At 38.8% G+C, this 71,450-nt stretch overlaps 5 protein-coding genes across 11 annotated transcripts in view; 1 reads left to right on the top strand and 4 right to left on the bottom strand.

Annotated features, from left to right (window-relative positions):
• mmut (methylmalonyl CoA mutase) overlaps window positions 1-13,980 on the bottom strand; it is a 20,568-nt gene extending 6,588 nt beyond the window's left edge. Inside the window, exons 1-7 of the mRNA XM_023277727.3 lie at window positions 13,857-13,980; window positions 10,667-11,099; window positions 8,371-8,738; window positions 8,130-8,287; window positions 2,799-2,970; window positions 2,393-2,641; window positions 2,137-2,248 (exon numbers count right to left, since the gene is read on the bottom strand). Coding sequence (XP_023133495.1) covers window positions 2,137-2,248; window positions 2,393-2,641; window positions 2,799-2,970; window positions 8,130-8,287; window positions 8,371-8,738; window positions 10,667-11,063 — 1,456 coding nt within the window. The 5' untranslated portion in view covers window positions 11,064-11,099; window positions 13,857-13,980. The remainder of the gene's footprint in view (window positions 1-2,136; window positions 2,249-2,392; window positions 2,642-2,798; window positions 2,971-8,129; window positions 8,288-8,370; window positions 8,739-10,666; window positions 11,100-13,856) is intronic.
• Window positions 13,981-15,888: 1,908 nt separating this feature from the next.
• fkbp1b (FKBP prolyl isomerase 1B) lies at window positions 15,889-27,949 on the bottom strand. 2 transcript variants are annotated; one of them, XM_023277731.3, is made up of 4 exons: window positions 27,810-27,949; window positions 27,069-27,116; window positions 18,054-18,166; window positions 15,889-16,677 (listed from the first exon to the last, which is right to left on the bottom strand). In XM_023277731.3, exons 1-4 carry the CDS (start codon window positions 27,844-27,846, stop codon window positions 16,549-16,551), a joined length of 327 nt encoding a protein of 108 aa, XP_023133499.1. In that variant the 5' UTR covers window positions 27,847-27,949; the 3' UTR covers window positions 15,889-16,548. The 2 variants fall into 2 exon arrangements, with proteins under 2 accessions (XP_023133499.1, XP_054871644.1); XM_055015669.1 differs by lacking the exon at window positions 27,069-27,116 and having other exon boundaries at window positions 27,810-27,946.
• On the top strand, window positions 27,929-34,186 carry wdcp (WD repeat and coiled coil containing). 2 transcript variants are annotated; one of them, XM_035951615.2, is made up of 4 exons: window positions 27,929-28,067; window positions 29,833-31,768; window positions 32,304-32,424; window positions 33,158-34,186. In XM_035951615.2, exons 2-4 carry the CDS (start codon window positions 29,852-29,854, stop codon window positions 33,349-33,351), a joined length of 2,232 nt encoding a protein of 743 aa, XP_035807508.1. In that variant the 5' UTR covers window positions 27,929-28,067; window positions 29,833-29,851; the 3' UTR covers window positions 33,352-34,186. The 2 variants fall into 2 exon arrangements, with proteins under 2 accessions (XP_035807508.1, XP_023133504.1); XM_023277736.3 differs by lacking the exon at window positions 27,929-28,067 and adding an exon at window positions 28,192-28,435.
• Window positions 34,187-34,250: 64 nt separating this feature from the next.
• On the bottom strand, window positions 34,251-67,177 carry mfsd2b (MFSD2 lysolipid transporter B, sphingolipid). 4 transcript variants are annotated; one of them, XM_023277735.3, is made up of 15 exons: window positions 62,214-67,177; window positions 61,454-61,829; window positions 53,699-53,824; window positions 53,447-53,571; window positions 45,841-45,964; window positions 42,521-42,599; window positions 42,256-42,437; window positions 41,027-41,117; window positions 38,989-39,110; window positions 38,427-38,510; window positions 38,170-38,253; window positions 37,889-37,998; window positions 36,282-36,425; window positions 34,805-34,981; window positions 34,251-34,628 (listed from the first exon to the last, which is right to left on the bottom strand). In XM_023277735.3, the coding sequence occupies exons 2-15, from the start codon at window positions 61,811-61,813 to the stop codon at window positions 34,580-34,582; spliced, it is 1,857 nt and encodes a 618-aa protein (XP_023133503.1). In that variant the 5' UTR covers window positions 61,814-61,829; window positions 62,214-67,177; the 3' UTR covers window positions 34,251-34,579. The 4 variants fall into 4 exon arrangements, with proteins under 4 accessions (XP_023133503.1, XP_035807510.1, XP_023133501.1 ...); XM_035951617.2 differs by having other exon boundaries at window positions 61,454-61,826; XM_023277733.3 differs by lacking the exon at window positions 62,214-67,177 and adding an exon at window positions 62,010-62,188 and having other exon boundaries at window positions 61,454-61,826.
• A 2,518-nt stretch (window positions 67,178-69,695) lies between these two features.
• The window catches only part of ubxn2a (UBX domain protein 2A), a 15,319-nt gene continuing 13,564 nt past the window's right edge, over window positions 69,696-71,450 (bottom strand). For both annotated transcript variants that reach the window (XM_023277730.3, XM_035951619.2), the window contains one exon: window positions 69,696-71,450. This exon is cut by the window's right edge and continues 990 nt beyond it. The gene's annotated coding sequence lies outside the window, so the exon portion shown is untranslated.

Below are 71,450 nucleotides of genomic sequence, written 5' to 3'. Positions count from 1 at the left end.
CAAAACGGTAGAAAGTTTAAAAGAGCACTGCGTTATCTTTAAGGAAAATAAAGCTGATAACGGCAACAGCAATTTACTGACAAGCAAACATCCTCTCTGGCCTTATCTCAGCTAAGCAGCAATACCTAATCTATGAATGCTGATTACAGTCTGAGTATTTTAGGAAAAAATACAAAAAATGCCCAAATTCAGGGATCCAAAAAAAACGTTGAAGATCATAATTTTATATATACTTCAAAGATTCTAAATATCTTACAATTTTCAGAGTTGGAAAACCAATAATTATCTCTGAGTAGAACATGGCCAATCAGAAGTCAAGATGCATCGAAGAAGAAAAAAAACAACCTGTCAGCAAAGATGTAGTGCCGAGGTGAAGGAGAAAGCCAATGAATATCAATGAGTGAAGGCATCAAGGGGATTATTGAGAAAAGCTACAGTCTGTGAAGGTTCTGCTCTGCTATGTAGAAGTCTTTTCAGGCTTTATGAGACGTAAGTAAAGGCAGAAAGAGAAACAAAGCAGACTCAACTGAACTTCGCAGTGACACCCCGACATGCCTATCCAAAGGTATACACACACATCTGGCACAACAACACAACAAAATACACACGATGCTGGATTCAACCTGCGATGTGCTCTTATGTGTGACAGCCTACTTCGGTCAGCAGAGTCAAAAAGGCTAAACAAGCACATCAGTAGCGATAAATAAACGTGATGCGGGTTTTCTCCGAGCGCACCGGGTTCCCCTTAACTTCCAAACAAATGCACAGCAGGTTGACTGCTGATTCTAATGCTTGAATATCTGTAGATTGTCTTCATGTTAGACCTGGGAAATACCGGCTTCAGCCTGCTGCAACCCTCTACAGGGAATTTAGTATAGCTACAGACGGATGAATATGTGTTTTAACAGTCAGAGCTGCACAATAAATCAGGTCATTTGTACTTTATTAGAGTAATAATGTGGACTGGACAGCAGAGCATGCAATAAAGGATCACTTCTAGTTAAAGTGTAGGGCTGTTTTTGTGTATTTAAATCTTAATATTGACAGTGTTATTATCAGTTTTGTAACTATTGCATCTTTGTGTTGTGCGTTTGTTTGGAGGACAAAGCAGTGGGGAGAGTATATATGCATGAATTTAATTAGGGGAGACACACTGTAGCTGTGTGTTTGTGATGGACATTTCGAAGTATTGCATTAGAAACGGCAAAAATCTAAACAGCAAAATTTGAATACACTTCCACAATATAGAAAAAAATATTTATTGCTCCTTTGAGGTTTTTTTTTCTCCCTTTTCCAAAAAAGTTAATGCACTTAAAGAGAGATGGGAACACCTTTTCCAAATAAGTTCTGATGTAGAGAACGTTTAACTAACATGACTGATCAGATGTTTCTTGTTCTTTCATTTTCTTCTCTACTGACAGCATGAAATGGGTCCAAGAAAGATTAATTATAACTTTCCAGACTGAAAACAATTCATGGCCAAACTTTTTATTTGTCTCTTCTTCTTTGAGTGTTTCTGGCAGCTGGCAAACATGTAGAATTTTGCAGCTTAGTTTTATTTGTTTGAATTCACTTTAAAGTTGCTTGTCAATTATGTGGAAACACTGATATCATTAGGCTACTAATGGTATTGAAGCTGCATAATCTGTATGTCAATAACACACATACAAAACAGGGAACTTCCAGTATATAGTGGACAAAAGGGAATTGTTTTTAATAAAAATGTTTATTCTTATTTTATCTTTGCCTCAGATAGTAGCTTTACCTGGCTTATTTAAAGACTAACTGCACAGAAAATCACTAATAGCAAACCTTAACAGATAACAGAAAAGCTTGAAGTCTACAAATTGTACGGTCATATCAAGAACTTTTAAACAGCAGAAATGAACTAAAACAACATGGGAAAGTTTTTACAAGTTCATCAAGTTATACAGTCAAATTTATATGAGATCATTTCTGTATTAATGAACAAATGAAGATTATGCCACATTAAGTGAGAAATGTGACTCTTTCAGACAGGAACTTAATCTATATATTCCATAGAAGTAAGGTAAGTAGAGAGCATTAAAACTAAAAGAAGGGGGAGAGGGTGAAAAGATTGAAGAACAAGAGGCTTTGAAGCAATAAAAAAAGTACCTGAATCGATGCGGGCCTGTCTACGTGCAGCACATTCCTCAATACGAAGCTTTGGAATGCCCTCCGCCACAGCTCTAGCCATGCCTCCCATCTCCTCAATGTCTTTAATGAACTATAAAAAGGATGTAAAATGGATACATCGCTGCTTAAAACAGTTAAAGTTCAGGTCAAAACTTGAACAAAGTAAAGAACAAATAATTAATGTGATGAATCTGGACGGATGCCCAGACTGCTGCCTGTTTATTTCATGACAAACCTTCAGAGCTGTGTTATAGACATCGTCCGTGAGGGACTCCATCATGTGCGAGCCTCCCCATGGATCAGCCACTTTGGGGATCCCCGACTCCTCCTGGATGATGATCTGGGTGTTCCTGGCGATACGAGCGCTCTTCACCGTCGGCAAACCGAGAGCTTCATCGAAAGAGTTGGTGTGCAGCGACTGGGTTCCCCCGAACACAGCGGCCATGGCTTCGATCACTGTGCGGATCACGTTGTTGTACGGATCCTGAAAAAGGGTCACATGGCAAAGCTTTAGCTACTATTCAGTTACTAGTTTACGAGCTACAAACACAAATTTTGTCAGATCAGTTATTCTCAGTTTTCTGGATCTCAAATTTAGATAATTTGTCTCTACACATTTCAACATAACGGTTTGCATTTACTTGTTCGGTGAGAGACCAGCCTGAAGTCTGGCAGTGTGTACGGAGGAGGAGAGACTTGGCGTTCTTGGGCTGGAAATTCTCTTTAATGAGTGTGGCCCATAGCCTCCTGGCTGCCCTCAGCTTGGCAATTTCCATGTAGAAATTCATCCCGATACCCCAGAAGAAGGACAGCCTGACAAGACACGCAAAAAAGCCGAAGGAGTTAAAATGGACTGAAAAAAGTGACACCATGTCTGCACAAACATATAATTTACTATCTTCTACAACCTTTCTGCCCTTTCCATCATTGAGCATGCTTACAGACTGCTTTCCAATTTCAATGCACTAGACCAACTAACAATAATAGGCTGAACTATTAGTATTCAATGTCCAAACTAGTTTAACTGCCTGAAACATGTCAGTATGATATTTATTAAAAGGTACTACAGCTACAGCGCCTAATTGGCTGCACGAATATATCAACTGATATTCGCATATTGCACATATGTTAACATCAGCACATATGTCAGCAGCTAAGTAACAAAACATTACATTAGAGAAAGGCCCAAATATATTGCTGGTCATGTAGAAGCAGGATTACTTTTCCACCAGAGAGCACTGGAAAGCTTATTAGTCAAATGCTAAATATTCAAACTGAATTGAGTTTGTACATGTTAACACATTTCTAAACAGAAATTATTTGGCCATTATGTGTTTTTATAATGTTTAATTTCCATGTTTTTTAGATTTAAAGGTGAATATCAAACATTAAATACAGCCAGTACTGAGGGAATGCAATATACAACCCTGATTAGGAAAAAATGGAGACAATATGAAAAATGTCATTTGTGAATCTACATCCATTTCTGCCATTCAAGTCTGCACTGTACTGCAAAATAAGGTCTGCATAGGTGTAATTTAGGACTAGTAATGAGGCAAAAAAAAAAGAACATGACATCAGCAGGTAACGCAGCATCCAAGGAAGGATTCGCCCTGTAGGAGCAAAGATAGGCCAAGCATTTAAAGACAAATGCATTTCAAAAAAATCACTGATATTTTTAAAAAAACAATGTCAAAAATTTAAGCCATCTGCACGAATTTCTGTGCATAAAGGACACAAGTCTGAGCTGAATATCTGTGATGGCATTGTGTCAGGAAAACTTCATTTATCTGGGATTGGTATCTAAAAAAAACAGCTGCATCTACAATTGACAGAAAGCTATATGTTCGTAGTGTCTAGAAGTACTGTTGACCTCTGTGGGCTAAGAGGTATCTCAGGTGGACCATTACACAGCTGAATCAATATTGTAAGCCTGTTTTTGAAGCAACAACCTCAAAAATCATGCTCCGTCATAATATGAGGTTGTGACAGTGTCATTATCAACAGTAACACACACTTCTTTGAAGGCTCCATTAATGCTCAAACAGTCTTTGGAGCTACATATGTTGCCCTTAAGGTGACATCTTTTCCAGGGACACCCATGTATAATTCAAAAAACAATGCAAAGCTCCTTTCTACGTGCACTGCAAAGCCACTGCTGTGTAAGAAGATTACGCGGATAGTGGACTGACCTGCTTGCAGTCCTGAATTGTCCTCAAGAGAGAACGTGAGGCATATTTTCAATAAAGACCCTGTGCTGCTGCTAGCATAAGATTTCAAAGCAGAATGAATGGGATAAAATCACACCTGAAACAGTCAATTGCTTGTTGTTGTCAGTACTTGTCTTGAATTTCCCTTGGGATTAATAAAGTATCCATCCATCCATCGTGCTGTTGTATTTTTTCAGTGTTATACAGGTCAATTTTAACTTTAACTGAAACAACCTTCAGTTTTTTCTGATTTGGAGTTGCAGAATGTATCCTTGTACAGAAATAATAAAAACCTCCAGTCACTCAGGTTTTCAGAACTACTGAACGTCTTATTCTAGCTACAAAAACTCAACATGACAACACATGGAAAGTCTACCAGTGAGACATTAAGCGTTGGTCGTGAGTCAATAAATCTGGGAAATCAGTGGTAAAGACACAATAGGTGTTGGTGGAAAATCTTCAGAGTGACATCTCTATAATGATTCAGAGCATTTGTCTGTAACGTCTCTTTCTGAGGTCACCACACAGAGATGGGTCACACTGGACTGGGCCCTGAGGATGTTCCTGAGAATTGAATGCACATGGAACTCTGCTATTGCCTGGGTAATTGAAAAGGCAACAGAAAATAGTTGGGGGACACTTGGAGAGGAGATAATAGAGGTAAAATGTAGGATATAGGAATTGGACAAGAGATGAGGTTTCGTGCAGCAGTGCAGTGCTGTTATTGATTGAAGAGTCTGATTTGTCCACCCGCCACACAGTGACTATTTACTTTAAAAGCCACTGAGGTGCTGCTATTTTAAGACTTTGGAAAAGAGCATACCAAGGAATAGTTCTCGACTGATCTTACCTGCTAAAGTAAAGAGTTTCAGGTTCTTCACAGTCAAATTCAGTCAGAAAATAGTTGAAACACTGTATTCGCTGTCATAAGTCTGCAACGTGTGGAGCTGATGTTCTTTGAATTCCTTAAACGCAACATGCATTGTCCAGAAAACGGAAAATTTACTTGGTTGCCAGAAGAGAAAACAAATAACAACATAAAGCCAACATCAATATTGTTGGCTTTGTTCACAAGCGAACAGTTGATTCTCTTTGATATAGTATGTATAAATAAAAGCACATCACTAACACATCAAAGAAAATTACTTTTTAAAATAATCTGTTCAATAAAAACATTCATATATGTAATATTCTCCTGAGGAAAACGTAGGTGCAGCCTGGGCCTCACGTGCAAGTAATGCACCTTTTGCAATTAATAACTTGTGTTTGGCATCATTGTCCACTGGTCCAACATTGGTTTGAGGACACTTTTGAACACTCAACGAGGATCAAATCTAGGTTTTGGTGAAGCCATTCCACAACCTTTTATTTCCTCCTTCTTGTTCCTCAGCAAATCCTTTGGTGGATTTTCTAGTGCATCAATTCCACTTCTGGTTTATCTTCAACTTCCGGATTGATTGCCTGACAATATCTTAGAGTACTCCTTAATATGAGGCACAATTTATTGTTAAATCAATGACTGCAGCCTACTCAGTCCCTGAAGCAACCCCTGATTGTAATATTTCCACCACCATGGTCCACTGCTAGGATCAAGTTTTTCTTCTAAAAAGCTGCTAAACATGTCTACAGTTACCATGGACAAACTTGATCTGTCCAGAACGTGGTATTCCAAAAGGCAGTTGCTGAGTTACCAGCAGATCTTGTAATTAAATGTTGGGGTTTATGAGAGCGTCTTTTTACATCAGATGGTCAGATCTTGGGTTGAATTTGATGAGATGGCCAATCCCGGACATATTGGCAATCGTAGAGGATTTATATCTAATCATTTGGAGATCTTTTTTAAATCCCTTGACAGACTCATAGGCATCCACAGACTTTTCTCTAAAGTTGTAGAAAAGCTCGTTGAATGTTGGCATGATGACACCACACACTTCAACAACAAAGAGAACAGCAAAGCCTGGATGTCGGAGGTTTAACTAAAGATGTTCTAATCATTGGCTGCTCTTACTTTTCCATTTCTGTTTGATTGAAACAACTTCAAATTTCATGGGTCCTTTGTTTGCGTATAGAACCTTTATCTGTATGCGCTGTTTTAAGGAGAAGTAAAGGTTCAAAAATGCTAAAAACATTAGCATTTCCAAGACATGCATTTCTTTTATCATAAGACTGTAAACATTTAGTTCAAAGTGAAAGGATAAAATGTAATTCTGTATCATAACAAGTGGACAGAACCAAAGAGGATCCCACAAAAAAGATACATTATGGGAAATTCAAAGGCTATAATTCACAACTTTGTTCATTTCCTGAAAAAACAACAAGTAACAGACAGCAAAAAGGTTTTCATGTCAACTTAAGATGCCCAATAAATGGCTTTATCCTTGGTTCATCTTTATACTTTTTTCTGTATCTGTATGGTTGTGCTCCAGGGCAAATATTTGTATATGTGACTTGAAAAAGAGTTTGATTTGTACAGAGGCCTTTCAATCTAATTTTATGCTTGTTCAGTCCAAGTCATTTGCTGGTTTGACAGTTAAATGTGGCCGTCATTATGCACCAATCAAACATCAAACATGCCGTGTCAGCAGCATATTAATTAAAGACTATATAGGACTACAGTATATGTGAGTACAGCATCTCTCAGGACCTTCATTTAGTGCCTGAGAGAAATGCTGAAGCAGGTATTCGTCGACTGAATGCACAAACTCCTGCTCTCTAACAAAAAGCCATCATGTTGTTATGCAGGCGATGTGGTTGTACATTAATTCCACACGAGGGTAAAACCTCTGAAGTTTATGTGGCATGGATGAAGAAAAACAACATGCTTCTGTAAAAATAATGATTGTAAAGTCAGTCTACTTACTGTCAGATTCAACCACTACTAGTGTTGCTGATGGTGCTAATAGCAGCGTCTCATGTTAGATACAGGTGTCACAGTTCACATCTCATATCTCTTTAGTTTAAGCTTGTTTTTTGGTGCAATTTGACACCCAATATCCTCCCAAAACACTGGTTCACTATTCAGCTGGATTTACACCAAAACTGTTTTTTCATTTGTGGCTATATCCTGAATCGTTAATGTGGATGTTGTGGGAACTTTGCCCACAGTTCTGAGCTCAATGTCACCAGCTGCATTATTTTGAAATATGCTAAAAAGTAGAGAAGGGGCCTGAGAGAGGGATGTGAAAGCAACACAGAATCTTCCACGCCAATACCACAGGGGGAACTTTAGAAGTGGATTACGTTTCCCCTCTGCAATCCTACCAAGAACACATTAGTGGATCATAGTGGTCCTTAGCTGTATGATTTCAAGCTGTCGGTTGTGCAGAGGGTGGAGAAGTTTCTGAGTGGTAACCGAACATTAGTAAGATGGAGGTTGAATGAGGGTCAGTTTGGTGGTGTTTCTACAGCAGGCTAAAGAGTCCGAACACCTGCATGAAAATTTAAAAAATACTGAGTGGAGGCCAGTAAAAAAAAAAAAAAAAGCAGCAACTTCTAAGGCTGAACAATGAAGCAAACATGGAAAAACTAAAACCTGCAGTTCCTCAAATGGCCACTTGAGGCTGGAACCAAAAGCAAAGCAATGCCCACAAACCTCCATGCTAAATGTCCAACTTTAAAACAGAAATAATCATGTTTCCTGTCTTTATAGCTTATTTACCTGTTAATGACAACCACACAGAGGATATTTTTCTGATAAAACTCACCCTTTTAAATTGTGTTAAGGTTTACAGTAATGCAAAATTAATGGCGTGGTATTTGTACCTTGGGGCGAACTCATCGATGGTTAAACCTGCTTTCAGACCGGTGCGGCAGTACTCCAGGCCGTTGGCAATGGTGTAGGCTACTTCCAAGATGGCATCAGCTCCAGCCTCCTGAAGATGGTAGCCACTGATGGAGATGGAGTTGAACTTTGGCATGTGCTGTGAAGATGACAGCAAATCAATTAAATTATAATACTATGTAATACAGAATAAATGGTTTATGTTAACTTTGTGGTATGTACCTTGGATGTATACGCAAAGATGTCTGCAATGGCGTGCATGGAAGGTTCCGGGGGGAAGATATAGGTGTTGCGTACCATAAACTCCTTCAAAATATCATTCTGAATTGTGCCGGTCAGTTTGGCTTTGGACACACCCTGCTCCTCTCCAGTCACAATAAACATCGCCAGAACGGGAATAACTGCTCCGTTCATTGTCATTGAAACAGACATCTTCTCCAGCGGGATTCCATCAAACAGCATCTTCATGTCCTCAACCGTGTCTATGGCCACTCCAGCCATGCCGACGTCTCCGTGGACTCTGGGGTTGTCTGAGTCGTAGCCGCGGTGCGTCGGGAGGTCGAAGGCCACAGAGAGACCCTGCTGACCGGCTGTAATGAGAGAGTCAAAGAGGTAATGGACGGGAGATGAAGCAAGGTGAAGAGGAGCCATAGGTGCACACTCACAGAGACCATTACTAGAAACATCACAAGAGACGACTGCAGTGTGAGTGTGGGTAGTTTCATTACAGTAACTATGAAGGTGATGTGACACTGCTGAACGGGTCAGTGATGAACAGGAGACTTCAGCAAAGACAAGGACTGCCTCCGGTCACTGGCCAACCAGCAGGACACAACAGCAAGAATTTCATTTGTAATTCTTTGCCTATTATTTTGTTTATCTAAATTCTGAATGATGATCTTGGAAGCCTTCACTGGAACAACAACAACACTACATTGTAAACTGTGACAGAAAAACATCACCTTTATTTACTCTTTTCATTGATTATTAAAGTAAGTCAACATATTATAATTACTCACTACAGTAATAGCAAAGTAGTCTTGTTCCGGACAGCCGACTTGCTGCAGTTGTTTCAGTTTATTATGCAATAAAGAAAGGCCTGTTTTACTAAGATTAAATAAGTGTAGACTTTAACAAACATTTCTGTTTAACCCTTGCACGCTTCAGTGATCCTCAAAGATGTAAAAACTTCTCATGCAGCTTGTGCACATACTCACATGTACAATATATAATTACATATTTAATTTGGTTTCTAATTATTCTATGTAATTAAAAGTGCAGTCTTTGGTATGCTAATCAAGAGAAACTTCTTCAATAAGTCTGCTTGTTAATGCTTAAGGGACAAAGATCACAGTTTTGTTTCCTTCAGCTTCATCTGATCTTCAAGGTGAAATAATTTATTACTTTTTTAGACTTAGAAAAGGTAATTCACGGATTCATCACCTTCTGACTCCATTACTGTATGCCACTTTACTCCAGCGTCAGTAATGGATATGTTTATAGGCCAAAATTATTGCAAAATGATAAAAATTCCAGTAGAATCTGCCACATTACTTCACTTTATATTGGCCTTCAATGGTTACAAGTTAGGTGGAAAATAGTTTTTAAGACTTTATTGCTTATTTATAAAGCCTTAAATGGTCCAGCACCAAGTTGCATTTGTAGTCTTTTAACTCCTTATGAGCCTGACTCCTGTTTGAGATCCTCCAGCAGAGAGCTTCTGACTACTCCTGAATGTCGCCTTGTGACCAGAGACGATCGGGCCTTTGCTGTTTTCATCCCTGAGCTGTGGAGTTCCCTTCCAGAGGATCTCAGACCCGCAACGTGAACATCTTCTTTGACAACATGACTGAAAACTGTTTGTCATTATTGTGGATATTTTAATCAAGTTCTTTTATGATTTACGACTGGTCTGCTTGGTATTTTATCCTACGTCACTTGTTTTTCCCCCCAGTATTTTGATGTATGCTTTGTGCAGCTCTTTAAAATTTTGGTGTAGAAAGGTACAATATGAATAAATATTGCAGGATAAAATTGCATTTCATTGTTACGTTGGCTGAAGTGTCATATACTTTCTCTCAAATTCAATACAGAACAATCAATACAGAGTTAGTTACTGCATGTAAATAACCATACAATTTTATAATAAACTACAGATATTTAAAATGGTATTTGTGAAATTTTAACTCATGTATAAAGTAGTTTCCAAGACATTTTTTTTCTTTTAAACTTGCCAGTTGGCCCACTTTCAGCTCATTTATTTGCACACTGAAATCCTAAAATTTCCACATCAGTTTTCAAAATATGTTAACTTGGAAAGCATTTGACAAATCAAGCTGAAGTTTCATGAATATCTTTGGAAATATCCATATTTTATGCTCTAAAAATTTCAGGCAGATCAGACATGGTCGAGCAGAAAATATTTTAAAAATGTGATATTTGTATGTGTGTGTCTTATTCTAAGTTCACTTGTAGAGCATCAGGCAAAAATGTAAATGTACATAACAACTAATTCTACCTTTAATGTTGTCTTTGTAGAACTTGTTGCTCTCCTCCACAGTGCTAAAGCCGGCGTACTGCCTGATGGTCCACGGTCTGTAGGTGTACATGGTGGGATAGGGCCCTCTAGTGTAGGGAAACACTCCTGGCAGCTCATCAGGACTTGCTGCTGTGTCTGCTTTGGTGTACACGGGTTTGATGTTGATTCCTTCAGGTGTGCGCCAGATCAGATCTTCTGGGTTCTTGCCCTTCAGCTGCTTCTTAGCCAAGTTGGCCCACTCAGGATGCAGCTCCTCCTGGTCCCGACATGACACTGAAGTGTGGATCAGAGATCGGTGTGTGTACGAGGAGGAGACAGAAGCTCTAATCAGGCGCCCGGCAGCCATCGCTGCACACGCCCTCTGTGCAGTCAGCATCCTTACTGCTGGATCAGTCAGACACACATGGAGAACCTGGAAGCACAGATATGAGGTGGTGAAAAAGATCAGTGCGAGTTAGTTTGTGAATCCAGAGCAGGGGAACAGATCTGGCGAACAGCGGTCCAGATATCAGTAAATCGTAACGGGATTTTAAATTTGACGGGTCGCTGTTATTTTACCGGCGCAGCTTTTCCAGTGTTTACAGCATTGGTTATCAACTCAGGAAACACACAGACCAATTACATACGAGTTCAGCCATCCCTACTCAGCCACTAGATTCTCTGCATTGCAAGAGCTAAACATCGCAGCTCTGCATTCACAAAACAGTTGAGAGGTGAGGGACAGACGAGAGGAGGACAGACAAAAAAGAAATAGAGTAAAAGGCAAAGAAACTGGTGAGCCTTAGACAAGACAGAAAAAATATCAAATGGACGGGTTTCCCAGGTCTGAAGGAAGCAGCCCTGCACATGCTGACCATGTCTGGCTCAACAGCTTCCTCAAATATGACCATAATCAAGACTAAATATCATTCCAGACTCACCAGTGAGCTCCAGATGTGTTTGATAATGACCCTGACACCATTCAGGCCACGATTCAAAATACTGGCAGGGAAGTTGCAGCTCAGTTCTCCCATTAAACAGCAGGGATATAAGGGGAGTGATAAAAAAAAATGTAAAAGTGTTCAATTGTTTACATTTTTTGAGATTTAGATATTGTTAAAGATGTATACGAGTTGGTTCAGGTTGTTCAGTCATTATTTTTTCAAGTTCTGTGCTTTATTTTAAGATGTACAGTTACATCAAAAGTTATTTATTAATAAATGTTGTCAAAATGTTTTTGAACTGTATTGAATTTATTTGATTTGATGGTCAGCTATTGATTACATGTATTAATAAATTTTCTCTGACAAGACCTCTTTAAATTTTAGTTGCCTACCCCTGATCTAGAGGATATGGACAGCAATATTTCAAATTCTGTTCCATGACAATGACACTGCTTTAACTATGACCATTGTTAAGGCCCTGAGCCGCTGCACTCCTTCTCCTCTAATTAATTTGTATCAGGTACAGCTGGCCCTGTACCTTTGTCTGGCCTCCCTGTCCTCATCCCACCTACAATCCCCAGAGTTGGATTTGGATTTGACCAGGCAGAGTTTAAAAGGCTCACTCACACAGCATTTGGTGGTGGTTCTGTGTAGGAAATGTAGAGTCGCCTGGTAAACTATTAAAGAACCTATGTTTGTGGTTAATGTGTGTGAGGGGATAAGAGCTAGTGAGTGTTTTGTTTTTTGGCCTGTAAAACTAGACTATTCAGAGTATTTATTGTTATATTTCAGATAGGGGTGCTGCCATGGTATTTTTTGGGTCGTGAGTTTTCTTTCAAACAGTTGTTTGTTTTATTACTTTTTTTGTTCTCCCTCAGTTTGGGTATTATCTGCTTCAGAGGAAAGTTTGCTTTTTGTTATGTTTAGTTTTTTGTTTTGGCAGCATCCATTTGCATTTAATCCCCTCAGTTTCCTGTACTGTCCTTGATACTTTACCAGCTATTCCAAATAAATCACCGCCTACTGACTCTGGTCCCAGCATTGTTTCGTTTTCTTTGGTTACTGTCCGCCAACCCTAGACAGCCAGGTCGTAACACCATTAACTCATCACATTACAGTCCAGCTGATCCATCAAAACATTTGGTTAAATGAAGAGTAAAGGCTCCTTTATTTTCGTCTGCTTTTTTGTTCTACCTGTTTCCAAATCTCATCAATATGTGGTGCATCTTGGTTAGTATGCTCACATAGTCGTCTTAGCGTGCATTTAATTTTATGTATTTGTAATACTTTTTATTCCCTCCATGCATGTATATGCCACTACCACATGTTATTAACGTTGTGTCATTCTGTAGTTTGTTTTGTCCTATCATAATTTTAAAATTATTACTATTTTTTTACATCAAACCAAGAGTTTTAGTATGACCAGCATTAGACAAATGATGGTTAGACAGGCAAATTTTTCTAAAAGTGAAGTTATTGAATTTTATTACTAATATAAATTCCTTAAAATTCTGATTTTTTTTTCTTTTATAGCAAACCAAGAGTTGCAGTATGACCAGCAGGAGTCAACTGAAGGCTGCAGTGATTTTGGTGACACTACAGTGTATAAGAGTGAAGTTACTGAATATTTGTGGAGTGTCTCTCTTTGCTGTTGCAGCGGTTTTGCATTTTGCAGACGGTCCCTGTTCACTCCATAGACACCAATGTTATTTGTGCAGCAGGAAAGACAGCTGCTTTGTTAAAACTGGGCTTGTAGCACATTGTCTACCTTACAACGATAGGAAAGAGGCATCGTTTATGTTTTGACAACGTATATCTAATGAGTTATTGATGCCAGAAGTCCGAATCTGTGAATACTTTACCGAACTGTATAACCTCCTCTGCTAACTAACGCTCATGACACTGGACAAGGAAAATGTTAGCTTGGTCTAGCATTACAGGTGACTAACTCGCTAAACAAACAAATACATCAACACTTTTTATTAAATCACAACGGCATGAGGAAATTAAATCACTACGAGTGATAATAACTTAGTGACATATTCACTAATGTACGTTAAAAAGACCAAACGTGCAACATTTAGCATGCTAAACATTTAGCAACCAAGCTAACTGTACACGTTACACAGCTGCAACCGTTTGCGTTAACGGGAAAAAATCGAAACGGTGTGCGTAATGTGACACATTCAGCAGGCCCGCATGTTTCACAGCACGCATTTTTGAATATTATATGACAAATTTCTGACCTTGTCGTTTGTTGTGCTGTCTCAGGCTGATAGCAGGCGTGTGGTCGGACAGCCAATGAGGTTTCATAACATTGAGAATCAGCCAATCGCCTGCGAGAATCAAACGGCATGAACTTTGACCGCAGTCACCCGGAAGGAAATACTGCAGTCAAGATTGTTGAGTGTTTTAGAGATCAGCAACTGCAGCTCTTGTTCATGCATTGTAAACTATTGTACAACTGTGCAGTGTGCATTGCTGCAGTTATTCAGGCAGTACACTGTATGTAGGAAAATACCGATTTTGCACAGATTCTTGTATATGTAGAAAAAATCTATACAGCTGTGCTCATACGTTTCTGTTGTCATGATGACTTTAAAAAAAAAAAAGTAAACAGTTGTTTGACAATAAATGGCTTCACCCAACCACTAACCATGAGGGAAAGAAAAGTCTTTCTCTTATCATTCATATCCTCTGAAAAATGGCCAAGAAATCATAAATTCTGCCAGGTTATTCAAACTTATGAGCACAACTGTATTATAGAGTCTTTATAAACGTACAAAATAATCAGAATGCAACAAATTTTTTATCATGTATTGATTTATGTATTTATTTATTTGTTTGTTTATTTTCCCAGCAAATCACTGTAGGCCATGCAATAGTTTTTTGGTCAATCACTCTTACCTTTTGCTAATGCAGACAGACTGCCATGTAGAAGAACATGACAAATGATATCCAGAATAATAAGTTTATTATTTAACCCCAAATATTTTAAGATCAGCAAAGGTGGTATAAATTATTCGTTTGTGTTTTTTTTTTTAAATTATTGATACATCTCTTAGGATTATTATTATTTAGATTACATTGGAAAAGTATGGCCCCTATGTTAATAGTGTCCCCATTCTGCCCAGGTTGTCCTTTTATTTGTGACATCCAGTCTTTTGTTGCTGTCATTGTTCAGCAGTTTGTTTCCAGACCTCCGTAAATCAAATATGTACAAAAGATTTAATTACTTAATGACTTTGTAAAAGTGCTACATAAATAATGTTATTAATGTTATAATTGTTAATACAATTTAGCATGTTTTATCTGTATTTAAACACCACACTTTCCTAATTTTGTCTTATCTTACTGATCCTGCTTCTGGTTTTTCCTCATCAAATTTATTTACAATAATGCTTCCTCACTTCCTCAGTCCCCATTTTTATTGACTGCTAATTATTTTTTGTGTAATTTTAGATGCTTGATGTTGTTATTGCTTTCCAAACGGTGCCTTTTAATATTTTTACTGTCACTGTTAGTCCAAGTTTCCTATTTGTGTCTCTATCTTTAATCTTCTTATGGGGCTGTGATGTAAATGAGGCCTCAATAAATCAATGTTTTCTCACTTTAAATAAAAATTTAACTTGTTTAAAGGAGGGATCATTATAATAATTTTCTCCTTTTGTTTTTAAGGCACTTTGTGTTCCATTGTAATGGCATGAAATGCATTATAAAAAAATAATGTTTGACTGATACAATTCCCATTATTATTAACCTTTGTGCTGTCCTGCAGGTCAAAATTGGCCCGGTTCATGTGAGTGTTCTTCAAGAAAATATTACAAGTTTTTTTTTTTTTATATATATATATATATATATATATATATATATATATATATATATATATATATATATATATATATATATATATATATATGGAATCACTTTAGATATTTTTAGGATTTTTTTTGGAAGATTTTTACTAATTTTTTGAACATATTTACAAGAATTTTCTTGCCAAATTTGGGGGATTTTTTAAAAATAAAACTTTTAAGGAACTATTAAAATTTTCTTCCTGAAGGTTTTGCAAATTTTCAGAAATTTTTTTTCAGATAAGGAAACAATATTTTTTGGTGCCCATAAATGAGGACAACAGGAAGGTTAATATTACTAATTTAGGCCCAGTTTATTAAGCTGCTGTGCACGTTCATAAAAGGCGCCATGTGAAGGCGATGTTGCTGCAGAAGGCCATTCAGCATTCAGTCTCACTCACAAGCTCCAGACAGGACACAGACGTTTCAACACAGTACATGCCATTTTTATTCAAGAGTTGGTCAATAAACTGTCATAGTAGCGATGGCTCTGATCGAGTTCTGTACAGTATTGGATTCAATTTGACAGGGTACACTCGCAGTAAATGTTCATGAGGGTTATAAAATATACTAAACATAGCAACATCATTCAGAGCATTCAGCAGGACAAGCCTTTATCAAAGTGGCAATGCAGACAGTGGTATATAATGCCCAGATAATATACAGAGCAGAGGCATTGTACTTTCGACACATGTACCCTTCCTCGGTTGTTCAAACTGTAAGGCAGTATTATGTTTGGATTGCAATGTAGTACGGCTTTTCTTCAGGTGGCAAATTTCCTCTTGGTTCAACAAAATGTACAACATTAAATTCAACAAAATAAGCATCTCTAAGAAACAGGAACCAAAATGTTGTGTGTAAAAGTCTTGCATGATGTGAAAATTTGTATCTATTATGACATGATGGTGACAAAGCAGCAGGAGTTTAAATATTGAACTGAAGACTGTAGAAATCAAAAATATGAAGAAGAAGAGCAGGTGGATGGTGGTAGGAGGCAGCAGCCAGGTATGGTCTCCCTGTGGGAACAGGTGGTGGCGAATGCAGCCTCATTAACCTTTAAACTTGGTGTTTTAGCGCCAAGGCATCACTCCAGTTTCAGCAGTTCCACGTCGAAAATAAGCGTGGCGTTTGGTGGTATGACTCCGGGGTGGCCTGTCGCTCCGTAAGCCATGTCTGGTGTGCAGGTGATTTTAGCCCTCTGGCCCAAGCTCATCTGAAAGACAGGAGAGACAGAAAACAGTGATGACAGACTGCACAAAAAAGCCTTTTTTACATCCATGTCACATTTTTTAGCCTATTTGTTTTTTACTGCAACATGGAGCGCTACATCTCAGCAGAAACAGCACAACCATGGCTAGAAGTGGTAAGAACTCAAAAATATCTTGTGTCTGGTATAACACACTTATATTGCTATGAATCATAAAAAAGGAAAAAAAAATTAAAATTCTGAAAAAAACCTGTACAACATTTTTCTACATCCCCACAAGTGTTACAAAGAATGGAAGAAAAAAGCAAAATACTATAGATATTTTGCTATTTACATTTTTAATTTGTTTCCATACTTGTTTCCTACTTGCTCTGTGTAAACACAGCCTGCAGTTCATCCCAGTTCAGCTAAAAAACTCCCTGAAGTTTTGACAAGTTACTGGTGGTCAGAGCTGCTTCACTCATGGCCTCTCAGTTGTACCAAGAAATGCAGAATTTCTTGTTTTTTATAGAATTTGGTGCAAACAGTGTATTTGAGGAAGAAAATATAACGAAATTTTGATAAAATATCACGATTTCAAGCTTAAATTTCGTGATGTCACGTGTGAAATTAGTAGAAAAAAAACAGTGTGAGTTTGGTGATTTTTTGAAGACAATATATCTTTCATGGCGTAGTGGTTAGCACTTTCGCCTTGCAGCAAGAAGGTCCCTGGTTCGCGTCCCGGCTTTCCCGGGATCTTTCTGCATGGAGTTTGCATGTTCTCCCTGTGCATGCGTGGGTTTTCTCCGGGTACTCCGGCTTCCTCCCACAGTCCAAAAATATGCTGAGGTTAATTGATTACTCTAAATTGCCCGTAGGTGTGAATGTGAGAGTGCTTGTTTGTCTATATATGTAGCCCTGCGACAGACTGGCGACCTGTCTAGGGTGTCCCCTGCCTTCGCCCGAGTCAGCTGGGATAGGCTCCAGCCCCCTCCCGCGACCCTAGTGAGGATTAAGCGGTGTATAGATAATGGATGGATGGAATATATCTTTCAAACCCACTTGCATGTTTTGGGGTTCAGAGGGTTAATGAGAGCTGTTTTCTATTTAAGAGTCCCACTAAGACTCATAATTGCACAGCGTGCCGCAAAAAGAAGTTGGAAAAATTCAACCAGCAGCAGCACAGACATTTTGGCATCTGCCATCATGTAGACGGGGAAAACAATGGAGGCAGTCGTAGCAACCACTTACTGTCTGCCTTCAGAATGGTGACTAATTGGTAGGTAGGATCCCATTACATATAATAATAACAATGAGTAAATGAACTTCCAGCTGTAGTTACAATGGATGACATGAATAATGAGCTGTTCAATGCTAGTAGACAAAGGTGTTTCCTCTCTTACCTGTACCACTCCTTCCTCCCAGCCTTTAATGACCTCCATTCGTCCGATCTTGAACTTAAAGGGCTTGTTCCTGTCTCGAGAAGAGTCAAACTTTTTCCCATTCTGCAGCATACCTGCCAAAATAAAACACATGACAAACATTAGACATAAATGCAAAGCAAAGACTGCATGCAGGATTATTTTAGGGCTGTTTTTCACATGTGTGCAGCAGACTGGTCCTATGATTTAGGAATAATTCTGGTGGGGTTTCTTATCTTGGGTCAGTTTCAATTACTCCGATGAACAAAGGGACTGCGAATCAGGAGGCACTGGCCTGGTTTAGTGGATTATTTTTAAAGTTAACTAGGCCATTGCTTGCCTGTATCTAGACCACAGGGAGAAAGGGGTAACAAAGGCGGAGCAGCGGAGGACTCCTTCAGAACACTGACCGACCGTTCAGGCATGGTAATAACATCGAGGTCATTAAACCTCACGAAAAGGTGTGAAAACACTGGGCTGCTTAATTAGTCCTTCTAATAACTTGAGGGAGTCCAAGTTGAAGCAATGTTCTGCTCCTCTGATAATTAATGAGGACTTTCTGACCCTTTAGACAGAGAAGAGACGAAGGTAACAACAACAAAGTCTTCCATACAGTTTGCTACTTTCCCTGCATAACCAATCTTAGTAGAACTTACATAAATGCACGCAAACATTATTTTTAATATTTTAGCTCAGGTGCAGTGTTTTTAATAGGTGTGTGACTAGTGAAAGTTTGCCTCTGCTTCTTAAAAAAGCCTGCACTTTAGCCATATAAAGAAAGATTTCCATTTTATAACGCCTCTGCTGATCAACAACAAAAAAAAAGAAGATGCATGTTAGCATGATCGCCATGTTCTGACAATGAATTTGGCAAATTCTGTTGAGTATTGTGTCAATTTCCTGAATTATTCCTAGCTTTCTTGTTCAAATATATATTTAATGTCAGAAACGTACAACATGTCATTATGGAACGATTTATTGTGTAAAATGGATGCATCCGTCAGATTGTACATGCTCACTGTGATGATCGGAGTGAGATTTTTTTTTTTCATTTTTTGCATAAATCTAATTAAGAATTCATTTTTCCAGGTATGTAATTTCCTGCTTTAGAGGAAATTGATATTACATTCTAGTTATTTTTTTTTTATCTAAAAAGAGTTTCTCAATTGAGTTTCCAGATAATACTATAAAGAGGTTTAGTCTTAAGGCTAATTAGTTGCTTGGTTGGTTGATACGTTCTCATCAGATAAAATTCCCATTAGTCATATGAGTGGATTTTTCATAAGAACAAAAGCGCTACATCAACAGCCTTCCAGGATGCATTTATTATTGCTGATGGCGAGAGGAACAGACTGCCATATTCTCACAGCTTCTAATTTTCCTAACTTAATGGAGGTCTAACTTATTTAACTGTGACTGGATGTTAATTTAGAGGCACCATTTCAAAGACGTCAATTGTGCAGCTGCATTTTGTCCAAATAAATAGCTAAGAAGCAGAGTGTAAACTTTGCAAACAGGAGTTTGCATATCAACAACCAACCAGTTAGATCATCTGAAAACAGCAGCTAACTTAAATGGTTCTTGTGCTATAATTACAAATCTGTAAAGTTTTATATTCAGAAATCCTACGGATATGTGCAGGTGCACAATGTTAGGCTTCAAATCTGTTATTTCAATATAAAAGAAAGTGCTGACAACACTTTACCTTTTATATTTATTTCTGATTACATGAGGCTAATAAGGCCAGCAGGCAGAGAGCACTGTTTCCCTCTCAGCTCATGTAGAGAGAACGTGCAGATTTTCATGTCTCCACGACCAATCAATTGGTTGTAGAATAGGTGCGCTTTTAGTTCAAGATTTTCTTTCTGCAGTGCTAGCACTATATTAGGATACACTGTGTATCAATACTGTAATATAAAATGACAAATACTACGACTTAAGATATGGGCTGTATCCCCCACCTCTACTATGAGCAGTTAAAATCCTCTTGCATAAGGCCAAATGGGCATCATGCAAAAAAAAAATATTCCACAACATCCACTTGCATTTGGGAGGTCGCCCTGTGATAGTGTTTTGATTCATATTCCTCTGTCGTAATTCAACAAGTGTGAATACTTGGCATTTAAAATTGGTGTTAACTGAGGTTTGGTCATGGTGTCTTACTCATCTTGTCATATGAAATGATGGTACTGTACCGCTTCTCCCCTTTCATTCTCCCTAAACTTAGTAGGTCCATCATTTCCAAGAATCCCAGGAGCCCATGTATCAGTGGGCTGGTCCCGGTCCAAGCATGGAGTCATCAGGTTCGCACACCAAGGCAAATACCACCTGCTATAGGGCATTTGAGTAGCAGACAGACAAAAAACTTCTTGCAACAACTGCAAAAAAAAGTAGTTTCAGTTCATGTCAGTGGTGCCTGCAAACACTGACTGGCAACATCCACAGGTAGGAAGCCAGCCAGGGATCATGTCGCACAACTGACTCCTGTGGTTGGTCAGCTGAGAGGTTGCTGACGTATGCGAGACTCTGTTTATCTACACACTTTACGTGCTTTAGGAAAAACTCCCTCCGTGTTGGGCTACAAGGAGCAGCCACCAACTCCATGTTTGTTTGAAGAGGCAGCAAAGGCCTGAGACACACACTGACAACTGGACAAAGCCATTTAGATAAAAAAAATAACAACGGAGAACAAAATATCAACAACATTCTCTTCCTACCGACCAAAATACACAGCAGTGTGGTCCTAAAGAAAGATATGGCTTCTAATATTACAGCATTGTGTGAAATTTGCACTGTACAGGTACTCTATATAAATGCTTCCTTTAGTTAGTCACTTCACAGCAAAAGCAAAATCCAAACCTCCTCCTAAACCCCCACTTGTATCAAATCTCCGTTATCACTCTTGGTACAGCTAAGCATGGGTGGGGTCTCTGCAAAAATAAAGCCAGGCCCGTCCCCTTCCTGAGGTTGGCTCCCAGACTCTCTCCCCTCGTGAGAGGCTTTCACTTGGTAGTGCGCTGGCTATATCTGCAGAAAGCCCTACCACACAGGGGTGGGGTTATTTTTACTCCGTTTACTGTATCCTGTCTTGCCCCTGTCTAGGAGCGCTGCCAGCACAAGAGCCCCCTCGGCTCAAGTGTGGATGAAATGAGTGATGTGTAAAGATATCCGTCTATGAGTCTCATATGTTTTGCTGTGTTTCACAGATGGGGACATGAACATCTCAATACAAAGAGCAAAATCTTGATCATTCTTCATTTATGTAATGGAGTAACTGGGAGTGGCTGTGTCTGTAATTGGGAGTAAACTTGGTGCAGCCTGAAAATGATCCTCAGCAATGCTTTAAAAAGTTACACATGCAAAACAAGAGTCCATCTTGAAGAAAATAAGAAGTGTACTGGAACCAGGAGGATTTACTGAATAATCATTTATGTGCTATGACACCACTGTCATATTTCTATTCATATATCTGAGCCATCTTTTCAGCTGGGTAGGCACAGCATGAAATTAATCTGTCCTGTCTCAGAATACAAGACGTGAAAAGCCTGTCAAGCGCTCAGACAACTCAACAGTCAATATCTTTTTTTCACACATAACTATTAAATAAATCTGGAGCGACTTTTTAAGATATCCCAAAAAGAAAAAAAAGAAAACACACAGACTTATTTACATTTACTGATTTGGAGCAAAAGGTTGCAGTATAGGCTACAGGGCCATAACAAACAGAGCAGAAGAAGCTGGAAACGAAGCCAGTTGTTTACCAAATGCCAGAAAAACCAATGCAGTGTGTTTTAAATTACTTTTTATAATCTAGTCTCATTTTAGTGCACTTTTAAAATACTTTCAGTAGTGTATTGTACTGACATCCTTTTAATTTTCTACTAGGCACTGTATTTCCACATTATGATATCAAGAATGTCCTTCGGGTTTAATAAAGTTTCATCTATGAGCCAAAAATGAACAGAGGAGGAAGTCTTCAGGATTTGTTTTCAACTGGGCAGGTTGTAATTATTCCTTCATGTCAGCTGGTATCATGTTTCATGTTGAAAAGGTGAGTCCGACTCATATGAGGTACATTGACTCTTTCGAAATAATCCAAAATCATCTCAAGCGAGCATAATAACTTTATTGCCAAACTGTTACTATTTCTTTCTCAATTTGCCATTTCCAAACCTTTTCTAAATCATAGAAACACAGCTAATGTTTGAGCAGATTATTTTTTGCTTTATTTTAGGAGCAAGATATGAAATATTATTCCGGGGAGTGAAAAATCCCCACTGCAACAACCGGTCAATTGAGAGTTTGGCATCTCCTGACATACAGCCCGATGTGTCCGTCTATTTATTTCTGGGTCACACATCTACAGCCTCTCGGTCTCACCTTCAGCACGTTTCATGGTGAAGCCTAGAGCTCAAACATGGTAAGGAATGACGTCCACATTTAGGCATGACGTCATAGTAAGTAAGCCCTCCAGAATGTCTCATCATGGAGGCCAATAACGCAATTAGTTTTAACTGCCAGACTGCACCGCACATTGAAAAATCACCAGCTACGTTTGTTGTCCTTATATTGACTGATATCAGCTTCCATTTTGTACATCCAGCCTGACATGCAGAGAACTGAGCTTGTGACTGCAGCTGATAGAGCTGCCAGTCTGCGGGCAGACCAGCATTCAGGCATGAAATAAGAAATGACAAATAAGAATGTGTGTGAGCGAGTGAATTATTTTGTCCTGCTGCTTTCAGGCCACAGTCGTTACCGTCCTTAGTGACCACTCTGCTAATTCGGGTGCCCACAACTCTCACCAGAGTCAGAGGAGGGTCACGCAACATATCTGTGCGTCTATGCACTCTGGCATGTGTGTGTCTGCATGTTTAAAATCCCAGAGGTGAAAGTGGGGATCAGAAAGGCACAGCAGTGACAAAGTGTGAGAAAGTTTCGGTGAGGGTGAAGCTCTAAGGCAAAATGCTGGGAATAGAGAGGTTTCAAATCCCAGCATGCATTAGGAAATCACCCTCTCCTTGCTCTTACTTGTTTGTCTTTGCTATCTAGAAAACTAACACCAGTGCAGGGTGGAGGGTACAGCCTGTGGTTGTGCACTGAGAGCCAGCTGGAAGACTTTAACAGGATCATGTCACCAAATCTACAATGAACCTCTACTACCAGCACCACCTCTTTATCAGAGCTGGACTTGCTAAGCTTCTAAATAAAACAAATGTTGGTTAGGCTCTCTCGCCTTACTCTGAAAGTCTTCATCAGTTCAGCTTTCGTACAAATTCCTGAGCTATTAAAGCAAGCTAGCTGAGTCTGGCAGCAAAATGGGATTAAGGAAAATGAATTATTTTTCATTTTTTTGCTGAATCTATGTAGATGTACACTACCATTCAAAAGTTTGGGCAATTTCATGTTTTCCATTAAAACTCACACTTTTATTCAAGTGCTAACATAACTGCACAATGGTTTTCTAATCATCAATTAGCCTTTCAACACCATTAGCTAACACAATGTAGCATTAGAACACAGGAGTGATGGTTGCTGGAAATGTTCCTCTGTACCTCTATGGAGATATTCCATTAAAAATCAGCTGTTTCCAGCTACAATAGTCATTTACCACATTAACAATGTCTAGACTGGATTTCTGATTCATTTTATGTTCCCTTCATTGAAAAAAAAATGCTTTACTTTCAAAATGAAGGCAATTCAAAGTGACCCCATACTTTTGAATGTTGTGTGTATATGATGCATTACTTGTTTACATCTGTCCACATTGTGAAGCACATACTGTACATCTCATACTGGTGCTATCACTTCCAAACCCAATGCTCTCAATGTTATCAAGGAAAACGACATTCTTCAGCTAATCTCCTGGCTGGTGTTCAACACAAAGGCTCCTTTCAGACTGCAGGCAAAATGGGCGCAAATCTGATTCCTTTGCTCATATGTGGCTCAGATTTCATAACGGTGTGAACAGCACAAATCACATGGAAATCTATTTCTATTCTGATTTGAGCCACTTCCACATACCTAAGTCACATTAAGGTTTGATTTTTTGCAATGCAGGAACAATCTGAAGGATCATATTGAAATTCATGTGACTTTTGAGTCACTCTAGATCAAAATTCGTCACAATTCTGCACTGGTGGGAGTCATCTGTAGGGCTTTTTAACTGATAGAGAACCAGTTTGGTTCTCATTTCCATTTAGGACCCACAGAACTACAAAACACCTGATAGCAAACCGGCACATTTCGACAAATGCATCATCAGAAGATCAGGCAAAAGTCATCGTCTCCATTTAGCTTCGTTATCTTCAGGTTTCGAACACACCAGTATTTCAGGTTCTGAAACCAAATATTTTTTTGTTTAAATGCCCAGAACTTCATTCATTAACGAGAATCTGGCTCTTGTTCTCTTTGTCCTCATTAACATCTGCTCAAGCTTCCACAGCGCATTCACTTATAAATTAAACCATAAATGCTGACTTTAGTGGCCTCCATGTTTACTTCCATACAACAGCGAGCTGCGTGCGACATCTTTGTTACGGTCCTTTAGTGCATGTGGGTCAGTTCACGCTGGAATCTACCAGTGGCCACATTTTTAAAAATAATGTCAACAGCCAAACCAAATCATTGAATCTGAGCGATAAATCCAAATTGAGCACCAGGGCTCTCTAAGCTCTTATTTTCACACAGCTCTACCCTTAAACATTGCTGCATTTTTTCTGTTTATCAACTGCGAACGCACTTCCCCTGCTAATACAATAACATATTTACAGCTCTTTTTGTGTTCCGTGAGTAAAGCCTTGCGTGTCACCGCTGCCAAAACACCAGCAGCTTATGGGTACATCCTGTGAGTCAAAAATGAAAAGGCACATAAAAAAGATGCAGAGGACCTGAATGAACCATCCTGAATGTAACATAAAAGAGGACAAGCTGAACGTGTGCTTTATTAGTACTGACTCAGTTCACTTTAAAGAACCACAGGGGCTATTCTCAGGCTCTGATGCGTCCTGGTTGTCGGACACTGCAGCCAATTCTGTCTCACTCAGGGATGTGATGAGCACTTAATGTAATTGTGACAAAAGCGAGAAAGGAAATACGACAGAACAGCAAGGTGAAGTGTTGATTATGTGCATTCCTATAAGTGGAGGTAAGGTGCTGATTGAGTATACAAGTGAATTATCAGATTTGGCTCTTTAATTTATCAAATAATGATTTGTATAGAGGAGCAGAACCACCATGCAAAGAGCGAGTGACTACCAAACATTCACGATGCAACACTCCAGACAGGAATGCACTATATCTGAATGGAGCAGCTTCACATCCTGAGATATATCATTTCCAATTATAGCATAATTCATCACTGCAGTAGCTGATCTCTGCAGCAATCAGCCCCAAAGGGAAACGCGATTCCTGTCCCCCCGAAAGTTTAACAAGACTGCATTTATTACCCGTAGTTGCAGTGCGTCTTTACAATGGCGCACATGCTTTTTTTGAAACAAAGCTGCAATTCTTAAATAAAACAGATTACTGTGAGAAACTCGGTCAAGACAAGCAGCCAGAATTGTAACGGATTAAGACAGTCACACGGAAAGGAAATCCCTCCAGACCAACACATGCACACACATGTACCTTTGATACAAAAATACACACAAACCTGTTCACCACAGACAATGCCAGCGTGTATACAATAACTTTTATGACCACATAATAGCCGTGTGATACTCAGACGGCAGATGGATGACATGCGAACTAGGTTTTGTTTACTTTCTGTCTGACCTAGTTGTCTGGACTGCCAACCCCAGGGCACAGAACTACCCAAATTTATTTCCCAAATGTCTCAGCATCTTAGTGCCCCACCTAAAAACTGGGCAATCTGACAAGAGACAAACAGGAAAAATGACGGCATCTGTGTGTGTGTGTGTCTGTACATGAGCGTGTGTGTGTGGAATGAGCTGGAAAATGGAAATGACTCAATGAAACCGCAAATTCCTCCTCGAAAGCATAAACATGTTAATATTGTCTACTCATGGTGGCAACATTACAGATATCTAGTCGTAGTTACACTGCAACTAGTCACAATTTTATTTAAGGTATCTAAAATGTCAATTTGATGAGAGACATCTATACTTCAGTTTTGACGAGTCACAATAACAGTTTCAGATATCTCAAACGTCATGACATCTAGTCCTAATTATCACGCACGATGCTACTCATGCAAGTTTTTCCAATGGTTATTGGGTGGAGCAAAGTGGTTGAAGAAAGCTAGCAGAAGTGAAGTCGGCTGCTTTTATGGATAGAATTGTTGCGCCATGAAATAGAAAGAGTGGAGAACAAGAGCTGTGTTCATTCAAGACTTGTGGTTGAAGCTTACGAGAATTCAGGCTGCTCTCACGTGGCGGTAAAACAGCGCGTCGTACGCAAATACAATTGGAATGATGTGGCATTTTTGAAAAGCAAGCCGCTCCCACCTCCGACACTCATTTTTGAGGTAGCTACAGATTTATGCAACATGACTTTGGAAGGTCAAAAGTCAAATTCAAGACGTCTGTGATTACAATTTGATTGCTGAAAATTCTAATTGAAAATATCTATAAGGTCATATAAAGTTCAAATTAAGAGTCAGACATCTAAAAACAACAATAAAGATGTCTTGAATTAAGGAAACAACTACAATTGAGAGAAGTCAAAATGAAACAAGAGATATCTGAAACTAGAATTACAACTAGTCATGTATCTGCAATGTAAATTATCTTCAGGTGAATTGTAGATACGTCTAATTAGAAACCCCACACACACAGATAGCAATTCTAGATATTTGCAATGTTCTTGTTTACTAGGACGACTTGACTGAATACAATACTAATCCAGTCTAGGTATTAAAAGTTAAAATGGCCTGCTCTAGCTTTACAAGTTGTGAAAGCTGGATCGAAAACTAAGAAGTATTCGGCTCCAAACATTATGAAAAATGTTTCTCAACAAGGAATGAAAGGTAATTACCTATGTAATGAACCACGCATGTCTGGCCTTTCTTTGGAAATGTTCTTCCTGTTAACAAAGAGAGACAAAAACAAGTGTTATTGTGTGATTGTTCATCTCTTGAGACTGGCAGCTTAACCTCGTAATTAGCAATGACTAGTTAAATCTGGTGAGGTTCTCCTGGCAGGGATGCCATAAACTCCTTATGCCTGCAGACATACTAAAGTAAGACATCATCTGTCACCTTCTTTCTCATATTAAAACTTTACCCTGGAGGCTTTTTTCCCACAGTGCAGGGCTATCAGATGCATCTAATTAAGTTATTAGAGCCTCACCTATACCAAGTTAATGCCTTCACTGTGTGAGCCGAATGTACAGAAATACATGAAAGGCTATACTTGACTGCACATCTCCTGTGTCTGCCAAATGTAAATGACCTTGTAAGCAAATTCTTAATTTAAAGACATTTGCAGATGAAGTTTGGCACTCATGCAAGTGTCGAGAGTTCTGGAAAGATGCAGTACAGCCGTCTGTGTTGATGAATAACAGTAAAAAATGGATTTTACAACCCCCAGTTTACATCCCGAATACTAACAAGAGTTGCTAACTGTCTAATGCGAACATTTCTTTACCTGCTCCACCCAGAAACGTGACATTTTACGTACATAATTGATATTTAAAGGGATTTGGACGACATTCCGGGGGACTACGGAGCCCCAACACCCCGCATCAAAGCACAGACAAGCTAATAACTCAACTTACCATCACCGGGGGATATTGTCTCCACTTCCACGCCCATGGTTGTGCTACTTCAAGGATCAGCTATGAAACATACAGCACCCAAAAAATAGCCCCTTTCTCCGGCCAGAGTCACTCTTGCGGCTACGAGTCGGGCTTTAACGATGGAAACCATGCAGACACCGAGCACTGCCTACCCGGAGCTCCCAGCCAGCCGAGACACCACCAAGATATTTTCCGGTTAGCGGCGGGAGGCAGCGTCGAGAGCTCCAACTAGCGCACGTACGTCGTCTTCAGCCCCGTCAGACCTTTGCGCAACACGGTGGTAGTCCTGCGCGTCAAATTAATTCATCAACCGTCGTCTAATATTAGTTTAATGTCAATTTATAGTCTTTAACACCGTAAATATTTAGCTATTTTTTGGCTAGCATTTGATTTTAAGTGTTAAAAAACGGGACTGCTGTAATTCAACTACATTTCCCATGATGCCCCGAAACCAGCCGTTAGTTTTGCTTCCGGTTCATTCAAAAACAGTGAACGCTGGAGCCACATTTTAACCATTTTAACCGGCAAAATGTGAATTAGGACACAGAAAACTCACTTTTAGTGGTTTACGCGGATTCCGCAATAGATGTTTGCTGTTTTATAAGGTATGCGTACGTTAAAATTGCGTGTTGTCGATGTTTTTTTTAGTTGTTAGCATATAAATTAACTTAGCTCGTGATTCAGTTAGTGTGAATTGGTAAACTGCTTCATTTGAACCACATATTAAACAAAGCTAATCCTTAGTGAGGTTGAATTCTGTTTTTATATACTCTCCATGCATTTTTCATATTGTCATAGTATATTAATGTGATATAACAGTTGTGTATAGAGCGGCAACAATTAATTGATCTCTAAAATTAATCGTTTAATGTTTTGATAATATTTTTTATCAGTTTGAAGAGGTCTGAATTCTGATATCAGGTCATAAATGTGGCTTTCCACCGCTCATTTCTTTACTCCTCTAGGACAAAAAATATATATATTTGTGTTGTGGACAAAAAAAATTACTTTACAGACATAATCTTGGGCTTTTGAAAACAGTGATCGACATTTTCTATTCAATATTCATATTGAATGTGAATATTTTCTGATTTTGTTATTCCTCTATGACAGTAAACTGATTATCTTTGGGTTGTGGACAAAACAAGGCATTTGAAGACATAATTTTGCACATTTGGAAACATTGATTGACATTTTTCACCACTTTCTAATATTATATTGACCAAATAAGTAATTTTTTAATTGGTAAAATAATCAGCATATTAGTCACTGATGAAAATAATTGTTGTGTATAATTCATTTTCTGTTGACATCTCACCTTAATGAGGAAAATTAATCTGTATTTGACATTGAATCTTCATTCCAAAAATAAATGCTGTGATGAAACACTCTTATCCAATAATAATAATAATAATAATATCCTGTATGGCTGCGACTAATGATTGTTTTCATTGTTGATGAATCTATTGATTATTTTCTTGATTAATCAATGAATAGTTTGGCCTATGAAATGTTAAGACAGTAGTGAAATGTTTCCCAAAGCCAGAGATGAAAAATGTTTGCTGTCATAGAATAAAAAAGGACCTGAAAATATTACATTTTAAGAAGCTATAATTAGAAAGTTTAAACATGTTTTCCTTTAAAAAAAGAAAAAAAGCACTTAAACCATTTAATTTTCACAGTATCGGATGCTTAATTTAATATGTGATAACCAATTGATTAATCGATTAATTGTTGCAGCTCTAATACCCCGAGGTTCCAACAGAACCTGTGTGTTCTTAAGGTCATCACACGGTAAGCAGCTATAGGTGTTCGTCACACTGCCTCAGCTCAGGCTGGGGGGGATTAAAGCATGTACTTGGAAGGAGACACGAGAGGCTTTTGCTATTCTTAATCTGCATAGGTAGCAATAGCTACTCCTGTTCCAGCCCCGTTCAGATCACAGACAGGGCTCTGGCATCAATGTTAGCTTTTTGAGTGATATTCTTTTTTCTTTTTCAAGCTTCTTCACACCTGCCAGGATGGATCTTGGTAAGGCTAAGCTGATCAGGACTGGTCTCAACTGTCTTCACCAAGCCATCCACCCCGTGCACGGGATCGCCTGGACGGACGGCAAGCAGGTCTGCCTCACGGCGCTCTACTTCATCAATGGGGAGGTGAAGTTTGGGGACACTAATGTTATCGGGCAGTTTGAGCACGTCTTCGGGCTCTTCTGGGGGCCGCTGTGCTGCTCTGATTCTCCTGCTCTGTTGGCTGTTCAGCACAAAAAACATGTTACCGTGTGGCAACTGCAGCTCAGTGCGCTTGAGCAGAACAAGCTGCTGTGCACTCAGACCTGTGAGATGAGCGAGCCTTTCCCTTTGCTGTCTCAAGGCTGCGTCTGGCATCCGAAACTGGACATTCTAGCTGTGCTGACGAAGAGGGACACGTCTGTGCTGTTTTCTGTCAGAGTGGATAACCGGAGAATCAAAGCGGACATCAAAGGTAGCGGACTCATTCACTGTGCTTGCTGGACTAAAGATGGTACACGCCTGGTGGTGGCTATAGGCAGCGCTCTCCACTCCTACATCTGGAATGACATCCAGAAGAGTCTGGTGGCCTGCTCCTTCTGCCCCATCTTTGACGTCGGAGGGTACATCTGTGCCATCGAGGCGACGGGGGAGGCTCAGGTTGCCGTGGCTACAGAGCTGCCTCTCGATAAATTATGTGGGTTGAATGCGGGCATCGCCTTCGACATGTCAACAGAGCAGGAGTCCCTGCAAGGCCACGGCTCGCACATGGTCATGTCAGAAGACGACAGCCTGCTAGACTCGAGGAGGAGATCGTTTGAATCAGAGAGGTCTTACATCCCCAGCTCAGGTCCTCTCGATCTCACCCACCTCCTGGCGAGGCACCGTCGCTCCGACCCAAGCCCCCTCATCCACCTGCGTCGCCGAGACACAGTGACGGGTTCTGGACAGGATTCCTCACACCTCATTCTGGTTACCTACGACCGAAAGGTCACCACCACCCGCAAAGTCAGCATCCCAGGGATTCTGGTCCCTGACATTGTTGCATTTGATCCGCGGGGATCCACAGTCGCAGTGGCGTCCAACACCTGCAGCATGGTTCTCGTGTACTGCATCACTGCATCTGCGATGCCCAACATCCAGCAGATCTCTCTGCAGGCGAATGACAGGCCCAAAGGAGTCTGTTTCCTCAGTGACAAGATGCTGCTGTTGATGGTGGGCAGGCAGAAATCCAATGACCCTGCCTTCCTCCCGTCTTCCAACACAGATAAATACATTCTTCGCCTCATAGCCAAAGAGCTGATGTACGATGGAGAGACTTCTATCACGCCATCCCCCAGTGCCAACCATGAGTCCACTTCTAATGTCTGCGCAAGGATTAGGAGACACTCAGAGCACCTGTCAAAGGATGACAGGGAACGCACAGGGATAAAGGACTTGGTGTTGCCTGGAAGGGGGATAGTTGGTTCACCAGGGAACAGGCGCAGGCTGGTGGAGGAGGTGAGGAGCACCGAGGCCAGCCCCGTCACCAGCTCCGTGGACTTCTCTGACCGAGCTTCAGACAGAGCCCCGTCCAGTGCCTCTTCCATCACGGTGGAGAACTTTGACATGGATCACATCAACCGTATGTCCAGCCTGGCGGTGGCCGGCCAGGTCAGCAGGGAGTCCAGCCGGTGCAGCTCTCCTCGCTTCGAGCCGTCGGAGAAGCTTCACTCGGAGCCGACGCTGCCGATGCCTGACAAAACTTCTGCTGTGGCTAAAGAGCGAGCACTGGAGCAGCTGGTTCACAACATGGAAAGACTTTTTACTCGCTTTACAGAAGTACAGCAGTGCCTGACGGAAATCAGAGATTGTACGCAGAATGGCAAGAAGGCCCTGACTGTCTACCCCAATGCCTGTGAAGCCCCTTATGTCAATGTCACATACCAGGTACAGTGTTCTTCACTACATTTTCCTGTACATTTGTTAGCCTACTGTAGATTAAGCATGTCCAAGGTTTGAACATTGGCAGTAATTCTATGTTACGTTAATGGATGTATGTATTTTTCTGTTGTTTTTGACCATTATATGGATAAAAATATCTATTATGCTTTGGTTAATGAAATCGAGGTTAACAAAACTTTAAAAAAATTGACTGCTATTTTAATTCTCAATTGTTATCATTTTGGTTCTGGTGATTTTCCCCTTGGCGGTACCTAAAACCTCTTTGAGATGTGTCCAGAATCCCTTGTGCAGGAAAAACTCTGATATCCACATTGCATGTATGGCACTGTGAATAATGAACTTAACAAGTGAGGAAGGGATTTTCACAATGTTTTCTGCTGTTGTTCTCATCACAAGTGGCTTTTGCATGATGAGGACACAGTTTAATCAGTTGCATTCTTTTTCTAAGGACAAGACAGCTTAAGTGCATGAAAATTCTCTCTTTTTGCATCATTTTTTTCTGTTCTTTGTGCACACACAGAAGCAGTTGTCAGAAAACGTGTTCATTGACGAGCGGAGGCCGGTGTTGCTTTGTGATGGGAAGCTGTGTCTGCGTGCCCTGCAGGACCTCTTTGGCCTCACCATTGTGGAGATGATGTATGGTATGTGCAGGAAACTAAGATCTGATGTCAAAAGTCAACAGATGCACTATACAGACAATTAGTAACCATGGCAAACTCAGTGCTGCATCGCTTTCAAGATTTCATGCTTGTTTGTTTGGTGTCAGAAGTCCTTTTAAACCCTGGAACGCCACTCTGAAGCGGTATCTAAGCCGCCTTTGTAGAAGCCTCCTGTGTGCCTGTGAGATTATCTGTGTTGTAACAGAGCGCCCACAGGGTCGGCTAATTAAAACCACCTTGAGGAAACTGCTTAGGAAGGTCTTCCCCTGCGTATATTTTCAGCTGGCTTGTGCGATGGGTTTCCCCAGCGAGGTCAGCTAGAAGTCATCGACTAAAACCTTCTGCATTCAGCTTTTTTTTTCATTTAAACCTTTAAGTTCTCCACTCAGCATGCACCTTCTTTGAAAAAAAGAACCTCAGGCTCATTACAGCTTCCTACAGCTATAGATACGTGTTCTTGCATTGTTCTACCGCTAACGTGCCTAAGCTATAATTGGAAGTGATTAAGAGCCTAGGTCAGATTACAAGGTTTTAAACAAAAGCAGCTTAATGTGCATAGTGTTTTGTTGCTGTCGCTGCTGTGAAGACAGGCTGTCCTGAACTGACACTGGCAAAGTATAGATCTCATGTAAACTTAATTTGCTTGGTAATTAAACAGAACTGAAATATATGGAAAATCATGCTTGGCTAATACTTGACGGTTTTGTTTTTACAGGACCGTTGTGGATTGTACTCGTGGCAGATGCAGACGGCTTTGTTCCTTTGACGTTTAAGCCCAAAGATGAGCTAACGGTGCGGAACGGGAAGCGAAAATCGACCCTTCGGACTCCTGGGAGTCCAGAGAACTCCAGTCCAACCAGTCCAGCCCCCAGCCAAAACCCAAACACAACCACAGAGGCCTCCACATAGCTCTGAACACACACACCTCAACCTGTGGACTCAAATATACACCAAAATAATCTGAATGGTTCACAGTGCAGATGGAGCCCGACCGATTCGGCATTATTGGATCGGTCTCAATTCTGCTGGATAAACTATGCAATTGCCATTTCTAAATGATCTTTGACTCTTTCTTTGCATCATGTTCTGTAACAACACAGGTTTTCATATTGAACAACATACATGCCAATACCAGTATTTTCAGTGTGAGCTGATATCGGTTGGGATCTAACTTCTGTGAGCCACATTAGAGTTATCAAACTTATTTTTTGTATTGAACCACAGCGTAGATTTGAAAAGGGCTGCCTGTGTAATGTTTACATGTTGGCTGCTTTGAAATGGAATCTTACCTAAGAGAAACTGGGAGCAATGAGCCACATTTTTTTTCTGGTTTTGACAAAATGCAGTGCAGCTTTGAGCGTGTTCTAGAGATGTTTTCTTCACCAGAGAAAATACTGGCTAATGTATGACGTAAAGCACTCCAGAAACGTGCAAATGAGATGTGTGAATTTCAAATTTTGCCACTAAAAATGTCTGGTTTAGCAATTAGATGCTAAATATTTTATCTCAAATGTCACAAGTTTAAATTACCCATGCTGTGCAGCCCTTTAGAGTGAAAATGTTCGCTATTAACTGTCAACCCAACTGAAACACTTTCTGCTCTGCTCAGTACCACAACTGCCCACAAGAGGGAGCAGCAGCAACAGAACAGTCTGTTTAGGTCACACACTGTTGTTAGGATTGTTTTTGAAGGCCAAAAATGAAAGTAGGTAGCATTCTGAATATTAAATTTGCATAACCAGCACTGCTTTTTTGTGTGTTCTTACATTGCACCGCCTCTTCAGCAAATAAACACAACAACCACACACTTGTTGTCTACCAACCAACCTCTACAACATTTATTCCTATCATCAATCTTTTTGGAATCATAAATAATGGTGTTGTAGAGCTAAACACGGCAAATAATGATATACATTCATTTATATAAATTAGGTAATCTTATTATATATATTTATATATCCAAGATGACTATACAGTACATGTGAAAATGAAACAAAAAATGTTTACATTAAAACAATTTAACTATTTAATCAGTGTAATATACACTAAAGAACAACCTTCCAGCCGCTTTACTGGAATCCGTGGCTTTGTTTTTTTGTTTTTTTTCCTGTGAAATTCACTCCATTCAAGATCCAGGTCACACATTACTCAAATCTTCCACAGTTCTGGAGCTGACGCTTTGTTTCCTGTGAGAGACATCAATATCAGTAATGTTCATGTAACTTTACTCGTCCATTTTTTGTTTTTTTCCCCTGCTTCCTTAGACATAAAAACGACCATCTGCAAAACAGAACTCAATGTGTCAGTGGAGCTGAGAGGTTAAAGCTGTTCCCTCAGGTGTCCGTTTATGATTTCTACACACCGTAGCTCCTCCAGGCACAGTTTGTTCCTGAGCCGGACGTCTTCGCTGATGGGATAGAGGAGGAGGATCATTAACCCGGTGACGATGAAGGCCACCGGGGCGGCGCCGATCAGCAGCTTGAGGGTGTAAACCACCGGAGCGGGCTGCTTGCAGGCGCCGGTGTCGTAGCCTGCAAACCTGCACACACACACACACACACACACATTAAACACAGGTTACGGGAAAATCGACCTGAAGCTGCAGCAAATGAGCAAACTCGACACCTCTGGCGTGATGAATTATGCATCGGAGTGGGGGGTTAATGGGTTTTTTTAGTGAGGTATCATGACACGCTAAGTGCAGTTGGGTCAATATATAACTGAGAGGGATGAATCTTGCATACATTTTTATTAAAAGTAAAAAAAATTATGTTTTATATGTTGATTATGAACATGTCTTTACAAATTCCATAATTATCTATGATGGAAACAATCACTTATTAATAAAAAATGACCGGATATCACTAAAATGTCAACTAATTAACTGTCCAAATTTAATAACAACCACCTTCTAATTAGCTAAACAATAATAAAATGAGCTTATTCAAACATTATGTTGATTGTGTTCTTGTTATGAAGTTGAGATAATCATGACAGATGTTTCTTTTTTGGCAATATATCAAATTTCATATGGAAAATAACAAATTGTATCTGTGTCCCAGAAATCACTTTCCACTAAGTTCCCCATTACAAAAACACCTCTCAAGGAAGTGTGTTAATTCCAGATCACATGACCTGCTCATTTTGTTTCTTTTTTGATCATTTTCAGGCCATTTTGTGGGAATTATAGGTCTTTTTGTGGTCATTTTGTGCATTTTTGTGGTCATTATGTGACCTTTTGTGGCAATTTTCAGCCTGTTTGTGGTAATCTTAGGTGTTTTGTGGTCATTTTGTGTCTCTGTGGTCATTTTTGGTCATTATCAGTCTGTTTGTAGTTGTTTTGTCTCTTTTTATGATTATGTCTCATTGAGTCATTTTGTGCTTTTCTGTGCTCATTTGTGTTATTTTATAACACAAAATAACAAATTGTATCCGTGTCCAAGAAATCACTTTCAACTAAGTTCCCCATTACAAAAACACCTCTCCAGGAAGTGTGTTAATTCCAGATCACATGACCTGCTCCACATGATGTCATTTCCTCCTGGAGAAAAGACTGGCCAGACTCCAAGGCTTTCTGACTTATTTAATATAAAGTAGTCAACAGGTTTACTACAATATCTTTATAAATAACTTTCAATTTCAATTTCACTCAATTGTATATATAATATTTAGAAGAATGTTTCTGTAAAAATGTCATGTGGTGTTTGGTTATAGGTGGCCATGTTGATTTTAGGCCTGAAAACAGCAAAAATGTCAACTATGATACCTGTCAACTATGTTACAAAAAGTCCCACAATTATATATTGACCCAGATACATTAATAGGGAATGCAGACTTACTCCAGGCAGAGCGTGGACACTCCCAGGGAGATACCGGCGGCGAATTTAGTGAAGAAGACATAGAAGGAGTAGAAGATGGCTTCGTGACCTTTGCAGTAGGGGTTGGCCAGCCGGAAGTCATCCACCACATCTGGCAACATCGACCTGGACCCACGAAAACAGTTAAATTGTGTGATTTATTTTAAATGCTGCACATCAGTCGATGATTTCAGGTCTACTTCTAGCGCCCTGATATACTAGTGGGCTAAAATTACAGGGCTAATAACACGATTAGATGATGAGCAGCGGACGGCACCATAAACAATCGGTCCCGTCCAAAATAAACATGCCCCCTAAGGAGGCTGTAATTTGAGGTTTCAGGGAGGAGGCGGGAGACGAGTGAGGAGCAGCAACGGCCGGAGAAATGACTGGAAAACAGATGTAAAAATACCTAGAAGCTCTACAGTGGCAAAGGAGATTTTAAGTAGATGCCACCTGTAATTTTTTAAAATGACATCAGCTTTGTGACCGGGACTTGACCTGATGAGGATCTTGGGGCAACAAACCACTGCTGGGACTTTAATAATAACGTTTTATTTAATGAGGACTAAAATTAGCAGCACGATGACGTCTGAATGTAAACAAAGTTGAAGCCCTGCTGGATTTTCATTATTATAAAGGTATAAATATAGGCAAAGTGCAATGGAATTTTGTTCTACCACTTTTTTTTCTCCAAGTGAAGAAATAGAATATTCAAATTTTGCATAACACGGTAAAAAATTCATCCACGTTTTTTATGCACTATGAGATTTAATCAGCATTATAACATATGTTAAGCAAGAAAGCTAATAAATATGGAATCATAGGAATGCCATAATAAAAGATAAATCTGTTAAAAAAAATAAGGAAATAAATGTGTAAATATAAAGAGGAATAAATTTTAAAAAATAAATAAATGTGTTAAAAAATAGGGAAACAAATGTGCAAATGTAAAGAGGAATAAATAAAAGAATAAATAAAAACAATACATTTGTTAAAAATAAGGAAATAAACATGTAAATATAAAGAGGAATAAATAAAATAATAAATAAAAAATAAATCTGTTAAAAATAAGGAAATAAATGTGTAAATATAAAGAGGAATAAATTAAAAAATATGGAAATATAAAGGTAAATTTTGTCTTTGCTTTTCCCTTTTCCCTTTGTTTTTGTTTTCCTTTTTCTGTTTTTTTTAAGTATTGACTACTCATCCTGGGCAGAAAGCCCCGCCCAAAGCCATCTGATTGACAGCTCAGTCCATCAAGTAAAAGCAAAGGCAAAATGGAAAAAAACAATGACAAAAGGAAAAACTAAAGGAAAAAACAAAGGGAAAAGCAAGACTAAATTTAGCTCTATATTTCCATATTTTTAAATTAATAATTTTTTTTATTAATTCCTCTTTATATTTACTCATTTATTTCCTTATTTTTTTAACAGATTTATATTGTATTATGGCACTCCTGTGATTTCATAAATAAGTGGATGTTTAAGATGAGTTAATTGATTCAGAACACCAATTCAAAACAAAATAAATGCACATTTTCTTGCTTTCTTGTGTGTGTGTTTGGTACTCAGACCATTGAGTCTCACCACGGCAGCAGGAGCGATGCAGCGACACTGAGTCCAGAGGAAACGGCCACAACGTACGCCACCACCACGTTAGGAATGAACACCAGCATCAGGGTGAACGGCATGATCCACTGAAGAGACAAACACAGCGGAGGAAAAGTTAGTTCAGTCAACCTGATGTGACTTTTAAAGACGCTCTTCCGAATGTGTTTCTGTGATTAAGACATTTCCTCGTTCATCCACAAGATGGCACAAACATTAAAGCTCAACAGCTATCAAAATAAAAACACTTCTTCACTCACTGTGATGCCACAAAAAGCAGCCGTCTTCTTCCCGAACCTCTGCAGAAACCATTGCCACAGAGGAATGCTTATCACTGCAGAAACCTGAGCACAAAGATAATGTGAAATGCAGACATGAGGAGAATTATTTTGGAATGTTTATCTCCATGAAATCTTCTAAAGCCACTGCTATAAAGGTCTGAATTGTGCAGATACTGAAAAAATGAAAGTACAAGACAGTGTATGAGTGAAATGTTGGAGCTCTTTGTGTTCCTCACCAGGATAGTCAGCACAATGTTCTGGAAGTGGTCCCTCAGGTCGGCAGCGTAGGTGCAGAAGAGGACAAAGTTGCTCTGAACCAGCTGCAGAAATCAGAGATCAAACATTCAGACGTTCAGCCTGCTCTTGTCTACTCAGCACTGTCGTCGTGCACTCAGCTGGCTGCCAAACGAAGCGACTGGAGGAGCTGCTGACGCTGTTTCGCAGTGATTTATTCCCACTCGGAGGCTCGACGTGGATGACAACTGACACCTCCTCAGAGACGAGTGGGGTGAAAATATACAGAAACGATGCGAAAAAAAAGTCTGCAATAATTTAAAGAGCCTTAAAGCGAGGTGTCAAAACAGAGGCGTCTGTGTACGAGTGACAGGAAAACAGCAGGAATCGGCTGCTCCGGTATCATTCTCAGGAGTCTCAAAACACACTTTAAAGCAGCAGCTTTCAGTAAGTGCTCTTCTGCATTGATCATATCAACATTGAGCGTCGTCGGGATCCAGGACCGGCTCCATTTACTGTAACGCTGAGTGTCGTGTCTGAGAAGTGCTTTCTAAACACATTTACCTGAATGGCGACGGTGATGAAGAGGAATGCGGCGGTCAGAGTGAGGTACGGCCCGTGTCTCATCACCAGGATGAAGGCCTGGTGGAACGGGATCTGCTTCTCGGTCTTTGGGGCATACGGATCTGAAACAGGTTACATGTGGAATAAAAATATGAGCGAGCAGCAGATCGAATAACATGCAGTCAGTGAAAGGAGAACTCTGGAACTGCCCCTGCAATGCAGAGGGAAGCTGTCTGTCCCACTGAGACGTGTCATTTATCGTAAAATAAAGGTCAGATACAGAGTAATGAGCAAATACTGGCAGATTACCAGAGAGGGGCATGTATGGGGTCTATATAGGGTGTGTATATATGCCTAAAAAATATATATAGCTGTAGATATATATGCAACATCCGTATACAATTAGGGTTGTAACAACATCACTATTTAAAAAATGAAAAATGAATGATTTTAAATGTAATTTCTTGAACAAATTACTGTTATTTCACAGATTATCTTTGTTTTGCTGAAGTAAATCAGAGAAAAAAATAACACCTAATATGTACATAACGTCCACATCAAAAGACGGCATTTTTACAAATAGTAATTTGTTCTTTTACAATAGTTGCCCATAAAATTACACATTTTTTTTTAAATAAGCAAAAATAACATTACATTACAGATATATACCATAATGTGTAGAGGTAAAGTACATTAAGGTTTGAAAATAGTTTCAAAAAATGAACAATTATTTTACAGGTACTCCATTTTTTGTTAAATTACGGATAATATCTAGTAAAATCCACGCAAAGAAAAAAGTATGAATTGACATTTTAGCTGAAAAAAAAGGCCAAAGTATCAATAATATCCACATTAAAAATTTTAAAAAATAACAAAATTATTATAAATAAAATTAAAAATGTGTATTTTGTCACAAATGGGAATTTCTCCTTACAAGTGGTTTGACTGTAAAATTACACATTTGTTTACCATATTTAAATCAGCAAAAAACATCATATAATATCATATTATTTTTCAGGTGTTTTATGCTGACCGTGGAAAAAAAAAAAAAGCTGTGCATACTGTCCATGTCAAAAATATGATTTTTTGCAATTTTTTTTTTACACTGTGTCGCTGTAAAATTATTTTTAACTGTATTTAAATCAGCAATAAATGTAATTATTTTACCTGTATTTGCCATTTATTTAAAAGAAGAATATGTACATTAATATGTACATTAAGCATTGAAAAAAACTACATTTTAACTGTTATTTTACAGATTTTCCCTGTTTTGTTAAATTCCCGATAATATCTGGTAAAATCACAGAAAAAAATGTTTTCATTTATATGTTAACTGTGAAAGAAAAAAACAGTGCAACGTTTGACCCTAAAATTACCCAAAAAATGTGGACATTTACAGATATTTGAATTTATCTTAAAGAAAAATTATGTACATTGAGAACTGAAAAATTTTAACAAATTTTTTAATTGTTATTTTACAGATTTTCCTGCTTTGTCAAAAATATGTATTTTTTGTTGTGACTTTGTTTTTTTGTTGTTCTTTTAATTTACAGATATTTGCCCTTAGTTTCACAATCTTTTACCTTTTTTTGTAATGACGCTGTATTCCACTGTTTTTTTTTTTTTTTTTTTAAAAACATATTTTTCTGGCAACTTTGATGCCAGATTTTTACAATTTCTTTTCTTTTTTTTTTTTTTTTACAGTGCAGATTTTCACTACATGATTATTGAGTCCAAAGGAACTGACAATAACAACACTGTTGTGATTATACATGATAATATTATTGTGATATCTAGTGAAAATTTGAAAAAAAAAATGTTGGTCAAATTCATCTTTGCATTTGTTTCGTGAGCGTTTTGTCTCTTTTTTGGGAAATTAATTCCACTCAAAATACGACCACAGGTAGGTGGAGAGAGACTATTTAACCATCACTGAACTGTATGTTGTTTCATTGTTGGTGTTCAGTCTGTTCCCAGACAGCAAAAAAATTTCCTTGAGCTCGGGGTTGACAATCAAGAAGTCAGTTCAGATCCTCACCGTCTCTCTCTTTGACTCCCAGAAACATCACCAGGGTACAGATGATGAACACTCCTCCGATCACCCCGGCAGCGATCATGTAGACCTCCTTCTGCAGAGACAAACACCAGAAACACAGCTCAGTCTATCATCTCTTCTCACACAACATCTATTCTGAGGCTTTCTGCAATCTTTAATTCATAATGTTCTCAAATGCCTAAAAAATTTAAAGGGCTTCATTTCCACACGCTATACATCCGTTCTGGAGAGAAGTAGGTGTTACTTTTTACCCTAAGCTTTCTGTTTTCCTTAGATCTCTGTTTTCCTGACACTCATCAGCGTTTGATTTATTGCCTGTGAATCTGTGTGGACTTTCTGGCTGCGCTAACCTGCCATGTGCATTTCGCTGTACAAACATGAGCATAAACAGGAAGAAACCTCAAGTAGATCTGTATCCAAAAATATCGCTGTTGCCGAACCCTGACAGGAACTGCTCTGCCTTAAACAACCTCTGTTTGTTTGCTATTTTTCCGTGTGGCTCGGCCCCGGCGGTTCATTATTATTTATGCACATCAAACACTCCCTGTTTCCGAGGGCAGACTGAGTTTGCCCAGACGGTGTGCCACCCTCACCAGTGACCGCGAGAGGAATTTAGCGGGTGGCTGCTGGAGGGTTTGGCCTGGCGAGCGGATCGCCCTGATAGGGTTCACCCAAGATCCATTTGGAAAAGAACCATTTGAAACCCAAATAGCTGCGGCTGCAAACCCTAAAGTTTGGACTCTTGGCTCGTTTCATCTTCACAAAAAAGTCCCGTCCCTGCAGCTTTATTCACAGCTCTGCAAACTGAAATGTGTGCTCTGAGAGATTAACATTTCCCACATATTGAATCTGCCTCGGAGTGTTCAGGGTGTGATATAAATAGGCCTAATGGCTTGCAGACTGTGGAGACCCCTCGGCTCAGTGGGGCTGCGTCTGGAGCCTGGATGTGAAGGGAGGAACCCCCTTTTTGTGGTCGGCCGGCTCAGGATGTCGGGTTCGGATATCAAACGGCAGCGTCTCCTTTCAATCCCGGAACATTTTGGATGTCAGAAACATGTAGAAAGTCTGTAAATGTGGAGCCAATTTCCAACAATCCTTCCTTTTCATTCAACCCTGAACCGCCTTTCGCACACAGCAGCTTCATGAGAGTTATTTTCAAACTTTGGCCTACTTTGAGCACACCTGGCTGCTCCCGGCTCTTTGACACTTACAGCGTGTGACAGGTAATCCTGGGAGCGAACCAGGCTCTTGACGACCTCCGTCCCGCTGCTGTTGCCGGGGTAACCGGCGGACATGTTGTGAGTGGGGCAGTGCTTCAGAGTGTGAGCGCTGGCTACGATCTGGCCCTGGATGGCGGCGCCCACCAGCGTCCCCAGAACCTCCATCGTCATTCCTGTCATCACAGATGCAGCAGTCAGACGCCACGTTTGTAGATAAAACGCCACAGCACAGGAATGATGTTAAAACAGGCCTTACGGTAAGCAGTGGCCGAGTCTCTTTCCTTCTGATCTGTGCTCAGGAACATGGTGAGAGCAGAGTAAGGCACGTGGAAACACTGCAACAGAGCAGAAAGAGTCAGGTAATTCTCAGGTACAACAGAGTAAATACAAGTCTGGAACAGCAACAGTCAAAAGGTGCAAAAGTCTCACGAGTAAAAGAAGGAATGATGAATGGATTTTAGTTGTGGGGTTATTTTTAGTTACACCGGTGGCTGGTTTCTAGGGATGGAAGTGACAGTCGGTCACTTTGGTCCGGACCAAAATAACTCTATTGAATGGGCTGCAGACATTCATGATCCCCAGAAGATGAATCCAAATGAGCATCGTGGCCTCGTACCCAAAGACAAACATTGACATTTCTGGTTTTGAGTGACATACCTCAATAACTAACAGAAGGATAATGTTGGAAAAGTACCGCAGCAATTTCAAAAAACACTCTTAATAGTAAAAGTCCTGCATAAAAAGTCTTACTGAAGTTAAAATGGATAAATATTAGCAGAAAAATGTAACATGAAGTAAAAGTGCTGGTTTGGTGTGAAGTATTTCACTACTAATAATAGATAAGTGGGTTCCAAACATGATAAATAGTAGAGAAAATAAGTTTTGATGCACAAATCTGTTCTCGGTTTTTGGACTATTTCTTTTATCTCTGATTTTTGGTGAGATATTGGATCATCGAAGCATTTATTGAGAGAAAAATCATCAACTGGTGCAGCTGTTAACAAGTTACAGACATGTAAAACGTGATCCTGACAACACACTGTTTTTTGAAGAAGCCACAGAGGTCAGAAACTATCGCTAAAATAATCATTTTAAAAATGACTAAAGCTGCAGATAAATACAGTGGAGCAGAAAGTATAATATTTCCCTCTGACACTTAGTGGAAGTATAAAGTACCTCAAAACTGTACAGTAAAAGTACAGAACTTGATTAAATGCACTTAGTTACTTTTGACCACTGTGTTTAGCTGTGAAATTTAGCAGTTATACCCCCATCACTGGTGATGGACTTGTGATATCCTCCTTTTTTAACTATAGCAGTCATCCAGTCATCCAGATTTTGCCTGGTTTTAGACAAAATACTTGAAAAACTAAAAACGTTCCCCTCATCCTTCACTTTGTGCTAGTTAGCATATGTTAGCATGCGGTTATGTTTAGCTAAGATGGTGGACATGGTAGATATACCTGAACGCCTCACCATTAGCATAGCTGGGAACTAGGAGCTGACTGATTATTAGCCTGGCCAATCACAGCCTTCAGTATTTAGCATTTTTGTGGTACTTTTTGTAACATAGTTGACAGGTATCATAGTTGACATTTTTGCTGTTTTCAGGCCTAAAATCAACATTTTTATGCAAAAATTCTTCTAATTATTATATATACAATTGAGGAAAACTGAAATTGAAAGTTATTTATAAAGATATTGTAGTAAACCTGTTGACATGCCATAAATCCACACTTGACTCACACACTACTTTATATTAAATAAGTCAGAAAGCCTTGGAGTCTTGCCAGTCTTTACTTCAGGAGGAAATGACATCATGTGGAGCAGGTCATGTGATCTGGAATTAACACACTTCCTGGAGAGGTGTTTTTGTAATGGGGAACTTAGTTGAAAGTGATTTCTGGGACGCAGATACAATTTGTTATTTTCCATATAAAATTTGATATATTGTCAAAAAAGAAACATCTGTCATGATTATCTCAACTTAATAAAAAGAACACAATCAAAACTATTTCTGAATCAGCTCATTTTATTATTGTTTAGCTAATTAAAAGGTGGATGTTATTAAATTCGGACGGTTATTTAGTTGACATTTTAGTGATATCCAGTCATTTTTATTAATAAATGATTGTTTCCATAATAAATAATCAGGGAATTTGTAAAGACATGATCATAACGAACATAAAAAACATGTTTTTGTTTTACTTTTAATAAAAATGTATGCAAGATATATCCCATGGACTTCAAAAGTCCCTCAATTCTATATTGACCCTACTATTGTTTCTTTCAACCGGCTTCCAATCAAAGAAAATAAGGTAAAATTGCACGAATTTAGTTCTGATGTGGTTATCTCTTTGTACAGGCTATTTTCCATTGCAGGAACTTGCAACAAGTCACTGGCTTGTAAACAATGAAGCATGAATGCTGAAAATTTGACTTTTTGTGTAAAACGTGAACAAAAAAAAGGCCTTTCAACCAAGTTCTGTGTAAAAGATTGTGTTATTCAGAATTTTGACACCAACATTTTAAGTCTGCAAACATACACGTGTTCCAAATCTCAGTTATCTCTGTCCGTGATGACTAATAATTGATGTCAGCCCTGATAAAAAACACATCAGTCGACCCTTATTGTGAACTTTTATGTACAAACTAAAACAGGAAACACCCTCAGTGTCTTTTATCTGTGGAAGTGCAGAATGTACAGATGCTGTAAATATATCAAAAGCCATCTCTGCAGTTTCCATGTTGGCCAACCTCAGCTCTGTTTTCTCCTTCCTCACCACCACCTCTCCCAGAGAATAGTCCTGCTTCACTTTGTAATTTACACAAGGGCTCAGTCAGCACTGCGGCCAAATGAGCCTGCAGAGCCGCAACCAAAATAAATGCGGCCGTGAAAAGGATTTTTTTTTTTGCAGCTCCTATACAGCATGTCATTTACGGGGCTTTTTTACTGCAAGTAAACATTTATAGAATCCAACCTGCTTAGCTCTCAGACACAGATGGAAGTGAGAACGGCTTAATTTGGGCGGAAAACCGGTTGTTAGTTGATTGCATTTCCAGTGACGTATTGCATTCTGACTGCTGTTTACAGACTGAATGACAACAGCTGGTCTTTCCCAGCAAAACTTCACACAAACACACAAGGAGCAGACAATGAAGGAGGGGGAGCTAAAAGAGGCAACCGGCATTTACCCAGCGAGAAGGTTCCTGGCAGGACTGACCGTATACTTATCAAGTAGTTAGAATGACATGCCATTACAGCTGGCCGCAGCGTGGCTGCAGCGGGCTGCATGCTCTGTAGCACACGTTATATGGGTTAGAGTCGAGAAGAAAGTAATGGTCTGGAGCATAATAACAACAAAACCTAAATAACTACACTTCCTTTTTGAGGTGATTTTTCAAATCTGCTTGCAAATCAAAGACTAGGATGACTGCAATCAGCTTCATCTTTGTTATTCTCCGTCTTTCATCCATTTGTTATGTAATCTGTCATCTCTAGACACAATCGGAGCTTTTATCTCCTCTTTTTCTCTTATTGTCTGAAGTATCACAAGCCGAATTTGTTCAACTTACAGTGATGAGGGTTTGGTAGAGGCAGTAGAAGCCCAGATACCAGATGAACCTGCCGCCGCTGAAGGGAGGAACGAACCAGAGGTAGAAGTAGGAGACCACCAGGAACGGAGTGCAGCCCACCATCCTGCAGGAAACAAAAAAAACGTTCAAATATTCAGCAAGAAACTTGGGAAATTGTGCTTCACTGCAACAATCGTCCTCGTTTTCACAGCAGGACAGAGGTTGTGTTATGTAATTTTCACAGCACTGTTAAAATCAGGCCATATTTGAGGCAGATTACAGCCGAGGGGTTAAGCTGACTGCTAAATGATTATGTTGGTGTGAGTATGGCAGGAATCTGTCCGGGGAGGGACGCACAAACAAGGGAAAACACCACAATATGTCAAAGCCACACATACCATCGAAACGCACAAGCAAACGCAGCGTGAAGCCGTTCTGCTGCGTCGTGCTTTTTCTCAGAACTTGGATGATTTGTTATGTGGGCCATGTATAATTCATAAGTAAACAACTGGTCTGTGTCATTATGGTGGAAGTGAGCAGCTGCGTGCTGCAAAAATGAGGAGAAAAAGAGCAGATTACGGATGATCAACGGTTTGCTGGCAAGCACCGACATATCATCAACATCATCATCATCATCATCATCCGCCCTCTTCCTGCTTCCCTTTAACCCTCCCAACCCCAAAACCCAAAAGATATGTTGTCTTTTAAAAGAATCGCCAAAATTACAATATTTATCAAAGCCAGAAAGTGTAAAAACAGAAAGAATCATGTTTCAGACGATCCTCAAACTACTCATCTGTAACATGTGGTTCCTTAACCGAATCTGAGCTCCAAATCGAGGAGATTTCATCAGAATCTTTTCGTTCTACGTGTCTCATTCAAAACTTTGCAGAAAATGAAGCATTAGCGCTAACCAGATTCTGTAAAAATCTAAAAATTCATGGGTGTTTTTGGGCAAACAGAAAGCCATGCTTGACTCAGTTGTGACCAACAGTCACTTAATAAAAATTTATGGACTTTTCGGTTGAACTGCAGGCAGTGTTTACACAGAGCAGAGAGGATACAAGTATGGAAATTAATTTAAAATGTAACTAGCGAAATATAAAACATACAGTCTGTGAAATTATTTTTTCACCCCAGTGTTGGCAGCACCTGTGAGCCCTTGAAAAATGCTGCACATCTTGATTCCAATTTTTTTTTAATTTTTGTCTTTTCCAGATTCTGAATCAATGACATGAGGAGACATCACTGTGAAATTTTCAGGCTTTTACCTTTAAGAGTTCCTGAGATATTGGTATTCAAACATGAGTGGAAAAAAGGCACTGAAAATGAGTCGACGGGTAATTTAAGAAAAAAAATAATCTCAGAAAGTACTTGATATATTGAGCTAAAAATTCACAAACATTATTAAAAATATCTATAGTTTCTGAGAACAAAATTTCAACCAAATCAGAGATGGTCGAGCAGAAGGTCCTGATGAACTCATTACCACAAAGATTCACTCTGTTTTCTGTCTTTATTACATGATTTATGGCATCATAACTTTATCAGCCTACACAGAAGATATTTTTGAGTTCTCTCTATTTCTAGTTATGATTTTGCTGTTTCCATAGAGGTATGACAGCAAAAAATTAGCCAACAGAGAGGAAAAATGTAAGTTTAGAATTTAGAGGAATGGCTGTAATTCAGCTCTTCTGCAGGTAGAAAAAAGGTCTGATGGAATTTAGGTGACCGTGACAAAACTCCGACCTCTGACCTGCTGCAGGAGAAAGCGTCAGAGAGGGGCCGGTTACAGTCATTTCTAGCATCATCCAGGCTGCTAAAACCTCCCTCTCCTCCTAATTGTTTGCTCGAACAAAGGCGGCTGACAACGCTGGTGCTGCAGTATTGAGCGCTGGGTCATCGGGGAGCTGAACGGGCCCCTGAATGGGACAGTTAGAATGTTCCTGCAAGATGAACGCGTTCAGAGGGAGGACAAGCACAAACGCACTTCCTCACACATTATGCATGCATGAGCACGCGGTCACACCTGTCCCCAAAATCTTAATTAAATGGCTTGATAAGAAGCTGCCACTTAAAATTCTCTTCTCGCTGACTCGTCGGGGACATTTGCAGAATGTTAATTAGACGGTGTGCAGTGGGGCAGCAGGGATTTGGAATGAGGTCTAGTAGGTGAGAATGTGCTTTATTGGGTGATTTTATATCCCATATGTCCCAGTATTGTGAAGGAACCTACAGTATGTACAACTTAGTCTTTATTCTACTTGATTGTTTCAATCTACACTGTATTTCTATTGCAGAAAAAGTAAAGGCAAATATTTCACCTTTTTTTTAATCAACTATATCTAATTGAAAGAGAACACGCTACTAAATTTTTTGCACTGCATAAAGGACATTCTAAAAACAGGATAAAAGCTGAAAAAATACTGTCTTTTTTATTCCACAAAATCTTCTTTTTTTGTCAAAACTTGCTGCCTACATTACCCACAATTCTCACAAGCTCAGATGTGGAACTGAACAATACAGTATCTTACTTTATGATCAAAATGACAAAAGCCAGACAAAAAAAAGACAAAAAACAACAAAAACAAGACGAAATATTACAAAAATGAGACGCAAAATGACAAAAAATGAGAAACGACACGAAACAAAACAAAAGAGACAAAAAAATTGACAAAAAAGCTACAAAGTGACAAAAACAGACATAAACAAGACAAAAAATGACAAAAGCGAGAAGCAAAACAACAAAAAAGTAGACAAACAACATAAGCCAGACAAAAAACACCAATTGACACAAACAATGCACAAAACAACAAATAAAGCAAAACACAAAATGACAAAAAAAGACAAAAAACACAAGTGAGACAAAAGGGAAACAAAAAACGACAAACGAGAAACAAGAAGACAAAAACATGAGACAAACGATGAAAGTCAGACAAAAAAAAGACCAAAAAACAAGACAAAATATTACAAAAATCAAACACAAAATGTCAAAAGAACAATGAACAATCTAGTATTTTACTTTATGATCAAAACAACTTGTCATGGTCTAGAAATAATTTGAAATTTATAGCTTTACTAATTTACAATCAGCAGTTAATGTCTTCTCTGTAGTTTTTACACTTTGAGGGCCAGATTGGACCCTCTGTAGGACCAGATTTGGCCCGCGAGCCGCATGTTTTACACCCCTGATGTAAAGTAACTAAGTAAATTTACTCGTGTTAAACTCAAGTGCAGTTTTTGGGTAATTTACATGCGCGTTTCCCTTTTATGCTGTAGTTCTTCTACACAAAAAGTCAGAGGTAAATATTGTACCTTTTTTAAAAATACTACATCAATTTGAAAGAGAATACATTGCTAACTTTTAGCATTGCATTTCCAAACTTCAAAACTGTCTGACTCACAAACAGTTATTTAAAAAAAAAAAAAAAAAAAAAGGAACAAATCTGGAGAAGAAAAATTGTCATTTTTGTTCCACAAATTCTTCTTTCTTGTCAAAACATGTCGCCTACATTACTCAGAGTTCCTACAAACTGAGCTGTGGGGAGTTTAAGTGAGACATATGAAGTTAAGAGTGTCTACAAGCAGCTTTTAAACCCGACATACATGTGATCTGGTGACAGTTATGTGAATTAACTACGTAAAATTACTCAAGTACTCTAAAAAGTGCAATATTTGGGAAATTTACTTAAATATTTCCATTTTTTCTACTTCCTATTTCCACTCCACTACAATTTAGAGGAAAATCTTTCACTCTTTAGTCCACTATGTTTATTGATATTCAGATTATTGACACAAGATTTGATCAAAAAACTAATTATTAACCTAAGATTAAATTTAATTTACAAACTACACAGCAGAAAATAAAGTTATCAAAATGAACTTAACCATCTGTATAATTTAAGTGATGAACACATTAATGCATCAAAAATGATCATGCAATAACGTCATATATATTGACTTTTAATTTTTAGTGTTTTAACTGTGTTTTGATGCATATTTACTACAGTAAAATGCAGGACTTTAACTCATACCACAGTCTTTCTGCACTCTTCTACTGTTACTTAAACTTAAGTACTTCTTCCACCGCTGAGGTTATCGGCTCTGAACTCAACTAAGGATGTTAATTATCTCAGAAATGCTTTCTAAAAGAGGACACAGAGTAGCTATCCTGATTTCTTCCAGATGCCAGAGCAGAGCATGAATAAAGTCCGGTGGTCAGACTGAGGATTAAACTGGCGGTTTGTTGTGTTTGGGTGGTGAGTCCTTCTGAAACGGCAGTAATCAGTTGCTTCCAAACTGTGTGTAACACATGTATGCAAGAAGACAAATTGATATTTATATGAAAAAAACTCAACATATAGTAAGATATCAGTCACAAGGGTTAATTACTGTGACTTTTAATGCTTTTGGCAGCACTGTTGGTGATACTTCTGTACTTCCATGTAATAAACTTGTGAATGCAGGACTTTTACATTTTACTTTTTTAATTTTTGTGTAAATACATTGTACCACCACTGACATATCCTCTAACTAGGCTGGTATTATCCACAGCGACAGGCTGTTTGGTTGATTGATATCATCTTATCTGACCAAATTCTCATTGTTTGGATAATCGCTGGTGTTACTTTCATAAATAGAAAAGCGAAACATCAACAGCCTTCCAAGATGAATCCATTATTCTTGCCAACAGGAAGAACAGACTATCTTTTCACAACTTTGAACTCTTCCAACCTAATAGAGATTGCCAGGTCTAGCTTATTTACTGAACATTTACTCAGACTTAGTTCCATCTAATTCACCACCGTGTCCTCGGTGTGGCTGCTGTCGTGTAATATTCTTTGAGTACGATGTGCTGAAAGTAAATGATGATGATAGATTTTTATTAAAAGTAAAAAATGTTTTTTATGTTAATTATGATCATATCTTTACAAATTCCAGAATTATTTATCATGAAAAAAATCACCTATTGATAAAAAATGACTGGATATCACTAAAATGTCAACTAAATACTATAGATACTATTTAAAATATCGATAATTTATGATCCAAAAGTTTCAAGCAATTCAGAGATTGCTAAGGAAAAGGAACCTGATGATTTGAGATGGAATAAGCATTTTTCCATCATCTAAAAACAGCAGCTAATTTGTCTCTGTTTTATTCCTCAATAGTTTCGCTGCTGGGAATTGATACAGTTTTATTTTCAGAGATCATATGAATATTGGCAACATCATTCTGGTCTTTTCTGTGTCTGTTTTTATCATTTCAGTAGGAAAAAACCAGGTTCAAATGATTTAATATGCTGCAAATACTGGTGTTTTATGTTTATTTATGATTCATTCTGGCAAATAAGGTCAGCAGGTAGGATGTAAGGCTTTCCTTCTACATCTAACCGTCACTTTCTCCTTCTTTAATCTTGATAAAGTGCTTTCTCAAGGTTCTGCTCGCTCCATTTGAAGGTTGTTTGCTACAAATCATAAACACGGCGGCACCCAGGGGGACGTTTTGGGCCGAAAAGACTTCCTATGAAGGAACTGGAGGCCGCGATACAAATCACTTAACGTCTGGATGCGTCAGCCGCGGGGGAGAGAAGCTCTTCCTGCTCAGAGGACAGACGGGACTTTCCAGACGGAGCTAAAAACTTGAGGGAGCGTCCTGCACTCTCATCACAAATACTGACAGAGACACAATAAAAACACCCACATGGAGGCAGAGAAGCACAAACAAACACCTCCAGCTTCCCGAGGGTGAAGCAGAGCTGAATTAACATCAGCAGCTGTCTGGCCACAGCGGCTCCCCTCCAGCACTGTGTGTAATCTATGCTTTATAATGGAGCGGGCATTAGCTGCAGCCTGTGTAATTACACTAAGTGTCACGCTAGTATGTTTAAAAAGACATATACTGCGCGCACGCACGCACGCACGCACGCACGCACGCACGCACGCACGCACGCACGCACGCACGCACGCACGCACGCACGCACGCACGCACGCACACACACACACACACACACACACACACACACACACACACGTGCTTAGCTGCTTATAAAAGCGATGATGGCTTCATATAATCCACACTTGTGAGGTGAAAAATTGCACTCAGAGCCCCGGAGGAGCCGAGTAACAGCTTGCAGATGATGAAAAACAAAGCAAACGTGAAATGAGGTGTTACATAAATGTAATAAAATGTAACCGAGCAGCGCATGATTTATGGAAGATGAACTATTGTTGTGCAGAAACATGCAGCACTCGAAACAAACCGGCCCAGAACAACAAATTAAAGCTCGGTAGGTGTTTACGCAGCGTAAACCTCAGGTGACACGAGGATAATTTAAGAAGCATCCAAAACCTGAAGCTTGTTTTTGTTGATTCTTTTGTGTGTGTGTTTTTTTTTTTGCACAAACAGTAGCACCGTGTGGGGAGCGTGATTACGTCAAACCGCCACATGTTTGATAATCCATCAACAGATCACAGTCCTTTACGTAAGTTTAGCAAGAAAAACAGAACCAGGAAGCCCAAAGTTATCATTTTAGGTAAACATGGGCAGTTTAGCCCAACATTTTTCACACACATTTGGATTTATTGTGAATTTTATTCTATCAGTTGGTTTCTTCTGTCTGGAAATGACGTAAACAAGTGACAAAATACAGTCACTTGTCTCATAATCTAACGGAAATTTTAAAGAGCATTTATAACTTCTAAACAAATCTGAGTTCACAAGACACGTTTTGGAGGAGAAAATGCAGCTTTTATGCTTTGATTTCGATCCTGCTCTAGAGTGTTTTTAATATGCTTCAAAATGAGAAAAGCTTATGCAGTAGCTCATCGTTGGATCACTTATGGATGAATTTAAACTCTTTTTTTAGAGTTAAACCCAAAATTGTTCCTATCTGCACCAAAGTTTCATCCATAGAGGATTTTTATTTCACCAGCAGGTTTTTTTTCTAGCTGGAAATGTCAAAAAAGAAGCACTTTGTTTGAAATGTAAATGTTGAATTTTATGTATTTCCATGTTGGGGTTTTTTTGCATTTTAACCAAAAAGTGCCACATTCAGAACTTATTCCAGTCACAAATCTTTGAGAAAATGCAGTTTTTCTACCATAAAATGAGACAAGCTGATGTAGTAGTTCTCAAGCCAGTTAAAAGTCAGTTGCAAGTCATTCCTACAACCAAAAATCACCACAAAAGACATGTTGAGACATGCAAAAAGCTGATTAGCAACTACAAAAACTGAGCCATTGCCATGATTAAGGGAGTATGAATAATTTTGGACATTGCATTTTTAGTCAAAATGGAAAAGAAACACTTAAAATTCATCATTTCCATCTTGAACAAAATGTCTTACTGTAATTTCCAACCTGAAAAAAAACTGAAATATCTTCTATAAATAAAATATTGCTGCAGATATGAATCATTTTGGACTTAACTGTGAACAAATAGTTTCACTTCATCCATAAGAAACAATACTGCAGTTCTGTTTTTTTTAAATTCATCATAGTTCCTTAAAGTTTTCTCAGAATATGAGTGTTTAAATGGTTGATTCCAAACACTTATTGTTTCATTCTGAAGCCCTGCAGAGTTTTACTTCAGTTTCTGAGCTCACCAGGGCATGAGTCTGCCGATCTTGGTCCATCTGCTCTTTGTAATGAAGAAGCCGACGATGGGGTCGGTCACGGCGCCCCAGGCTTTACCGATGAACAGCACCATGGAGGCCTGGAAGGCGTTGATCTGCAGAGTAGAACCGAGACAGATTGGACTTTAAAGCGCTTCCAAGCACTAATCTACCATTATTTTTATAAACAGAAGCCACACACACACATCCTTAAACTTCTTCATTCTCCTCCAGCGTGTTTACCTGGGCCACATCGAGCAGGTAGATCTGCAGGAAGAAGGCCGTGGCGCTGGCAGCTACTTCCTTTGGTGCACCGCCGATGGCAAAACACAGTTTACTGCATAATGACAACTTCTGGCTCAAGTCGGTCTGTGAAGGCAAAGAAATAAACTATTACTTTCCAGGTGATAGATACGAACACGAAACTTCTCCAGTTGATTGCTTACAATAAGACAGTGACTTTTTGAATTACTTTTTTGTACTTTTATGTTTAAACATGCAAATATTGGTGTTGCTTTACAGCCAGTATTCAAGTATATGCACAACAGCATTTAGTAAAGCAAACTAAGCCTCATGATTAATCTGAAAATTAGTGAAATCTGCTGGTTCCACCCATGATGGATCCTCATTCTTTACTGAAAAGCCTTTGACATGTCCTTAACTAAGCCAGAACATGGCTTAAAGTAACAAGAACAACAAACAAATGAAAAGGGCTCAAAGATTACGATTGTAATACATGACATTATAGTGCTTATATGCAATATAGAATACATTCTATCAGGAATATACTATATATCAATATAAAGTTGACAGAAATATAAATACATAATACAATTTGATTTGCTAATATTCAAAATGTATGCAAATAAGTTAACTCTGAATCACGCTGTCATTCTATCATATGTCATTTCTATTGTAATGAAAATACAAGAACAATATGATTATATTTGTAAACTAGAGATTCTAAGCTTTTATACAATGTATAACATGTTGTGATTGCCATGAGTGAAATGGCCACAATAGCCCTTTAGCTCTGTCAATTTTCGGTAAAAAAGAACCAAAAACTTAGTGGAAAATATTACATTTCTGGGTAAAGTAAAATGTAATGTAAAAAATTACTCTGGGAATGAGTTATTTTTGGTATGACAATATATCGACCCCTATGAACACCAGTTTTTGCAGTCCTAAAATTAGCCCACATCACCATTTTGATATCTCAAAATAGCAATAAACCAAAATCTTGACTGCTAAATTTGCCACACAATAAATTCTGCTGATATACAAAGCCTTAAAAGTTGGTGAAATGTCGACCAAAGTCTGCATTTTGAGTAGAAAGTATAAATATGTCCAAATACATACACTTACAAGAATTTTCTACGGGCTGAATACCAATCCAGGTTGAAAATTTTCCATTTTCAAGTGCCAATATTTAAAGGTTTGAGTGCAAAATAACAAATATAACAGCAGCAACTGTTACAGCAACTTATTTTTTAATATCCTGTCTGATGTGACAGAGATTGACCTAAGATAAAAAGTAATGATTCACTAGGTCACCGTAAAAAGTAGCCTTATTAATAGTTTAAAAGCCGCATTTTACAGCAACTCACCAGAGAAGCACTGTAAAAGGCATTTTTTCCCACTGCTGATGGTGTCTAAAACAGCATTTTAATGTTAGTCACAAGTACACCATAACCAGTGGTGTTTAGGTCAGTCTAAAAAGCAGAATTTGACTACCAGAAAAGGCCATAAAAAGTCCTGTTTTCAATGACGCAAATGTGACATTTTAATACAACGTACTGTATCAGCAAAAAAGTTGCATTACACCATTTTAATGTAACTTACAGGAGCACCATAAAAAGGGCAGTTATGGTAACTCAGAAAAGTATTGTAAAAAGTATCTTTTTGATGGAATATAAAGCAAGATTTTAGTGTAAGTCTCCAAAGCGCAACAAAAAGTGTAATTTTTGACAGCATAAAAAGTGTTATTTTACAGAAACTCATCTGTGAACTGCATTTTTCCCCCACTTTGGTCGTGTCAAAAGTAACAGTTTAATGTAACTCAATAAACCATAATAAAAAGTGCCGTTTTTGATGACACAAAAAGCAGCATTTCACTATAACTCATCAGAAAACCATTAAAAGTCATGTTTTTGACAGCTTAAAAAAAGTCGTTTTACTGTAACTCACTAGAGTGCAGAAAAAAAAACAACACCGTTTTATGGCACGTTTGATCTTCCATAGTTTTCTAACAAACACAATCTAAACTACCTAAAGCTTGTTTCCTTTAAAACTCAATTTAAGGACAAACTGATTCCAAATCATCACACATTCATGCTAAAGTCCAATAATGTCCATCCATTATCTATACACCGCTTAATCCTCACTAGGGTCGCGGGGAGTCCAATAATGTGACATAAGGAATATATTTAGATCACAGTAAGCGCGTATTTATTATTCATGTTTTCATCAGACTCCTCTCTGAAACAGGATGTAATTAAAAAACGTGTCATTTTGTTTCGCCGCTGAGCCCCAATGATTCAGTGTTAGCATGAAAAACTGCTCATTTCTCTTACACAATCTGCAGAAACACTTCCATTTCCCCTTCTTCTCATAAGAAGACAAGCCAGCACTAACTAAGGTGCGCCACTTGTGACTCATAGCGCACCTCGCAGTCATTCCTGTCTGAATCGCTTTTATATTTCAAGTTGCTCTAAAAATATCTTCATGATTCAGTGTATAGAACCACATCACAACATCTCTGCTGGGATGTATGAATTCCACTCCCTGAGAAAACTGTCAACTCTAAATCATCGGTCAATGAGAGGTTGCTCGTTTAGAAGATGAAATAAAAGGGAGATCAGATGGAGACCCCCTGCCGGCTGTTGGCATTGTGGTTTTGCCTGAGAAAAAGAAAAAAAAAAACCCACGAGTCATCCACGGCTCTGCAAAAACCATCAGACACGTGACTACGCAACAAGGCCGAGCTTTCATCTTCAGACTAAAACGAGACACCGCAGTCTGGGGAGTCCAATATTTACAACCGCTCGCTCGCACAGCATCAACCTTCAGCTTCCTCCTGCTTCTGTGCAACCTTTCTGGTGTCACATCCCCGACTCTGGCCCCCCGTTGGAGCTCCATGAAAGAAGGGAATCACCAAAGTAACCACAGCGCTGTTATTACCCGGGCTTCTTTCGCCCCCGCAAAAACACCGCGGGCCTCCGAGAGAATTACCAGGAGGGAGGTGTGTAATTATTCAATCGCAAGACAAGCGGCTCGGAGGTAAGTAAAGGCCTCGCAACTTCAAAACTCTCTCTTCTTCCACTCTCACTGCAATTATCCCTAATTGGAGAGAGAAAAAAATCAAAGTCTTTGGTGTCTGGAGAATGCTGCTTAACTGATGATGTGCAAAAAAAAACCAAAAACTTCTCACTGTGTGTCTGACTCCAAATGCTTTTTCTTTCCCTCAAAAATCTTGTCATCAAAGAGGATAAACAGGATATCCCTTCTACTGTTGTCTGGATGCACAAACAAAACCACACACACATACAGTATATATTTATATATATACAGAAATACAGAGAGAGAAACACCGGCCAAGAAGAAAGCGAGCATCTGCAGAGTTCCGACAGTCAACAAGAAAAGGGACAAGGACAGATAAGACTAATCTCTAAAGTTAATGAATCTTTAACCATCACAGGCAGAACAATTTAAATCAGCACCGAAAATAATTAAAGAAAAGAGCTGGAGGAGGGAGGAGGATGGGGAAAAAAGCAAACGAATTCTCAAAAAAATCAAAAAAATAAATGCTGAGTGTCTGCGTGCGAAGCTGGAAAAATGACACTTTAGACACCAAGCGAAGGATTTTCTGGCAATTCTGGGCATCAGGGCAGATTACAGTAACACGAGTCGAAAACAGCAGCTCCGTGACCTCGCTTCAGATTATGGATTATATATGAAAGATGATGAATACCAAAGGACAGGTTGATTATGCCAATGGCGGCAGCGAGTCCTTCAAATGTCGAAACTGCACTGCAAAAAATTAATGTTTATAACTGTCATTTTTAAAAAAATTAACAATAGCTTCTAAAATCACAGAAAAATGCATAAATTTAAACGTACATTGTAAAAAAATAGTCTAAAACTATAACAATATCTGCATCAAAATCATTCTTTTTACAATGTTTGACTGTAAAATGACACTTTTGTTCTGTATTTAAATCAGGAAAAAAATATTTTGCAAATATTTCCTATAATTTTAAAGAAAAATATGTAAGATTCAAGGATTAAGATTATCTTACAGAAAATATCTTCTAAAATCACATCATAAAGTATCAATGTTCATGTCGATTGTAAACAAAACTGCACACAATGTCCATCAACAATATGCATATTTTTGAATTTCTTTCTTTTTACAATGTTTGACTGTAAGATGACACCCTTTCTTGTATCTAAATCAAGAAAAAAATGTTTTTGCAGGTATTTGCTATAATTTTAAAGAAAAATGCTAATATTAAGAATTGGTAAATAGTAAATAATTTTTTGAACAGATTTTCACTATTTTTCGAATGAAATACATAGAAAAAGATTGCATGTTGACTACAAAAATGGCAAAAAAATGCACATAATGTCCATATTAAAAATTGGCATTTTTACAAAAAGGAATTCAATGTTTTGTTTTGGAATGTTACAGGATTCCAACATTTTATTGTAATTTTTCTGGCACCCTTGCAGTCAGATTTTCATGTGTTTTTTGTTTGTTTGTTTTTTACAGTGTAGGGGTCGATTGGGAAGATTTTAATGAATATGTTGATGATAAATTTAGAATAAAACAAACTCAAAAAAAACTTCATAAAACCTCATCTAAATGCCTGGTTTATCTTTGTTCTACTTGTATTTAACTAAAAGAGACTTTACAACATGTACTTTTCAGTGTTGATCGACTGTTTCTAGTGACATATAACCAACCAGAGAGCAGCTGCAAGAACAAAAGAATACCAATAATCAGAAAAATGCTGAATAATCAGCTGACCCTGCAGCCCAACCCTTATGGAATCAATTCAAAATCTTTTTCTTCTTCTTGACCTTTAACATTTAAACTAGAAAAGCCACTGAGAACAACAAACACAGCCTGGTCACGATATATAAAATAATAAAGCACACGGTAGTTATGCTGTATATATGCACAAATCATGCATGAACATGATGGATGACATTAATTCAGATAAATGCATTCACTCTGCTCTATGTCGGTCAAAAAGGATTTGAATGGATTAAAAGGTAATGGGTTCTACTTATGTGAAGCATATTAATTAAAAGCCAGTTTCCCAACGTCAGTATTACCATGACAATCATGAAACAGTAATTCATGTATAATCCACAATGTAAAGATGGAACAAAGTCCTTTATTCCGTCTGATAAAGTCGCTCTCAGGTTGAACATTTAACCCCAAAAAACTCATCTCAGTGCATCAAAATGACATATTTAGAGAAGTGCTGTCAAATGATTACAATTTTAATCAGAATCACAGGGTTGCTGTGGATTCATTTCGAATAATCATGATTAAATATCATTTGTTTTAAATCTATATTAATCATGTTTTTTATATATATATATATATATAAAAAAATATATATATCATTCACATTTCCCACAGAGTCTTCCATTTGGAGTTGGCTGCACTGTAAAAAATGCTCATAAATTTTACGGTGAAAAACTGTCAAACCATAACAGGAAAAATCTGTAAACTTCAAAACAGTTTGAATCACCGTAAATAAGTTCATCAGGTGAAAACTGTACATTTTTAAAAAAAAATTCTTACAGATTGGTTAATTGCATTAAAATTTTTCTGATTAATCAGGATGATGGATTAATCGGCATTAACGCAATTTTGACAGCTCTAATTTAGAGTTTTATTTTTAAAAAATCATCCTTTTTTGCTTTAAAATGGCGTAACATAACGCTACACCATCATGTTGTTTTCTTGATTTACTCGAGCACAGCAGCTCACTAACGATTCAGCTTTGTAAAACTACTTTGCACTAAAAAAAACCCGGAAAAATACAGAAAGTCTCACTCTGCAAGGTACATATAAAACCCCAGAAATCTGTGTTTTTGAGATACAGTGCTGGTAGAAATACTCAGTCATGATGTTGACTGTTTATTTCACCCATAATGTGTCTTCTAGAATAAAAAAAAATCCATCTGAACATGTTAATAAGGTAAAAATCTTGATTTTCACTGGAAGGGGTCTTTAAAAATCTCCTCTGTATGAATTTTCACAGCAACAAAGCAGAACTTTTGTGATAAGCTGGAATTTGCTGCAGCATTTCACCACTACTGACTATGGATCCATCACTTCATCTCATTTACAACTTATGAAAACTCTTAGATCTATCATTTCCCACCCAAACATACTCATAGGACACGTCTCACACTTCAGATTCCTTCTGTGGTTTTTGTCTTCCAGAAAAAATGCAGTGACGAATCTACACTGTAAAACAGGATCAAGTTGGATCAACTTGAATTTATTAGATTTTACCTTTGATAAATTGTTGGAAATGTGATATTTATGTTTTTTCATGTACTAATAAAAGGAAGGTTACAGATTGGATGTTTTTGTTCAATTGTAATTTTTAGTGGAATTAAATGATATACTGCCTGCGATTTATCTGCTAATTTTAGCCACATTTTCATATAATTAGCAAGAAAGCCATCTTTTGAAATGTCACAAAACATATGTAAGAACGAAAATGCAAATCAGGCTTGTTTGGGAGAGAATACACTTGCCTATTGCGAAAGGCTGCAAATTACAAAAAAGAAGAACCAAACTAAAATTCAGTTGTCTATGAGAAAATGAAAGAAGTGTTCAGGATGTTTTTGCAATTGAGAAAACTATAATTATTCTTTCATTTCAGCTGGTTTCGGTATAACACGAAACAGAAACACAAAGATACGACATCATGAATATTTGAAAAACGTGCTTCTGTCTTCCGTGAAGTTTATTTTTAGCTCAGACAAAACAGCAAAATTGAAGAAGTTTCATTTTCATTCGCTTTCCACCCCCCAATACTTTAAAATACGTATAAAAATACATCAGGAAACCACGATTGATGCCAATTTTTACACCTCAGCCAGGCCTTAAAACATTCATGGTGTAATTTCTTTGGGGGATTTGACAAAAACATGCATTAAAACATGCAGCTGGAAGCTGCCTCAAAGCAGACTGGAGCTTTACAGGCTCCTCAACTTCTGTTCACTGAATTCACACATTTGGTTTCTGTCATTTAGGATTCAATCTATTTTTGACATCAGTAAATGTCTGTTTCCTTCAGCTTCACTGTGATTTGCCAGTAGATACAGATTTCAAGACTCCATAGGATCAAAGCAAACCGAAAAAAGACATTGCATATTTGATAGAGGTTTGGCTCAGATGAGACACTTGCAGAACTGGTTGGATGGAGTGATGTAGTGCAGTTTCTGAGACACTGAGCCAGTGCTGACTAACCGTCATAGTATCGTGTTATGACAGCATTTCTGCAAAATGTGGTATCTGCCTTCAGGAACCCTGTAAAGATTTGGTTGTCTATATTTCATTTCCTTCATCCAGCAGCCTTTGGGCCTTTAGAAATAACCTGAGCATGCGAACAGACACATTGCTACAGAAAAAACAACCTTCCTGAGGGGAGATAATACGAGAAAAGCGTAAATTAACAGGGAAGTCAGTTAAATTTTCTCTTTCTAGAGTCTGTGATTCATCACCGACTGAAACTATCTTCCCATCAAGAGCAACAACTTCTCTAAAAATGAAAACAATCAGCTTCCAGGCATCGGATCCTCTATCTGTGAGAGGATTAAAGATTACAGGCTAAAACAATGATGCTGATTAATCACAGCTAAGCTACTAAAGAGACTGCACTTTCCATTTTTCTCCATCAATCCAAACCAGTGCGAGTGAACCTAAGCCACATTAACAGCAGCATAGTAAACACATGATCCTACCTGGTGAGAAGTTTTGGGGAACAGCGGCTCACTGGGCTTGATGAGTTTCCCCCCGGAGCTCTGCGCTCCTCTCTCCCCTTTGGTCATGGCTGATGAGAGGCTGAGGCTGTACTTGGCGTGCGTCGGAGCACCGAAGTGATTGTGGCTCCTCGTGTGAGCTCTGTGAGGCTGCTGCTGCCGCTGGGTGGTGGTGGTGGTGGTGGGGATGTTGGGGCTGTGCGCCCAAAGCTGGGACTGCTGGACGTGGCCGTGACTCCGGGTGTGTTGCGCGCCGCGGTGCGTGTGAGCGGTGACAGCTCCGGAGGTTCGGAGCTCCTCCTGCGCCTCTGTGACAACTCTGCTGCTGCTTTCTGCCGCCATTCACATGCTGCTGCTGCTGGAATGAGGCCAGGAGGAGGGAAGGGCAAAGTCAGGCATTAAAAAAAAAAAGAAAGCTCACCTGCAAGTGAAACATACAAACACAAGAATGCACGAAGACGCACGCATGCAGGAGAGAATACAGATGCACAACTGCACATTTGCGCACTCTACCCTTCCAAAAATAGCTCTAAATAACCTGAAACTGTTTTCCAAGCTGCATCTGCTTGCAGAGCTGCTCTGGAGAAGCAAAATGCGTCGATGTCCCGTGCAGGAGTGCGCTGTCTCTCTCCCATCATCTCACTGTTACTGTATCCATCAACACACCTGATAAAGAAGCCTGACGCACATGTAAATAGATGAACAGAACAACAGCAGAAGATTAAAAAAAATCTCATCTTACCCCGTGCTGATGGAGAATCTGCTGCTGTCAGCTCAGTTTGCTCAGTCAGTCGGTGGGTGAGTGAGTGAGTGAGTGAGTGTGACGGCCAGGATGAGAAGGAGACTGCGGAGGATGGAGACGGTCTGCGCGTCTCCACTCCTGTTTTTTTTTCGGGGCGCAGCTCCGTCACTGCGCCCTGCAGCGGCCGCCACGGTGTATGACATGCATGTAATGTATTGTACATGTGTGCGTGTGCATGTGAGAGGAGATTATGGCAGAAGATGGTTCGACTCCAGCAGTGTGCTTTTGAGGGGAGCTGCATTGGCAACACATTGCAATGGCACAATGCGACAAAAAAGGCATCACTCCATAGAAGATTATTGTGTTTCCTGCAAGATTTTCAAGTCACAAACAATCCTCTGCTTCTTATCATGATCCACGCGTAACACACAGTAGAAAAGATATGATTTGCATTATTTTTAGCTACTTTCTTGGGTCCTTTGGGGACAAACTTGACCGCAGAAGCCTTTCCTTCTTTCTGCCTTTACGCATAATTCTTTTCCCCACACCCTTGACATTCCAGTCTAGGTGAATGTCATTCTCGTGCAGCAGTGCCAGCTACAAGTGGAATGTGCACAATGCAGCTTGGTTTCTTCTCACCGGCAGGAAACTACCTGCGCGGTTCCTGGAACAGGCAGCAGGGAAGGTGTGTGTGCGAAAAGACGCACTCAAGCTGCATATTTCCCACAGTGCATCATCATAATTAACATTTCTTCACTGCTGTCAGATTTCATGTTACAGTAAACATGGAGGAGGAAGTGTGCAGATCATTTACGTAAGTTAAATACAGCAACGTAAAAATGCAATAGAAATAATTTTAAAAATCTGCATTCAAATTTAAATAAAAGTATACAGCAGCGAACTCTAGTTAAAATGGGACAGCAAAAGTCCGGCTTTTGTCTCTGACTGATATATTGTCATATGTGCCATCATCAGATTATTAACAGTGAAGCATCAGTGTGTCAGCAGCAGGCTACTGTTGTAGTTACTGCAGGTGAAGCTACTTTCAACCTCTTTATATCCTGTTTTATATGCGGGGGACAGCAAACATTAATGGGGAAAAAAAGAAGAAAAAAGATGCACAAGTCTGTTTTAGTTACGGATTGTTGCTGGGATGTTGGATCATTTGAATATTCTTTGAAATGAGAAGCTTAGAGGGAAAAATCACTTGTTGGTGGATAGCTATTAACAACTCAGAGACATCTGAAATGTGAACTGCACTTTGCTTTTTGGAAGAAGCCAAAATGATTGAAAATCGCTGGTTTAACTGCTCTTTGTCTATGTGTTGTGTTTTTAAAGCTTGCTTTATGCTCCATTGTGTCTGTCAGATAAGTGCGGTTAAGTGGAAAGTACATTTCTTCCCTCTGAAAGGTAGCAGAGTGTAAGCAGCATAAAATGCAAATACTCAAGTAAAGTGCAAGTACCTCAAAACTGCACAGTAGTTCAGTAAATGTAGTACTTACTTCCCAGTGTGTGTATGTGCAGTTGGTTTATCCTACTTAAAGAGACACTCCAGTGATTTGATGTTGCATTGTCATAAAGCTGAGACTCACAACAGACAGATTAATCAGAGAATGGTCAGAATTGAAGCAGCAGAAGCTGAGATATCCAGACTTTTAGTCCTCAGTAAGCTCCACAAACAAAATCCTCAAGTTTCAAATGATGACCAGAGTGTTTCAATTTGCCAGTAAGCTGCTGTTTTACAAAAAATACATAAATAAATAACCATTTGTTTGTGTCATCTCACATTCATATATCACTAAAGCATCAATGATATATAAAGACGAATGAAAACTTTCAGGCTCTGGTTGAATCTTACTTTTCTTTCTGTTTTGATAATGGCTGTTGACTTTTCTGGCTTCTATCAACTTGAGATTTTGTAACTTTAAGCTGGTGTTTTAATTTCAGCAAAAGTGAGAAAAGTAGATTCTTTTAGCATTGTGCATCTAATGTCCACGTTTCCTCCGATTTTTGTGCTGCAACTCAATCACTATTTTCTTTAAGTAGGAGTAAAGAAAAGAAAAGAACAGCAAGTATACTAAAAAAAATCATGTTTTACGTTTTATGTTTGAATAAAGCGTATACTTAAGATGGAAAAACTTCAAACTTTAGAATTAAGTTGCAACAACGTTCATTTGAGAAGAATCGAATGATCTTAGTGCACCTGACCTAAACAAGTCGCATTAATATTACTTCTTAACTTAATCTGGATGAACTTAATTCCAGTTGAAGAAATTAATTTTAGTTGGTCCAACAAAGGCCAATCAAAGCTGCCATGCCTTTAACTTTGCATAACTTTACACCTTAATATAATTTGACTTGGTTCATTTTTAAACATATTCACTCTCTGCACAGGTATTATGAATGGCAAAATTAGCTATAGAGGCCAAAATTGCTTTTTGTATCAGGATGTAAACATGTTTATTTCTGCTGTAAATTGGTGCATTTTAACACTGAGGTCTACGGGGGTTGGCTCGCTTTTTGGAAGCAGCCTCAAGTGGACATTTGAGAAACTGCAGTTTCTGGTATTGCAGCTTTGGTTTCACTTTTCAGCCCTGGAGATATGTAGCTGCTTGCACAACTAAATCATTCCCCTTAACCCTCCTGTTGTCCTCATTTATGGGCACCAAAAATATTGTTTCCTTGTCTGAAAAAAAAATCCAAAAATTTAGCAAAAAAATTCCCCAAATTTCTGAAAATTTGCAAAATTTTTTTCCCCACATTTTCAAACTTTAAAACGGGTCAATTTGACCCGCAGGACGACACGAGGGTTAAACACATCACCATTAGCAGGTCTCTCAAACTTTCACATACAGGCTATTTCCTGTAATTACTGTATGAAAACAGCTTAAACATTGCATTGTTTTGAACATTAACTTTACAGGGGGTCCTCGATTTTCACCGTAGGTCGGAACTCAGGTAAAAATGTAAACAAAGCTGTTATGTGCATCATGATATTGACCAGTTTACATATTTGTACAACTACAGTAAGGAAAACAGTCATTAGCTCACACTGAAACACAATTCGTTAGAAAAATACTGGCGAAAATGAAAAAGTCTTATAGTGCCGCATGACTACCGTACATACAGTATTCATCCACTCCGCTTGGCAACTAGTTCCACTGAACCAGTTCTGATGTAACGATGAAATCGTTAAACCGAGGACCAGCCCGTAATCAGTTCAAATGTAACGTGGGACGTCGTAAACCGAGGACCTCCTGTATAAAATATTCATTATTTATATTACATTATGATACTTGTACTGTAAAGCTGGCCTCTGTTTATGTTAATTGAATCAGTCCCAATCAAGTAAGCTGATTGAATTGTCCATTTAACTATAGATTTTTACTTTATTCACTGAATATTTAAGGAGTAAATCTTGTTTTTAGTGCAGGAGACCTTCAATTACATTAAATCAAATCATTTTCTCATGAGAAATCGTTCTAGTTCCTGACCCTGTAAAGAAAGCAAGTCCTTTTGTCTGGTTGGGGAATGTGTTACAGTTCGACACACACTGGAAATGTTATTTTCATGGGTACTTTTTCAGTCTGTGATTTATGATATATTGAGCCTTTCCCACAAAGCACTTTCATAAGCAGCTCTTTTAGTGCAAGATGCTTACTCTCCACAGTAAGCCTCTCACAGAGCATGACAACAAACATGTCATGGAGACCTCGGCTACTGAACCCAGACCTCTCCATAAATTCCAAGTATGCAAACCCCTCAACCAAAACCACATTATTGACAGGGACCGAGGCACCACCGCAGAAAAGTCAGGCATATGACCTGCATTAGAATGGGTATGTTTCCGATAATGCGTGAAGAGGAATGTGCAAAATGAAAGGTTGGCTGCTGCGCAAGTAAAAGGGTCAATCTGAAAGGAAATGTGGGAGTTAAAGGGAAAGTAATTCCCCGCATGCTTAGCCTTATTAAATATGTAGCACAAAGGAAATGTGCTCTCTTTTACTCTTTAGTCAGACCCCCTCTGGCTGCCAACCAAGTGATGCCTGCACGTTCAGGCTGAAATCCTAAATGTGCAGTAAACCCCTTCACAGGGGGATTCTTCAGAGAGGACAAAACACTGCTGCTGCTGCTGCTGCTGACTTTCTTTCCCTGACCTTGACTATCCCGAGGCTGTCAGCTCTTCTTCCTCAACCACGAGCAACAACACACCCCCTCCCAACCTCGCTTTAAATATTGAAGATGGATAATGGTGTTCACCTTCTTCCCGAGGCCAGGCTGAATGCTGGGAGACGGAGAAACAGGCACATGTAAAAGCACACACATGCTGTTGCACATGCCAAGAAACCAGGGATTCAAGAGTCGATAAAGACTCTGCAAGAACTCAGCTTTACCTCAGTCCATCTGCATAAGGCCACTGATCTGACTACTTGAGCCTGCTGTTTAACTCATTTTGCTTTATCGCTCCGACAGCTGAAGTGAATAACATCGATCATCTTTTTATAGTGTTCTGCTGAGAAACCTTTGGTCTTGACATTCATGCGGATGTTATTTTGACATGTAGCAGGCATTTAAAGATTGTTCCTGATCAAGCAAACCCCTCCATGGCAACAGGACTCCCCTCTGCAGGAAAAAGCATCCCACAACCCTGCAAAAACTGCTCAGGAACTGCTCAAGGATAAAGACCAACAGCACTCAAACCATCCAGATTCCAATCTGATCAAGTATCCATAGGATGTGACAGGACAATCCAAATCCATGAAAGTTCTACATCGCAAACTAGTGGAACCAAAGAATCCAACATCTGCCAACATCCCAATGCCAAACATGACATGTCACCCCAAACGGTCCTGTCTCTACAGCCCAGTGGGTCAAAGCAGTTATAATTGCATAGCATCAATTCACAACAAAAGTAATCTAAAGGCAGTTCACATAGTAAAGGAAGAAACAAAACACATCTAAAACATTCTCTTTGAGCAAATTCTTTGGCCACCTTGGGAAGAAAAACTCCCTTTTACCAGAAAGAAGCCTTGGGCAGAACCAGGCTTGGGGATGGAAGACATCCGTCTGGACTGGTTGGGGTGAGGGGAAAACAATAACCAGTAACTGCAGAGTAGAAATATGCAGCTCCGAAGCCAGAGACACCTGAAGAAGAGACAAAACACAAATTACAGCAGAGAGAAGACACTAAGTTAATGACATGCAATTGTGGCATATAATTATATGGAAGCTGAAAGAGAAGAAAGTTCAAGAGAGGCGCTCACTGCATCATGGGAAGTCCCTCAGCAGGGTATGTCTATAGCAGCATATCAAAGTATAGTTTAGGGTCACCAGAGTCTACCCTAACTATAATCTCTATCAAAAAAAGAAAAGTTTCAAGTCTGATGTTAAAGGTAGAGATGGTGTCTGTCTCTTTAACCTAAACTCAGAGCTGATTCCACAACAGAAGAGCCTCATAACTGAACATTCTGCCTCCCAAACTGCTTTTGGAGATTAGTAGCCATAAGTATGAAGCACTCTGTTTGGATAATATGGTACAGCAAGGTTTTTAAGATACAAGGGAGCTTGGTCATTAAGAGCTTTGTATGTGAGGAGCAGGATTTTGAATTCTATTCTTGAAGAGAAGCTAAAATGAGAGAATTAATATCTCTATTGGCAGAAGTCTCGCTGCAGCATTTTGGATCAGCTGGTGGTTTATCAGCATTACTGGGACATCCTGGTCATAAGGAATTACAATCGAGCATAGACGTAACATATGCTTCCTGGTAAAAGGGTTTGTTTTCATTCCATTGTTGCTTGTTTAAAGGGAATCAGTTGGATTTTCTGAGTTTCTATTTATAACTTGGCGACTTACTATGTAAAAGACCCTCATATGTCTTATATCTTTGTAAAGTGGCACTACATATATAAAACAGATTTGATCTGAGCTAAATTAAAGTGCAGGAGGTCATCGACTTACATTGGAGTTTCGTTCTTACGGCCCAACGTAAGCTGATTTTCGCCATAAGTCCAAACTCTGGTGAAAACGTAAACAAAGCTGCTACGTGCATCACGATATCATCAGTTCTTCGGAAAAGTCACGAATACCATTGACTTTCATGCATGTAGGAGTCATTTTATAAGAAGATAACAGAACGTGTTGCACAGTTTTTGCAACTTGATCCACTTGATCATGCTTGGGAGCCATAATGAAGGGCAGAAAGTTAGCGAATGTAGCACAATTAAAGGTGATGTACAACTGACAAATGTAAACACAGTCATGTATAGCGCTGTGTGACGACGTATTCGTCCACTCCGCTCGCCAACTAGTTCCATGTAACCAGTTCCAACATAACGATGAAACGCCGTAGGTCAAGGACGTCATAAACCGAGGACCCCCTGTATTGGCAGCATCCCTGGGTCACATCCAGAGATGTTCTTTCTTAACACAGAATGTGTTTGTCATAAACTGATGACAAAAGAGCAGATTTAACTGCATGGAAACACTGTAAATGTCCTGGACATCAACTGATATGTAAATATATGTTTTAAGTTTTTATATTTCAAAAAGTATCAGCTATTTTAATACTTGCACATGTTACATAGGTAGGAAATATCTAAAATAGTCCTGTTTCAACATGATGCCAATTTCATCTTGTCTTCTTGGCACATGCTGAAAAATGCACTTACTTCATCCATTTACTTTTGTATTAATTATTGCCAATATTCACAGTTGTGTTGATTACACTGTGTGTTTCACCACATCTCCCTGTTTACACTTTACATCATCAGATAAATGCTTCTCGTGCCAAGTGCCTCAACAAGCACCACTGTGAAGTCATCATTCCTCATCAGTGGATCCTGCCTCCCTCCTTAATCTCAATCCCCATTAAATCTGTCATGACAGGGCAGATGTTGTGTTACAACATGAACTGAGGTGCACTAATAAAGCTCGATGTCAAACACCCAGGGAGAAAACTTACACAGGCAAGGGTGGAAAGTCCACAAAGAAAGGGTCCAGACAAAACTGCTGTGGTACTGTAATCTACAAGGGGTGCGAGAGGTATAAAATGAACAGAAAAACACAATTAAATCATTGATTGCAGCACAATTAATTCTAAATGTTATAAAATTCATCATGATTTAATTTTTGGTGCTGCATTTTGTCATGGTTCATTTTATGTTTTAGCTTTAACTTTTATCATCATCTGAACCTAAACTGATTGATTTGTGCTCCTCCAGGCATCATTTTCTCTGTTTAAGATGGAAATCCATCACTTTACTGGCTACATTTTTACCTTTTTGGTGATGCAAAGCTGTCTGGAAATCTATCCTGGAAAGCTAACGATGTGAATTTAGTCACTTTTTAAGTCAGCCAACAGTTTTGGTGAATGAATCACACAAAACACCTCCGCCAACTGCATTTGCATCAGGATAAATCACCAATTGAGAGATTTTTTGATAGACGAATCCATATAATTTATATCAAAAACAAACAAAAAATAACTTTAAGGAGGATATTTATTGTATATACTTTGATCTTGTGATATGTCCTTAAATGAGTCAATCAAATAAAACCATACATTAAACATTCTTAGCTCCCCAACCCCTTAAAAAAAGAAGAAAAAAGAGATTACACTCAAACATCCAGGCAAACATAAATAAGGTATTTTTCTTTTACATTCTAACAGTGTGCAAACAAAAACATCACATTTTCCTTATATATTTTTATATATATATATATATATATTATTGTAAACGTATATAAGCCCCTTATTGATGCTGTAAATAGTGCAGAGAAAGTAGTGATCACACTTTGGGAAGACTTCAGAGACTTGCTTGGTGTTGGTGAGTGTGAAGCAGTGAGGAGGGTTACATGCTGCAGACGGACAGATGGTCGACCATCTGCACAAAAGACAGCACTGGTTTGGATTCACAGTTTTTTTTGTGCAGTTTCGGGGTTTTTTCTGTTGGCAGGTAAACACTGTCCTCCAGGGGGAGAAGAAGACAAAGTAAACATCAACCACAGCGCCTCAGCAGCACCTCGGTTAAGTGAAAATATCTCTATTAGCTAATCCCACACAGAGAAGGAAAGAACTGAAACCGGTGCACATAAAAACCAGAAAACAGTGTCTGTGAGCAGAAAAGCATCCTTAAGTTGGTTTTTGAGATTTTGAATATGGGGACTGGGTATGAGTTATGTTAAATGGTTTTTGCAGCAACCGACAAACGTAATTAAACACTGACAGCTTCTTTTTTGGTTATTTTCAATCCAATATGTGTTTAGCTGGCTAAAGTCATGAAGAGTACAGTGAAAGGAAAGTGAAAAATTAACTAACAAAATGTAGTTTTTCACCAGTTAGTGAAGAAAGAAAATGTAATAAATGACACTTGCCTTATGAAGGGATCGTCATCATTCAAGAACTGAAACATGCTTGGGGATTTCTGCAAACAGGTCAAGAGGAGTGGTATAAAGTAACTAAATACATTTACTCAAGTAGTGCAAGTTAGTTAAGTACAGTTTTGGGGTATTTGCACTCCAGCTTTATACTTCCATTCTATTACATTTACTTGATAACTTAAGTTACTTTGCATGTTCACACTAACAGAATTAAATATAATCAGCAAATACACTCTTATGTATTACAGGTGAGTAGTCCTGGCTTATTAACTTAAATATATAATAAATGTTATTCTGTAATGGAGCATTCTGCATCTGCATGAGTACCTTGAGCATATTTTGATGCTACAACATTTAATGCAGGACTTCTACTTGCATTTCTAGACTCTGGTGTTGCTTTTACTGAAGTCCAACATCTCAGGACGTCCTCAGAGGGTCAGAGACAAAGCAGAGACTGTGGGTGGTGAAAATGAACAAAGGGTCAAGCGATTCTAACAGGACTGCATTTGATCACAAGAAAGGGAAAAAGCTGCCTCGTGGGGATGGTTTTATACTCGGAAACACCATTTCTATCCCATGCACGTACCTGGTTTTCATGTGCTCAGGTTTTCAGACCAACTACACACTACGAGGGTCATTCGATCCCCAAGCGTCACATGTTTAGAACCATTTCTGCTCGACTGTTTCCGATTTGCCTGAAAATTTTAAAGCATAAATTGTGGATATTCATACAGAAGTGTGACATTTTAGCTCAGAGATAATTACTGAAACAATTTCTCACTGACCCACTTGCAGCACATTGAAATTTGAGGCTGTTTGAACGACAATATCTCAGCAACTATTACAGATAAAAAAAT

Source organism: Amphiprion ocellaris, chromosome 12, assembly GCF_022539595.1.
Source record: "Amphiprion ocellaris isolate individual 3 ecotype Okinawa chromosome 12, ASM2253959v1, whole genome shotgun sequence".
NCBI lineage: Eukaryota > Metazoa > Chordata > Actinopteri > Pomacentridae > Amphiprion > Amphiprion ocellaris.
This window is presented reverse-complemented; position numbering and strand designations above follow the sequence as displayed.

Bases quoted from the DNA above. Each gene is read 5' to 3' on its own strand.
- fkbp1b (XM_023277731.3), bottom strand. From the start codon at position 27,846: ATGGGCGTGGAAGTGGAGACAATATCCCCCGGTGATG. The intron at 27,117-27,809 runs GTAAGTTGAGTT...CTTTGTTAACAG, and splicing joins GACAATATCCCCCGGTGATG to GAAGAACATTTCCAAAGAAA. The intron at 16,678-18,053 runs GTAAGAGAGGAA...CCTGTCTTTCAG, and splicing joins GGGAGGAAGGAGTGGTACAG to ATGAGCTTGGGCCAGAGGGC.
- wdcp (XM_035951615.2), top strand. From the start codon at position 29,852: ATGGATCTTGGTAAGGCTAAGCTGATCAGGACTGGTCTCAACTGTCTT. The intron at 31,769-32,303 runs GTACAGTGTTCT...GTGCACACACAG, and splicing joins ATGTCAATGTCACATACCAG to AAGCAGTTGTCAGAAAACGT. The intron at 32,425-33,157 runs GTATGTGCAGGA...TTGTTTTTACAG, and splicing joins CATTGTGGAGATGATGTATG to GACCGTTGTGGATTGTACTC.
- mfsd2b (XM_023277735.3), bottom strand. From the start codon at position 61,813: ATGGCGGCAGAAAGCAGCAGCAGAGTTGTCACAGAGGCGCAGGAGGAG. The intron at 53,572-53,698 runs GTAAACACGCTG...TCTACTCTGCAG, and splicing joins ACCTGCTCGATGTGGCCCAG to ATCAACGCCTTCCAGGCCTC. The intron at 36,426-37,888 runs GTGAGACTCAAT...TCGTGGGTCCAG, and splicing joins GCATCGCTCCTGCTGCCGTG to GTCGATGTTGCCAGATGTGG.